This window comes from Cibotium barometz, chromosome 31 (genome assembly GCF_041138505.1).
Source record: "Cibotium barometz isolate CiBa-2024 chromosome 31, ASM4113850v1, whole genome shotgun sequence".
NCBI lineage: Eukaryota > Viridiplantae > Streptophyta > Polypodiopsida > Cyatheales > Cibotiaceae > Cibotium > Cibotium barometz.
Genome location: NC_141076.1, coordinates 7,281,156 through 7,353,244, shown reverse-complemented (window position 1 = coordinate 7,353,244; position 72,089 = coordinate 7,281,156). Strand labels below are relative to the sequence as shown.

Sequence of the window (72,089 nt, the reverse complement as noted above, 5' to 3'; positions counted from 1 at the left end):
CTTGGTCCATGGAATCACCGCTTTTTTCCTCATTTACGAGGCACAGCCAATGATCCCCTCCCATAGAACAAGGTCTTCTCAGGATTTAAAACTAAATAACATAACTAATCATATCTAGTTGTTTCTCAGGAATCCTTCGATCCAGCCTATGGGTTAGCCAACCACCCGACCACTGATGAATTGGTGGGATTCCTTTATAAAGCTTTTGTTGGGTTTTTGCCCAGGTACCAAGGAAAAGAGTTCCCAGGCCCCCTAGCCGTCGGTAATTCATGTAAAAATCAAGGTAGGCATACCATGTACACACCCAATATGAAATTGCCATTTATAACAAATTCGACTGGCTTTAAAAACAATCCTTCAATAGAAATCATAATATTTCTATTATAAATTGCCATTTATAACAGATTCGACTGGCTTTAAAAACAATCCTTCAATAGAAATCATAATATTTATGATCATCATTTTTTCAAAATTCCGACTCCATTGTATTACAAAAATGTATCCTCTAAACTCTCCGTTGAAGACCAGCTGGCCAACCAACGAGATCCAGTATCAAAATTTGGTTCTCAAAAATCTTTCCTTTTTGTCCATCCAAAATCTTCCTCGTCGTACGCATGGGTGTCCTAGTAACCGCGAGCCCGTGCATCGCCTGGTCAGAACTCTCTAGGATCCTCCTCCTTAGGTGTCCTAGCACTTCACTCAGGGACCGCTTTGTCGGTCCTCGCCCATCATACCGGAAGCGCACCATTTTAACCGTACCGAGGCTGGTCAAGACCTCGGCAGGCTTTGTTGCGAGCAACGTCCCTTGACGACTCCCCGCCAGCTGTTCCAACGAACCTCCTCTTAGAAAAACATAAGCCAAATGCTTCCTCCAGGATTCTGGCATAAAACAATCCTTTGAATGAAAAAAACAGAGGTTCCAATGCAAGTAAAATTCTAGTTTGAGATCGGTTCCGAAAACCTTTTTTCCATAATTCCCAGTTTCATAACGAGGATCCTTGATCTCTCATGAGGGTAATCTACCCATCATTTTGTCCATTTGTCTAACTAAATTCTTGGTGAGTTTGGTCAAGGAAAAACTAGATTAGTTTCGATAGTCTATTCTTTGGATTTAGTAACTGGAATTGGTCACGAAGTTTTTGTCTGATTCAGATTGAGAGAAGGACAATTAGGTTTACTATCCATCCCTCACGTAGTCTAACCAAATTCATTTGGTTTAGTTCTACAAGGATTCCCTTCAACTAAACATCTAGATTTTTGCTAAATATCAATTTAGTGATTTTACCAATTAAAATATCCAAGATATTCTTTATGCCACATAATTTCTCAGCCTTAATTCATTAGGTAGAATTATGGTGGAAATTCATCTTTTGACACTAAAATTTAATTCAAATCCATCTTTTCTTAAATATCATAAAAATTCTTCTTTTAACTAAAATATCAATACCTATTTTTTTGAATAAACTAGAAATCCTTCTTTTTCTCATTTCAATGAGTGCAATCCAATTATCGTGGGAATTCCTCTTTTACCCCATAAATTAAATCTACTTAAAATTCTTCTTAAAAATTATATAAAAATATCCATTAATTCCATTAAGCTAAAAATTCCACTTTTCTCATTTAAAAATTTAAATTCCAATATGGTGGGAATTCCTCTTTCATCATTTAATCTTATCTATACAAAAAGATAAATTTAACTAAATTTTCTCTTAAAATTTAAATAAAAATCCTCATTAATTCCTTTACACTAAGAATTACACTTTCCTCATTTAAATATTTGGATTCCAATATAGTGGGAATTCCTCTTTCATCATTTAAAATTTATCTATGTAAAAAGATAAATTTAACTAAATTTTCTCTTAAAAATTAAAATAAAAATCTTCATTAATTCCTTTACACTAGGAATTACACTTTTCTCATTTAAATATTTGAATTCCAATATGGTGGGAATTTCTCTTTTATCATTTAAATTTATCTATACAAAAAGATAAATTTAACTAAAATCCTTCTTTAATTTTTAAATAAAATATACACTATTTTAGCATCACAATTTTTCTCTTACTTCATTTGAATACATGGATTTCCATTGTCATGGGAATCACTCTTTTAACATAAAAATGGATTATTAGAAATTCTTCTTTTTCCTAATTAACTATTTATGCATAAACATAAAAATCAATTTTCCATGATTATGATGAGAATCATTCAATTAATCTAGGATGATTAATCCTAGAATATGGTAGGAAGTCCTCTTTTCATAATATTTATAGGTGAGGGAGGCCACTAACTGAGTCCAACTGAGTTCTAGATTTTTTCAGCTTCAGTTTGGCTGAATTTGGACCAGTTTGGCTCCCTTTTTTATTTGGTTTGATTTAGAGATAAAAATATCCTATTATTTTCATATGAAATAGACGCCTCCTTGAAGGGCCCCCTTTTCCTTACCCATGTGTCAAAAATGAATGATTACTCCAAATTATCTCATCTTTTTATTAATACTTCATAATTTTTAACTAATAAACCTAGTACTTAGTCAACTCTTCATCTTATGTGGGCATTTACTCATTTTTGGGTATTTTCTTTTATTCTTTGGATTTATCTTGTCCCAACACTTGGATTAATCTTATTGGTCCCCATAGGAACCTTAATTGGACCATAATCCCAAAAAAATCGAAAATCTTGACCCTCAGGCTAAGGTCTTCTAAATCAATTTTTATTAATTCCAATTGCACCTTGGAAAATCTATTTTGATTTTCTCTTTCAGGGAAACATTTTTTTGATATTTGTAGAATTTATTTATCCAAAAAATCCCAATATTGATTTACCACTCTCTAGAATTTTTTATCTCACTAGGCAAAATAAGAAAAAATAATATTTTCTAGTATTCAAAAACATAGAATGATTACAAGGGATTGAAGTAGAGGCTTAATCAATATTCAGCCCGAGGAGGAATCTTACATCCTCTTCCACTTGAAAAACGCGAGATGTCCTCATCTGGCAAAGTGGGGGTAATCCTTCGCCAACTCTTCTTCTTTCTCCCAAGTGGCATCTTCTAGAGGAAAGAACTTCCACTTTACTAAGAATTCTTTGAGGACCCTGCTCCTGAGAATCTTCTCCTGAATGTCAAGGATTTCCTTAGGTTGGCTGGCCTTGAGTCGGAGAGATCAATTGTTCATCTCATCAATCATGTGACTCGGGCTAGGTACATACTTCTTAAGCAAACTAACATGGAATACATCATGTACCTTGAGATGGGGAGGCAGAAGAAGTTTGTAGGCTAGATCGCCCACTTTCTTTATGACAGCATACGGCCCACAGTATCTGGGAGAGAGCTTCTTGTACTTCCCTAAGGATAAGGAACTTCTTTTTGGTCGTACTCGAATGAAGATCTCTTTTTATCTGCATAATGCTTTTGTCTGTCTTGGGCTGCCTTTATATCTTTACGAATTGATTGCATCTGCTGGTCCATGTCGTCAAGCATTTGTCTGGACATTTCAACTCTAATCAATGGATCAGACCAAGTCAATGGTGTAAGGCAATCTTGTCCATGCAAAGCTTTGAAAGGACTCATCCCAATGCTCCGATGATAAGAAGCATTGTAAGCGAATTCGACCAAATGCAGATGACTTAACCACTTCTTGGGTTCCCTGCTGTAGCATGAGCAAAGGATATCTTCAATTACTTGATTTACCCTTTCCGTCTGGCCATCGGTTTCGAGGTGATAGGCTGTGCTGAGATCCAAGAAAGTTCCTACTGCTTCAAAGAACGCAATCCAAAATTTTGATGTGGATTTGGGATCTCGGTCACTTACTATCCTCCTGGGTAAACCATGCAATCTGAAGATCTCCTTAAGGAAAACTCTAGCAACATCCACTGCAGAGTATGTTTCTTTCACTGGAATCAGATGGGAAATTAGCCTGTAAACTACCACGAAAATGGAGTTGTAACCTAATTGCACTGAAGGTAATCCAGTGACAAAGTCCATACTGATGTATTCTCACTTCATCTGTGGAATGTCTAGAGGCTGCAGTTTCCCTGGCATCTTGACTCTCTCTGCCTTGACTCTTTGGCACATCAAGCATTTTCGCACATGATCAAGTACATCCTTTTTTAGTCCTGGCCAGAAGAAGCTTTTCTTCACCCACAGACATATAGGTTTTTATAAACCCTGGATGTTTAGCTATCAGGCTATCATGGGCTTCTCTCAGAATTCGTCCCTTTATTCCCTCATTATTGGGGATACATAGCTGATTATTATCATACAATTTGTACCCTTTATTCCCTCATTATTGGGGATACATAGCTGATTATCATACATGCATCCTTCATCCAATTTGTACCCTTTATTCCCTCATTATTGGGGATACATAGCTGATTATTATCATACATGCATCCTTCATCCAAGAACTCAACTCATTTCCTGAGGAGTCTTGCTTTCCTGCATCAAAAGGGTAGCAATAGGGGCAAAGAATTTGTCCTGCATGATTTTCTCCTTTGCTTCATTGATCAATGGATTTGACACCACTGTAATTTCAAGCAAGGAGGCTTTTCTGCTAAGCGCATCTACAACCACATTTTCTTTCCCCGACCGATACTTTATTTCAAAATCAAATTCCTGTAGGGTCTCCATGCATCTCTTTTGACGCATCTTGAGATCCCTTTAGGTGAAGATCCACTTCAAACTTTGATGATCTGTCACCATCAAGGTGACCTTTGTCCCAAAAGATAATGTCTCCACAACTTCAAAGCATACACTACTGAGAGTAACTCGACGGCATAATTTCTCTCATGTGTTCTGAGTTTTCTGGATTCACTGCATGACCTTCCTGCATTAGAGCACCACCTAAGGCAAATCCACTGGTAGCATCAGTAGCTACCTCAAAGGGTTTGGTAAAATCTTGCAATTTAAGAATAGGGTTGGTTATTAAGGCTGTCTTTAGCTTGTCAAAGGCACTCTGACACATTGCAGTCCACCAAAAAAGTGTACTTTTCTTGAGAAGGTTAGTCAAAGGGGACGCTATCTGAGCATACCTAGGTATAAAGATCTTGTACCATCCGGTTAACCCTAGGAATCCTCTGACTTCCTTTACTGACTTGGGTTCTGGCCATTCAACTACTGCTTGGATCTTTGCGGGGTCAAGAGAAATCCCATCCTTTGACACTATGAATCCCAAGTATCATAAAAATTCTTCTTTTAACTAAAATGTCAATACCTATTTTTTTGAATAAACTAGAAATCCTTCTTTTTCTCATTTCAATGAGTGCAATCCAATTATCGTGGGAATTCCTCTTTCACCATAAATTAAATCTACTTAAAATTCTTCTAAAAAATTACATAAAAAATATCCATTAATTCCATTTAACTAAAAATTCCACTTTTCTTATTGAAACATTTGAATTCCAATATCGTGGTGGGAACTCCTCTTTCATCATTTAATCTTATCTATATAAAAAGATAAATTTAACTAAATTTTCTTTTGAAATTTAAATAAAAATCTTCATTAATTCCTTTACACTAGGAATTACACTTTCCTCATTTAAATATTTGGATTCCAATATAGTGGGAATTCCTTTTTCATCGTTTAAAATTTATCTATGCAAAAAGAAAAATTTAACTAAATTTTCTCTTAAAAATTTAAATAAAAATCTTTATTAATTCCTTTACACTAAGAATTACACTTTCCTCATTTAAATATTTAAATTCCAATATGGTGGGAATTCCTCTTTCATCATTTAAATTTATCTATACAAAAAGATAAATTTAACTAAAATCCTTCTTTAATTTTTAAATAAAATATACATTATTTTAGCATCACAATTTTTCTCTTACTTCATTTGAATACATGGATTTTCATTGTCATGGGAATTACTCTTTTAACATAAAAATGAATTACTAGAAATTCCTCTTTTATTAACTATTTATGCATAAACATAAAAATTAATTTTTCATGATTATGATGAGAATCATTCAATTAATCTAGGATGATTAATCCTAGAATATGGTAAGAAGTCCTCTTTTCATAATATAAATGAAAATGATTTATGTGTTTATTTTTCAAAAATTTTGCCATAGCTCCACTGCTATTACTGATAAATCTCAATAAATTTGAAAGAATAAAGTTTAGTATTATTCATGTGATTAGAATAACCACTAATTGGATCATTATCCAATTATGGATTGATTCTTAATTTTACCATAAGTTAAAAAGCTATTATTTTGGCCTCCAATTAGACAAGCATAGAAATTACTTTTAGATTAGAGAAATGCTTCATGAGAAGCTTCATTTGAATTGAGAATAGGTCATAGGAATGACCATTCTTTGGGGGAGAGAGAGAAATGCTTAAAAACCATTAAAAATTAAGCATAAATGGAAATTTATGTTGTTCTTCATTACAATACATTAAAGAACTTGAATAGTATTCAAAAGCCATTCAAATTAATGCTTCTCAAGCTTGAGAGGGGTTGAGAAGAGAAACATTTGGAGATTTAAGAAAAAGAAGACAATAATCCACACTTTACCTCCTAAATTACTTGATTCTTTGATCACAGTAGAGGCTCCCAACCAATCAATTGGTTTGGTATGTTGTTGGAGTCTCCAAGGAAGATTGAAGAGAGAGAGAAACTCCAATCTCTTCAATTTTGTAGAGGGTTTTTAGAGGATAATAGAAAATAAGCTTAACTTAGAGTAATACCGGCATAGTTTAGCTCACATATGAGAATACAAAGGAATGAGGGTCTATTTATAGGTGAGGGAGACCACTAACTGAGTCCAACTGAATTCTAGATTTTTCCAGCTTCAGTTTGGCTGAATTTGGACCAATTTGGCTCCCTTTTTTATTTGGTTTGATTTAGGAGACAGGAGAGATAAAAATATCTTATTATTTTTTAGTTTAAAACTCATCCACACATGTGAAATAGATGCCTCCTTGAAGGGCCCCCTTTTCCTTACCCATGTGTCAAAAATGAATGATTACTCTAACATATCTCATTTTTTTATTAATACTTCATAATTTTTAACTAATAAACCTAGTACTTAGTCAACTCTTCATCTTATGTGGGCATTTACTCATTTTTGGGTATTTTCTTTTATTCTTTGGATTTATCTTGTCTCAACACTTGGATTAATCTTATTGGTCCATAGGAACCTTAATTGGACCATAATAAAAAAAAATCAAAAATCTTGACCCTCAGGCTAAGGTCTTCTAAAACAATTTTTATTAATTCCAATTGCACCTTGGAAAATCTATTTTGATTTTCTCTTTCAGGGAAACATTTTTTTGATATTTGTAGAAGTTATTTATCAAAAAATATCCCAATATTGATTTACCACTCTCTAGAATTTTTTATCTCACTAGGCAAAACAAGGAAAAATAATATTTTCTAGTATTCAGAAACATATAATGATTACAATGGATTGAAGTAGAGGCTTAATCAATATTCAGCCCGAGGAGGAATCTTACATCCTCTCCCACTTGAAAAACGCAAGATGTCTTCATCTGGCAAAGTGGGGGTAATCCTTCGCCAACTCTTCTTCTTTCTCTCCCAAGTGGCATCTTCTAGAGGGAAGAACTTCCACTTTACTAAGAATTCTCTGAGGACTCTGCTCCTGAGAATCTTCTCCCGAATGTCAAGGATTTCCTCAAGTTGGAGTACCATCTGTGGCCTTGAGTCGGAGAGATCAATTGTTCATCATCAAGCATGTGACTCGGGCTAGGTACATACTTCTTAAGCAAACTAACATGGAATACATCATGTACCTTGAGATGGGGAGGCAGAAGAAGTTTGTAGGCTAGATCGCCCACTTTCTTTATGACAGCATATGGCCCACAGTATCTGGGAGAGAGCTTCTTGTACTTCCCTAAGGATAAGAAACTTCTTTTTGGTTGTACTCGAATGAAGATCTCTTTTTATCTGCATAATGCTTTTGTCTGTCTTGGACTGCCTTTATATCTTTACAGATTGATTACATCTGCTGGTCCATGTCGTCAAGCATTTGTATGGACATTTCAACTCTAATCAATGGATCAGACCAAGTCAATGGTGTAAGGCAATCTTGTCCATGCAAAGCTTTGAAATGACTCATCCCAATGCTCCGATGATAAGAAGCATTGTAAGTGAATTTGACCAAATGCAGATGACTTAACCACTTCTTGGGTTCCCTGCTACTGCTGCAGCATGACCGAAGGATATCTTCAATTACTTGATTTACCCTTTCCGTCTGGCCATCGGTTTCGGGGTGATAGGATGTGCTGAGATCCAAGAAAGTTCCTACTGCTTCAAAGAATTTCGATGTGAATTTGGGATCTTGGTCACTTACTATCCTCCTGGGTAAACCATGCAATCTGAAGATCTCCTTAAGGAAAACTCTGGCAACATCCACCACTGCAGAGTATGTTTCTTTCACTGGAAGCAGATGGGCAACTTTGGTTAGCCTGAAGATCTCCTTAAGAAAAACTCTGTCAACATCCACTACAGAGTATGTTTCTTTCACTGGAATCAAATGGGCAACTTTGGTTAGCTTGTCAACTACCACAAAAATGGAGTTGTAACCTAATTGCACTGAAGGTAATCCAGTGACAAAGTCCATACTGATGCATTCCCACTTCATCTGTGGAATGTCTAAAGGCTGCAGTTTTCCTGGCATCTTGACTCTCTCTGCCTTGACTCTTTGGCACATCAAGCATTTTTGCACATGATTAAGTACATCCTTTTTTATTCCTGGCCAGAAGAAGCTTTTCTTCACAGACATATAGATTTTTATAAACCCTGGATGTTTAGCTATCATGCTATCATGGGCTTCTCTCAGAATTCTTCCCTTTATTCCCTCATTATTGGGGATACATAGCTGATTATTATAATACATGCATCCTTCATCCAATTTGTACCCAAGAACTCGACTCATTTCCTGAGGAGTCTTGCTTTCCTGCATTAGAAGGGTAGCAATAGGGGCAAAGAATTTGTCCTGCATGATTTTCTCCTTTGCTTCATTGATCAATGGATTTGACACCACTGTAATTGCAAGCAAGGAGGCTTTTCTGCTGAGCGCATCTACAACCACATTTTCTTTCCCCGACCGATACTTTATTTCAAAATCAAATTCTTGCAGGGTCTGCATCTCTTTTGATGCATGTTGAGATCCCTTTGGGTGAAGATCCACTTCAAACTTTGATGATCTGTCATCAAGGTGAACCTTTGTCCTAAAAGATAATGTCTCTACAACTTCAGAGCATACACTACTGAGAGTAACCCCAAGTCATGGATGACATAATTTCTCTCATGTGTTTTGAGTTTTCTAAATTCGTAGGCCACTACATGACCTTCCTGCATTAGAGCACCACCTAAGGTAAATCCACTGGCATCAGTAACTACCTCAAAGGGTTTGGTAAAATCTGGCATTTTAAGAACAGGGTTGGTTACTAAGGCTGTCTTTAGCTTGTCAAAGGCACTCTAACACATTGCAGTCCACTGAAAAAGTGTACTTTTCTTCAGAAGGTTAGTCAAAGGGGACGCTATCTGAGCATACCTAGGTATAAAGATCCTATACCATCCGGTAAACCCTAGGAATCCTCTAACTTCCTTTACTGACTTGGGTTCTGGCCATTCAACTACTACTTGGATCTTTGCGGGGTCAGGAGAAATCCCATCCTTTGACACTATGAATCCCAAGTATTCAACCTGGTCAACAGAGAAGGAACACTTGCTCTTCTTTGCAAAGAGTTAGTGTTTCCTTAGGATTTATAGGACTTTACGCACATGATCTTCATGGTCTACAACATTCTTTGAGTATACTAAGATATCGTCAAAGAAGACAAGAACAAAATCATCCAAGTATTCTCTGAGAATATCCTGCATAAGACAATTGAATATCACCAAGGCATTAGTAAATCCAAACGGCATGACTGTGAACTCATAATGCCCATAGTGAGTATTGAATGCTGTCTTTGGGATGTCTTGCTCCTTGATTCTGATCTGGTAGTAACCGGATTTAAGATCTATCTTTGTGAACATTTGGGTCCCACTTAACCGATCCAGAAGTTCATCAATCCTAGGAATATAATACTTATTCTTAATTGTTAATTGATTCAATCCTCTATAGTCAATATATAGAGTCTTAACAATCCATCTTTCTTCTTTTGAAAGAGAACGGGCACACCCCAAGGTGCAACACTGGGTCTGACGAATCCCTACTCTAATAGTTGTCTTAACTGTTCCTTAAGTTCTATGGCTTCAAGGACTGGCATTTTGTATGCGCGCTGGGCTACTGGCTGAGCTCCGGTAATCAATTCAATCTCATGATCTACTTCACGAGACGGAGGCATCTCAATCAGCTCTTCAGGAAATACATCTGCATACTCACTTAACCACTGGTTCTTTAGCCTTGCATTTTATGTCTATCGGATTCATTTTAACGACATACACAGCTTACCTCTTTCTGAGCCCTTTTAATAATTTGGAAGTCTTATTGTAGCACTGGGGATCCGAAAATTCCAATTCCTTGAACTTTACTCCTGTGAAGGTCAAGGAAAGAGATGGTTCCTTTTGTGACAATGAACGTCAGCCTGATCTTTTGGAGCCAATCCATTCCAAGGATTCCATCATATATTCCCATGGGAAGGACTCTGAACTGGCACTCTGTTACGTTCCCATCTAGGCTAAACTGAATAAGGTAGGTCTCAAGGTGAGTGAAAAGAATCTTCCCAATAGCTAATTCCACTTGCATAGGTTTCCCTGATTTATTGTTTAGGACTAATTTACACAGACATCCTGGGGAAATAAAATAATGAGTACTACCTGAATCAATCAAAAGCTTGAATTTCTTACCCTGGTACTCTGCTAGAGTCTGGAGGACTGAGAATTGACGGTTATTCCCCTGATGCTCAATTGCTGCATAGATCTGTCCTTTCTCTTCCTCCACTTCCTCAGCTATGGTGACTGCTCTGGCTGCTGCAGTTTGAGGTGGAACTCTCTCTCTTTGGTTATTCCAATTCTGGGAGGGAGTTCGGAAACTGCTTTGCATGGAGGCTGCAGGCTGAGCTGGCACTCTTCTTGGGTTACCCTGATTTTGGTGCGGGGGTTGGACTGATATGAAGGAGTCTGTCTCGAAAATCTGGGACCCTGATTGGAGTGATATGAAGGAGTCTGTCTCGGAAATCTGGGACCCTGGCTTCCTTGGCCCACAGAAGGAGATGGGCAATCCTTGAGCTGGTGCCAAGTCCCTAACATCCGAAGCATCTGTTCTCTCTTCGAAGCTCTTCCCTTTGCATTCTAGAGAGAGCCGGAGTTCCTGAGAATGTACTTCGAGGGAAAGGTCTTCCTTCATTTCTGAAGCTTCCCGTCTCCACATTCTGGTTAGGACCTTGGTGTCTCTTTGGAGGAGGAAAGTTGGAAGAACTTCCCGGTGTCTGAAATCTTTTAAAGGATGAGGGAGCTGGCTTTGGCGGGACTTTTACGATGAAGGCTTTGGCAAAGTCCTTCGTCATTCTAACAGCTTCAGCCATGGACACTGGCTTGGCATTTTTGACCACTGTGTCCAAGGGTTCGTTCATTCCTCCCTGAATGAATCTGGACATGAGTTGCTCTTCATCTAGAGGTGGTGAATATTTGAGTAGAAGAGCGAACGCCTGATGATATTCCTCTATGGTTTTGCTCCCCTGCTTCAGTTCCTAAGAATTCGTTCATTTTGGTTTCCAAAAATCCAGGGGGACAAAATCTCTTCCTTAAATAGGTTTTAAGGTCGTTCCAGGATTGAGTATTTTTGTCCAGAACGGTTGGTGTCACAATGGTTCCTCCATGCCACCCTGTTGTTTCCACTATCTTCAACCTGGCGAGAGCCATTTTGCTTCGCTCATTGTAGCCGGTTGTAGCCGGTGACGTCAAAATATTCTTCCCCATGGCTTCACCGATTTCTCCACAGCCTCGCCCAGGTTCTCCCCTTCTCCTTTGAAGGGTCCTGGCTGAGTTCTATGAAGAGCCTTGCGAACGTCAGGGTCAAGCTCATCATCTTCAAAGAGGGGGTCTGGCTGATGGCCACAGTTTCCTCGTCTCATGATTCTGCCAAAAATGATATATTATTAATTTTTTATTTTTGATATCGTCCACGAGCTCCTAAGACTTAAGAGGCTCGGAAAACAATTTCTTAAACAAGACAAATGATCTAATTGGAGATCTATGACATATGTCCAACAGATTTTACAATCATAGTAGGGAATTTTTTTCTCCAGAAAACATTTCTTTATTTATATAAAAGTTTCAATATGTACATAGAGCAGCTCGACTCCAGAAATCAAAATCTTCTCGGGAGACGCATGATACAAATGTTCACTTACTGCCAAGGGAGCTATTATCTTCTCCTTTAGGAATAAAGCGACTAAGGAGTCTATAGATTTGGCATGAGAGTCTGAAATTCCGAGGCGTTGAATGATATAGAATGACACCATGTACCACTTTCAACTTTATCAGAATCATGGCCAATGAGAGGTTTTGCCTCAGCGTTGGACATACTGCCCTGCAAACCACTTATGCTGTCGTCTCTCCGCCGGGTCAGGAAAATATAAATCCTCAAAATGGCGTGCGAGTCTGACTCGGCTTGTTCGAGTTGCAGTGGAAGAGATGAGATGCTCAAAGGAGAACACAGTCATGTCTTGCGAGACTGGGTGAGGTCGGGAATACTAGATAAGTACTAAACTTCCATCTATAAAAACAATTTCTTTGATTAAAAATTCTTCATTAAAGAAGCTTACGGAATGAAAATACATTATGAAAATACTTTTTTGTGAGTTTTTATTATCAATTTCTGATAAGAATTTGTTTATCCTTATTAGTTTTCACAACAACGCTCTGATACTAGCTGTGAGGTCCCCCGCCCACTCCGGGGCTCCCGCCGACGAGACGGAAGCGACGTTGACCTCTCGCGCGGGTGGGGTCCACACACACAAGGCCTCACCCGTGGATTTCTGGGACAAGAGGCTAGCCCAGGCGGCCCCTACGAGACCGGGCCCGGAAGACTCCCCTTGCCCCTAGAAGGCACGGGCGATTCCGCCAATTGGGAAAATCTTCTAACGGGGAAATTACTCTCACGAGTCAAGTCTTAACTAGATAAACTGATCTGACCAAACCTGAAGTCACATGGTCAGATCAAGAAGAGACTTGGACTTGGTCCATGGAATCACCGCTTTTTTCCTCATTAATGAGGCACAATCGATAATCCCCTCCCACAGAACAAGGTCTTCTCAGGATTTAAAACTAAATAACGGAACTAATCGTATCTAGTTGTTTCTTAGGAATCCTCCAATCCAGCCTATCCGGCCCATGGGTTAACCAACCACCCGTAGCCAACCACCCGACCACTGAATTGGTGGGATTCCTTTATAAAGATTTGGTTGGGTTTTTGCCCAGGTACCGAGGAGGAAAAGAGTTCCCAGGCCCCCTAGCCGGCAATTCATGCAAAAATCAAGGTAGACATACCACGTACACACCCAATATGAAATTGCCATTTATAACAGATTCGACTGGCTTTAAAACAATCCTTCAATAGAAATCATAATATTTGGTTTTTTCTCCTTGGCTAGCTTCTTATCATGTGTGACCCGCAAGGCTTCCTTGGTTTGAGGACCATAATACCTTTTGAAGACCAACAATTTTAACTCCATCAAGAGTCTCAACTCGTATAGTACCTTGTAGAGTAACTTTACAAACCTAAATGGTCCCTTCCTTGTATATTTGAGCTTTTTCTTTTCACTATGGACCCCATAGAGGAGTATAAGATCTCCTACCTCAATCTCCTTGTCCTTAAGATTTTGGTCAAACCACTTCTTTCTTGAGTCCTTTTCTATCAGCATGTTTTGTATTGTAATTCATCTTTCCTCTAAAGTGATTCTAAAACATACAACCAATTAGCCAATTCATTACCATCAAACTTTTCACTTGCAGCTACCCTTAAGCTAGGGATCATAAACTCCTTAGGCATTACTGCCTCATCCATACACCATCTTAAATGGCGTGCAACCAATTGTAACTTTGTATGATGTGCGATAGGCCCATAAAGCTGCTGTGAGCTTAGACTTCCAGTAAGTGCATCAAGCCTTAACAGTCTGTCAATATCAAATAAGAACCTTATTGGTGCTCTCTGCTTGGCCATTTACATGTGGCTAATATGGTGTTGACTTACGGTGTGCGATCATGAAGGTGTTAGTGAGATTTTTGATAACATCATTGATGAAATGCTTACCTTGATCACTCACTAGATCAAATGGACATCCAAAGCAGGTAATGATGTTCTCATAGAGAAACTTAGCAATCGCCATGGCAACCGCTTTTCGTGAAGTTATGGCAAAAATGATGAAGCGTGCTTGTGTGCCACGTGGAGTAGGACTAATAGAGCCAACCTAAGCCCCATTTTCAAAAGGCTCGTTGACTCTCACGGGATGCAATGGGCATCATGTCCTTCTTCTATGGCTTAGCACAATGTTGGCACTCATCACAACCTTTTACAAATAGTGCACATTCCTTAAAAAAGTCTTGGCCACTAGTACCCCGAGTAGAGTATTTTCCTAGCTATGATTTCTATCACAAAACGTTCCCTGTTACCCCTTGGTGTGCTTGTTCCCCATGATTATGAGATATTTGTCTTTTCGTGGGCAGCGTCTAAGAATATCATCCTTACCTCTTCTACTATAAAGAGTTTTGGCAATAAGTTGGTAAGGCACACTCTCTTTTAGTAACTTTCTTGCTAAATCTTTCCTCAGTTCCTTTCCTTCAAGAAAACCATTAGCTAAAAAGTTAACGATTTTCTCACTCCATTTTGGAATATTCTCAACCTTGAATAGTGTAGCGTCAGGCCTCACAACAATTGTAGCATCAAGCCTCACAACAATTGTAAAATAAAACTTAAAAAAATCAACAAAATCACCGTGTGATTCTTCCTGTGGAGCATGGTTTGTTTACCAAATACAACAAGGCTTGATGTGATCAACATAGAAAACAAATTTGTTAGCAAGAAGGTAATGCCGAAATTTCTTTACAGAATAAACCATTGCTAACCCTTCAAGATCAGTGGTGGTGTAATTGATTTTAGCCTCATTTAGTTGCCAACTTGCAAAACTTATAGCATAGTCCAATTTGTGTTCCCCTGGTTGTGCCAGGACACATCCAATTGCAAAATTAAAGGCATCAATGTGTACATGAAAGATGAAATCCCAGTTAGGTGTTCGCAAGACTGGAGCACTCGCTAAGGCTTGCTTCAATATGTCATAAGCTTGTTTGACACTCCTCGGTCCATATTATTTGCTTCAATATGTCATAAGCTTGTTTGACACTCCTCGGTCCATATAAATATAATCAATAGCTTGTACAAAAGCTTGTACAAAGGACGAGCTATTTCTTCATAGAAAAGAATAAACCGATGGTAGTAGCCGACATAGCCCATGAATCTCTTCACTCCCTTGTAGTTTGTTGATGGGGTTAATTCCAAGATGACCTTGATTTTTCTCTCATAAGGGGAAATCCCATTTTTGAACACTACTACATGCCCAAGAGTAACTTCATGTTTTACCCAAAATTGGCATTTGTAAGGGTTTAAGGATATGTGATAAAATCGACACCTTTTAAACAACCTTTTTAGGCACGCTAGGTGCTCTTTCCAAGACGAATGAATGCACAAATCATCCAAGAAAGCTTTACGATACTTTCTTAAAAAGTCCTTAAAAGTAGCATTCATAAGTCTTTGGAATGTGGCTGGTGCGTTGGTTAGACCAAATGGCATAACTCTATAAGCATACACACCATACTCAGTGCGCCAAAAGCTGTTTTCGCTTGGTCCTCAGGTGCAATTGAAATGTGATTATAGCCTGAATATCCATCCAAAAAGCTATAAGCCTCCTTGCTCCGCAACTTGTTTGAGCACATGTTCTGAATATGGCAAGGGGTAGTGATCCCTATGCGTGGCGGCATTCACTTTCTTGAGATCAACACACACTCTAAGTTTTCCATTCTTCTTGGGCACAACCACCAATGGGTGAGACCCATTCTGAGTGTTCAATATCATAGATGAATCCACACTCAATGAGTTTATCGATCTCTTTCTTAACAATTCTTGCATATTTGGGATTCATTGGATAGGGTTGCTATTGGACTGGTTTAGCACGTGTACCATGGGGATGGTGTGTTGTACTACCTCTGCAGGAACTCCCTTTGTATCATGGTATGTCCATGCAAAGAAATCCCTATACTCCTTGAGGAGAGCCACAAGTTCAGCCTCCTCAACCTTATTTAAGTCCTTGGCTATGTAGATAGGCTTAGGATATTCTCTTGGTTCAGCCAAATCTACTTTCTTGACCTCTACAAACCCGTCATAGACTCCTCCACTCTCACTTGTGGGGTTACATCTGGCATTATCAAACACTAACTTACTTTTCCTATGGTGTATGAATTGTAATGTTTAGGTTCTAGTGGGCACAAATTAGACTCATTTTGCTTTCCTTCATCAGCTGCAGCCTTAGCCTCTTGTTCCTTTTCTGCGAGTTCGTGATTTTGTTTCCTTCTAGTTGAGCGACTCGATTTTAGTTCTCAAGAGACTTCCACCTCAACTATATCGATTGGGGGTGGCCTACAATACTTGACCTTATATGATGATTCGCTGCATATCATTTTCACCATCTTCGGAGATGCTCCTTGGTGCTTTAAAGCATTTCATCCCTTTCTTCAGATTGGGAATCCGAATCAGATTTGAAGCTACTCCGACGGCTCAGTTTTTCTTGTGGTGAATGTTGGTGTCGCTTTCAGTCTTTGTTTCAGACTCCTCATCACCACTAATGGTGCTTAAGCTTGAGTCTTCCCATGTGGACTCAAGTTCACTATCTGAGCTTGAGTCTTCCCATGTGGACTCAGAAGGTAGAGCATGAATCATTCAATCATAGGGACACAACCTTAGGGAGCTCCTCACCCCATCAAGTGTAACCCATGTAGATCCTCTAGCTCCCGAGCTATCGATTGTGGCCATTATATGTATCCAGTTTAGATCATCTCTTTAGGGGCAATTTCTTATTTTTTAGCATCTCTATAGGGTGGGTGCTTTCGAGGTCCTTCCCTATATCGATCTCTTCTCTACAAGTATATAAATATTGCAAAGGGGTAGTAGTAGATCTTTGGTCGAATAGTCCACCACCCATTAGGTGTACGTGACCAGTCACTCACGAGGTCTAATCTAAGGATTGAGTCATCAAATTGTAGGCAGACATGGTTTTTGGACCAATCATGGACCATTTTAGCTTCATGCACAAATGGTCTTCCTAAGATCATTTCATAAGAATTAGGTTGCTTGGGAAAGTCCATCACAATGAACGTATGCCTCACCCGACGTTTCAACACCTTGATCTTACGGTTGGGTAACATTCCCATTAGTTTGGTAGGATTACCATCAGCCATTTTAACCTCTTGACGTTTCAACACCTTGATCTTACGATTGGGTAACATTCCCATTAGTTTGGTAGCATTACCATCAGCCATTTTAACCACAATGTCTGAGACTTTAAGGCTGGGTTTGGCCATTTTTCCCATCATTTTTTGGTGATTATACTAACTCTTGCACCATCATCAAGGACTCCCATTACTGTGATGCCCTTGGTAATGTGTTGGATTCATCACCTTCAAAGTATTGATCCAATTTATTCAATGGAATTTTGACCATTGATTTGGGGTACTCATACTCTACTTGGGTTCTTTGATCTTCTATGAGTTAAGTTAGTGAAATTCCATAGTAGGGTTGAGTCTTGTGGGTTTCTTTAAATGGTGGTAGTCCTACGTTGACTTCTCCGGTATATCCAAGGGTTTGTGGGTTATGATTAGCTTTAGGTTATTTGGTTGAGCTCGAGGGGGAGTGCTATGGTGGACATTGACGACCCACCTAGGTGACAGCTTTCGCACACTTATGCCACTGGCATGGTTGTTGAGATTATGGTTGATATGCCGTGAGTGGATGACAGGCTGTGTGTGATAGCCACTTTGGAGTGTTAGAGTTATGGCATAGTTATAGCACCAGCTCATATAGTCGGGTTACCACTTGTATGTTGCTGTAGGAGAGTACTTTCCCTTTATGCATGTACTCTTATCTTTTAGATATATGGTTGTAGAGAAAAGAACATTAGGAAAAGTGTGAACTCATTTTGGGACCCTCTAAGGAGTTTCATACTCTTTCTCTCTCTAAAAAATGGGGCCACGGTGAGATTTAAGCACATCATTCCAAATTTTTCAGAGTTGGAAAATTTAGAATGTACGCTTCAAGATCTTTCTAATGGTATCTAATATGATGGGGTTCTAACATAGGATAGTGAAGCTCCCCAAAAAGTGGTTTCAAAAGTGATGATGTGGCATGTAACATTACATTTTGGCATCTTAAATCTTGTTTGTGGTGTATCTTGAGCATTACTACTTGAAAGTTGTCAGAGATTGTATATTTGAAATCTACTCATCATAAGCTTCTCAATGATATGTCACATGGAGGTGTTCTAGCATAAGATTGATAGGGCCCACCATGGCCCCATTTTTTAGAGAGAGAAAGAGCATGAAACTCCTTAGAGGGTCCCAAATTTCCCTAATGCAAGATAGGCATAGTGTCAAAGATGTTTACTTGTTTTGGTCTTGGTTCTAACTCCTCCTGAGTATGTGTGACCATATCCCTGAGCTCATGAAGTTGTTTCAATTCTTTTATAGAGTTAGGGTATGCACTAAATTTCTCTTTGTTTGGTTTCTTAAGGGCATGCAACCCTTCCTTTTCGGTCTCCTTAAAATTTTTTTAGTGTATCTAGTTTGCTTAGAACCAGCGTGTGTGTCCACTAAATTGGAATCCTCATCAATATCATTCATGTAGAGTGGTTCATCAGGTATCCCCAAGTTCACTCGTTCCATTCTCTTTATTTTGCCCCCTTTTCTGGATTTATTTCTTCTATGGTCCCTCTTCTTTTTAGATCCTGCTACTAAAGTAGCCTGGTTTTCTACTTTCTTTTCCACAATAGGTGTGTTTTGAGCCACGAGTCTTATTATTGCATTCACAGATAGGTTAGGATTTCTCAAAATTGATCTCTAAGTTTGACCACCCACTCCAATCATGTTGAGAGGTGTGATGGTAGGGCCATTTTGCTGATTTATAACCACCACTTTCATTGGGCAATCTTTGATCCAATGATCTATGCCACAACGATTATTACAGGTTGTTGGCAGGTGGCATGTTGGAAGATGCAACTTGGGTGATTGGTTGGTTTCTAATAGGACACTCATAGACTCAAGGCCATTAGGCCTATAAAGCATTGTATTTGGCATAAATCTGATATAGGTTGAAATTTGTGGATAAGCTTGTCTCGTCCATGCCACTACCTTCTCTCACTCTAGCTCAATACAATGAACCACCATGATTGTCTCTCTCTCTCTCTCTCTCTCTCCCTACCATGGCTTCTAACATGCCACTACTTTCTCTCATTTTCTACCTTCTCTTTTTTTAAAAAATGGGACAAAGATCTTAGTTACCAAGAAAACAACCAAAGTACAAATCTGTCCCCAAATGGGAAACGAGAGTCAAGATGAACAAAAGGGGAGGATGCACTTCTCCTCTGGCTTGCTTCTCTAGGAGAAGAAGCCTATCTCATACAATGGGGGGAGGGGGAAATCTATAATGCCAGGTGGGCTCGCCACCACTATCTATAAGAAAGAGTCCTTGCCCCGCTAAATCCTAAGGAAGGCCTCTCGATGATTCCTCACATGGTTTGACCTTGAAGGGTATGAATGATATTGCGCCAAATGCTCTGGATAGACTGCACTAGCAGGGCAAGGGTGCCTTTGATGGCTTCACTGCATTGAGCTCTCCATATATGCCATGCAACTGTACTACTACAAATTTTCGCTTTGCTTTAGAAGTCGATCGGTGGTTCCACCACATGCTGGTGGTCTGCCACTCTCCTACGTTGGTCTCAACTAAGGACATGTCCTAGTGGTGCTCTAGTACCTCGGGGCTTATGTCCTGCCCACCTCCTTGGGCAGTCTGAGTTAGGGCCCGAGGGGGACAACTAGAGGTGACCGCTTGGACTGCCAAAACGAGGATAAACTCTACTAAGGTGTCCCATCTGTATGGAGATAAAACATTGCCTTGGGAGGCTAGAGTACTCAACTCTTTGCAAAATAGGTTTTCTCTACCGACTAGGAAGAAGAATGGAGTGAGGCACTGACTCTCGGGAGGAAATGCAAATACAAAGGGATGGAATCCTTACCGTCCGTGAAAGAATCGAAGCGGCGGTGGGGAGGATTCCATCACTCTTTCGATAGCACCACCTATCACTGGGAGGAGAGGAAGGTATTCCTTCCTGAGACCTAGAAAGTAGATTGCCACAGGAAAGCCTGAGGCGCTAGCCAAAGGATCGGACGCCAAATTGAAGCCATGCTACCACCTCACAAAGAAGTCTTAGGCTCTACACAGTGCGACGGCGGGGCTCAGCTGCATGACTCTATCTAAAGTTGCAGGCAAATTGAACTCAACTTGATAGTAAATGGATGAATGTCGGTGATCTTTCCAGGTATGTTGAGAAGGCTTGCCTGTTAATAGATCCCTGAACTATCCACGCACTGGGGGGCTATGCACAATCTTGCATACTAGGGTGGAGGCCTCCAAAGAAGCAACTATCGTAGAAAGGAGCTCGAGATCTTCTTCTAAAAAGGATAAGCAAGGGACGGTGGCCTCAGTTAGGGATGACGGAGCGGCTGCCATCTTGGGGGTTTGAACAGAAGATGCCGAAACTTGCCACGGATAAAAAAACCCTGAGAGCGATAAACACCTGAATGGGAAGACAAGAGAGAGGATAAGGAGGGGCGGGTAGAAGCACAAAGGGGAGACGTGCAATAGGGAAGAGGAAGGTGGGTAGCACAAGGGGAGGAGGTAGGTGCAAACAACGAAGAAGAGGAAAGTGGAGGGGGGCTAGGGAGAGGAGGAGGGTGAAGAGGCGCAAAGGATGGGGGCGGTGCATAGAATGGCAGAGGGGGATGGAGGATGGCGGAGGGGGATGGAGGTGCTGGAGGGGGATGGATGCGGCAAAGAGGAAGGCGGAGGGGATGGGGGCAGCACACAAGATGGTGGGTGGTGCATGGGTGAAGAAGGGCTAGCAGCACAAGCAAGGGGACGCAGAGACGGAACAAGGGCGGGGGAGGTTGAGGTGAAGAAGGGAGGGTGTGGAAGGAAGGGTGAGGCATGGACAGACACATCGACGAGCTCTTCAGTTCCTAATGAATTTCATTATTTTTCTACCATAGCTTTCATTCTATGCCACTACCTTCTTTCTCTAGCTCAATATAGTGAATCTATTTCAATCACCATGATTCTGTCTCTCTTTCTCTCTATCATTGTTTCTAACACAATATCTAGAGCTATCCCCTCAATGCAATATCTCATTCCTCAAGCCCGTTCCTCTTTTTGATAAACACTCAGTCGCTTTCTTCTATCTTAGTAACTTATAAGAAAAAACCTACAACCTTGCACATAAGCAACTGTTTGAGTAGCTCTCAAGCGCAAGAGAATAAGAGAGCTCTAAATATCTCTCGGCAATCATCAAGGAAGCAGAGGTGCACACTATGCACTCTCCACAATAGGCGACATTATCATGTTGTGAGCACAGGTGCACTCTACATAATAGGCGACATCAACACATTATCAGCAGTCTCTATAGTAGGCAAAGTAGTAGCACCAAGGCAACCTGACCACATGATGCTCATTGACATCACTGTCGCGTGTTTAAGGTAATATAAATGCGATATGAGCTCACAGGATTACACGTGCAAGTGCCATGTTAGCTTGATGTGAATTAAGGTAAGCCTAATCTCTATTTAGTTGGGTGTAAAGTCCCATGTGTTAGGATAAGGAGCATTACTTGATCTCAGTTCCCACGTAATAAGAAAAACTATAGCTTATGTGCATTGAAAATTTTAATGGAGAAGGTAGCTTCCACGTTTGACTAGAATTGAGCTTCCTTGGATAGCCAACTTTACAATAGTACATGGTATGAAAGGGTGCCTTACTCATAACAAGCGGCCATCGAAGTAGCTCATGTGAGCATGCAAGAATTGATTTGTGACACCCTGCCTAGACGATTGTAAACCAATTAACATGATTACTAGACGCCATTGAAAAGTTCCCAGCTATACTCCGCCTCACAGTTGGAATCAATAAAGTTTGGTGCGATTACTCTAGCACTCCCTCGTTTTGCAGAGCTTTCCTATCAAATAAATTATGAGAAAATATATCAGCTATGTAAGCCTAGCTCATTTGTGGGTGTGGAGATAAAGAGTCCACCTATATAGGTACTCACTTGCACTACCACTATAGCCTCCTAGTTGTGAAGTTTACACACCAACCATGTGCATACACATGGTGTTTGACGCCACCCTTATCATTCATCCTTGCAAACTGCTTAGGTACTCTCCTACGAATTTGCGAAATTTGATCCTTGGTATTACAACGAGTTTTCTTTTTTAAAATCCCACACCTTATGGTGTTGGGTACCAGAGAGGCTATCCCCCTATAAATTGTATCTTATAAGACATGCATAATCTGAGCCTCTTTGGAAGCGGATCCCTAATTTGATATTTGGGAGGAAGGTTTGTGGCTATAAAATGTGTCATAAGATATGCCCTAGCTAGCATTTAAAAATAAGTAAATAAAGAAATATATATCGCCATATTTTATTTTTGCTTATTTAAACAATTATTATTATTTCCATCTCTGCAAGAGCTTCATACCTGCCGTTCTCTTTTGCTTTTTTAGCCAATTCTGCAACTGGTTCTGTCACGGTTCGCTCACTTGGATCTCCTGCAAGTTATCTTCTACTGACTCTGAGCTGCTTTGTTTAGGGTTTCTCAGATCCCTTTGGCGTCGCCCTACAGGCTTCAACAACACAAAGATCCAGACGATGAGGGCAATCTCAAACCAAGAGGACATTAAGAAACTCGCCGAAAACACTTAACTAAACATTATGCAAACCAGCAGCAGATATGCCCTTGTTTGCCCCCCCCACTCATCCTTTTGCAGCTCTGCTCTTGGATCCATGTGATGTTTGAACCCCTTCTTAAGGACCCAAAACCTTATCATTTGCTTAAAGGGGTTCTGAAGGAAGAAATCAATGCGTCTCGCTCTAATGCTACTGTAGTTCGGCCAAAAAGAACAATATTAATCATCATAAACCGGAGCTTCTCGCGCTTGGTCAAGTCAGAAGTGAGGGTTTTGTCAACCCGATTGCTGTTGAGCTTGGACATGGCAGTAGAGGGTTTTCCATGGACTTGGACATGACAGTAAGGGTAACTCTGACATGGCAGTAAGGTGTTTTACATGAGTTTGGACCCTTCGGACATACCCTTGGGATATAACAGTCGAGGTCTTTTTCATGAGCAGTGAAGAGTTTTTCTTCAACTTGGACATGTCAGTGAGGGTTTGGATATGGCAGTGATGTTGTTCCATGGACTTGGACATGTCAGTAAGGGTGTTTTCATGAACTTGGACATGGTATCCAGTTTGGGCACGACTGTAAGGATTTGTCCGCCAAACCTTTGATTCAAAAAGAATACTCAGACCATAACTTCTGTAACCTCTTCACATGTTAAGCTTCATGGTTTGTGAAAGGCAAGGACTTGATGGTGTAATAGTCGATGGGTTAGGGCCACATGAACAAAAGTGCTCAAATGAACTATGACATACATGGACATATAGTAAGGCTAAGGTACAAACGAGGATCCATTTGGGGCCACTGTAGAGCATGACCCATGTTTTAAGATGTTCAGATTTTCCCTCCTTGTGAACTGCAAAAGGAGGTTGCATGGATGCTTTGGATGACCTGGCTCAAAACACTTTCTTTCTTAGGTCCTTAATGACTTGGTAGACCTCTGACGAGGGTTTATAATGACCATGGGAGAGAATGGCATGTTTATAACCCGCTTGCACCATGGTGACAATTTTATGGGCAATGTGACCATTGCTCCTCAAAGCAATCGTCTACCTTTTAAGCCCGGGGAAGAGCTCAAAATTTCATCCTTCTCAGTGGTGAGTGATCGGTGCTTCCCCTTGGTAGTCCTCCACACCATTGCAAATGAAGGGGTGCTGTTTAAGCTGGAACCTGTTGAATTTTCCAACCCATCCACTGAGTCAAGGGAATTGGAGATGGTGCATTCTGCGTGTCTAAAGGAATTCAAGGTAAGGTTATAATCAGCCTTTGTGCATGGGTATGTGTGCTTGTTTTTCAGCAATATTTTAAATTTCTATGGACAAAAAGCACGCATGCTCACTAGCCTTCTTGGCATTGGTCTCAATATTTCATCAATGCAGTGAGCATTGAGCAATATTTTAAATTTCTATGGACAAAAAGCACGCATGCTCACTAGCCTTCTTGGCATTGGTCTCAATATTTCATCAATGCAGTGAGCATTTTGTGGCATGCATGGAGTCATGAACTCACACCTTATTTTTATGGTTTCTCAACTTGCTACTTAGTTATGAATGATTTTGTAAGTATACCATGCATAGTGTTTTTGGGACTTGGAGAGGTTTGTAAGGGCAAGACTCATTTTGGGTTAAGGTATCTGAGTAGAGAGCTGATAGCACACATGTCTTTATGGTGCGCAACGTACTTGCAGGATGATGATCTAAGGTCTAGCAGGAAACCTCTTGAATAACGTGTAGGATGATGATCTAAGGTCTAGTAGGAAACCTCTTGAATAACGTGTAAGGTATCTGAGTAGAGAGCTTAAAGCAAGCAGATGCCATGTCTTCATGGTGCGTAAAACATCAATGGTAGAGAGCTTATAGCAAACGGATGCCACATCTTTATATTGGACATATTCAAGGTGGAGATCTTACAGCAAACAAATGTCACATCTTTATGTTGTCTTTTTCAGACTTTGAGAGGTTTGTAAGGGCGAGACTCATTTGAGGTTAAGCTATCTGAGTAGAGAGCTTATAGCAAACAAATGCCATGTCTTCATGGTGGGTAACATATCCATGGGATGATTATCTAATGCCTACCCAAAAATCCCCTGGAGAACATTAGATTATGATATCTAGGGCAAGCCTTTACATGCTTCTCTATAGGGCCTTTACATGCCTGTGCGTGCCCTTACTTATGAAAGAGTAACTTGTCTTTTATAGTTGATTAATAGTTTGTTTTTAGGGTCTCTTTTGTGCCAACTCTTTCTTGCACCATGATATTGCAAACTCATTGCTTGCCTCTTTTTTTCCCCAGACAGCTGTAATTTACCTTGCAGGAGGGATGGAGCTTCATTTAGCTGCCATGAATGCCAGCAAAAAGCAGCGGCCATGCTTCTGGGGTTTCCTTATGACTTCGAGATTGTACAGCTCTTGTCTGACCATGCTCAACTTGAGATGCCTAGCTCTTGTTTTTGATCTAGATGAGACTCTGATTGTTGCAAATACAATGCGCTCCTTTGAAGACCGCATAGATGCTCTTGGCTCCAAACTCAAAGGCGAATCAGATGCACAAAAGTTTTCAGGGATGTCTGCTGAACTAAAGCGATATATACAAGACAGGGCGCTGCTCAGGCAATATATAGATGATGATCGTGTGTGGGACAATACTGTAGAAAAATTTGTGAATGCCCAAGTAGAAGTGGTGCCTTCAGCCATTGAAGGAGGTCTTCCCCTCATGCGCCCGGTGGTTAGACTGCAAGACCGCAACATGATCTTCACACGCATAAACCCAAATGTGAGTTAACTGCAAAGTACCTATGGGCACTCCTCATTGCCCCCTTTAAATATTCTTGTGAAAGTTCAAAGGACTAAGCTGTTTTCTACTTATTGGCCTCTTAAGGCATTGAAGCATAAGCATGTTTTTGGGTAAAGCATCTATTGTAAATCATTCTGCAGATCCGGGATACTAGTGTATTGGTAAGATTGCGGCCAGCTTGGGAAGAGCTTCGAAGCTACTTGACTGCCAAAGGGCGTAAGCGTTTTGAGGTCTTTGTGTGTACAATGTCCGAGAAAGAATACGCATTAGAAATGTGGAGATTACTTGATCCGGAAGCCCAGCTAATAAGTGCGAAAGAGATGATAGACCGAGTTGTCTGTGTCAAGTCAGGTAGTATGCCATGATGAAAGGATAATTTGAATTTGCTATCTTTGTGTTAGCTAACGTGCTTATTCAGGTTAAGTGGGTGCTTTTTCCTAGTGGTACTGCTACCTTTTGTTTTCCTTGGAGTTGTAACTTCTTCTATCATTGTCTGGGTCAAGCAGGCTCAAAGAAATCGTTAACAAACGTGTTCTCCAGTGGTAACTGCCATCCAAAGATGGCCATGGTGATTGATGACCGCCTTAAAGTTTGGGAGGATCAGGACCAGCCCCAAGTCCACGTTGTTCCAGCATTTGCACCTTATTATGCACCACAGGCTGAGGTATGTTTTGATGGTTTCTGAAGCCTTACATCTGATCTTGCATAGTGGCATACTGTGGATCTAAGTATGATTGGCGGCTTTCTTGGCAGACAAACAGCGTAGTGCCGATCCTTTGTGTTGCCAGAAATGTAGCTTGCAATGTGCGTGCTGGCTTTTTCAGGTGAGAGCAGAAGCTGATCTTTTCACTTTCCAGAGGAGAAGTTTTTAAACCTTGTATGGATTTATAAAAGTGTGTCTTTTCTTGCTGTCCGCGCTCTTACCCGAGTGGTTTGTTGGAACTTATGTTCAAGCTGATGGCATGGGTGAAGCCTTTTCGCTGAAGAGGATATCAGCACAAGAGCACCTGCATAGAGCAAATTAGCAACTAGATCTTGTTCCAAAAGAGCTTTACTTGACCACCCAAAAATAGTTGGAGATAATGGACATCCCTGCTTGACTCCAATGGTGCTTTTGGTCTTCGTGACAGTCTTTACCTTGTTCCATCGATCGTATTCCATGTGTTGTCTTTGCTCTTCTTGTTTTGCAGCCAACCATCGGGCTTCTGCATTGCGGGTTGCTGCTGCACAGTCTACTTGCATCTGAAAATCAAGCTCTCGCATCTTCAACTCATGTTGATAGTGGAGCGCTTGTTGCTTTAACACCACGTCGGTGTTTGAAGTGGTAGAAAAAAAAGTAGGGAGAGGATGAGAACTGGAGCGGAAGGGTGGAGGAAGAGGGTTGGGAGAAGAAGGTGGAAGAGGTAATTGATTCTTTAGGGCAAGCATCTTGTCCTGCTGCTGCCATTCTGCAATTATCATTGTGTTGCTTCATGGCCTGCATGAGGCCCTCGAACATAGGTTCCATACTGTGAGTGGTGCTCTTGGGATGCCCGTATCTTCTCTCATCCTCCGATGTCGCCATAGTGGGAGTGGTCAAGGCTCTTCCTGACCGCAACAAAACCATCCACTATGTGTGTGGGAGATTGTCCCAGAGGCTAAAACCAATTGCCCTTTGAGGGACGAGAAGACCGGAAAAGGGGAGTGCTTCTGGCATCTTGTAAACCTACCACACAAGCGGAAAAAACAACTTAACCCACCCCATTTCTTGGTCAAGACACTGACGAGGGTTTCATCCCTGCGCAATAAAGTAAGGGTGGTGGGATATAGGAAGCAACAAGTTTCTGGGTGAGTTGGTCAAGACACTGGCAAGGGTTTTATCCCTACGTGATGAAGTAAGGGCGGGTGGGATATAGGAAGCGACAATGATGGGTGGGATATGGGAATCAATAAGGGTGGGTGGGATATAGGAAGCCACAAGTTTTTGGGTGAATTTCTTCTCCAACCAAAAGGCAAAGCTCTTATACCATCGTAACATGCGGAAGCTTGTAGACGAGGATTATACGTTGATTAATGGAATTCAACACCTTCATTCTTGATGATGAATATCACAATATGAAGAGGATAGAGTGCAGACACAGAGAGGAAGAGAATACACAAGATTGGGATATAGGAAGCGACAAGTTTCTGTGTGAATTGGTCAAGACACTCGTGAGGGTTTCATCCCAGTGCGTTGAAGTAAGGGTGGGTGGTGTTGGGAATTTCAGAGTCTTATGTGTTAACAGCCTCTTAGAAGGCGAAGTGTGCTAGTAGTGTGTGAACCCACTCTTATGGTGGTTCAATAAATATCTAGATATGTATACCTACCTAACATCATTGCTTACATCATGCAGAAGGACCTTCACAAGTTGTAAAAGGCATTGTACTTGGTGTATCAAACATATCAATCAATCTCACATTGAGTCCTGCAGTATATTCTCTCTCTCTACACTTTCCTCTTTTGTCACATGCACCCTGCATTGGAGTGCTATGTGATCATAGTTGTCACAGTACGAAAATATGATACCGTATGATACGATACTGTACAGGAATTTTTGGTACGATTTGAAATTTTGGGGTACCGTACGATAAAATACGTTTTTTTAAAAAACACTTACAAACTATGGAGATTCAAGCTTGAATGTGAGGGAAGGTTGGGGGGGGGAGGAGTCTATAGTGTTTGAGGAACCAGAACATGGAGATGTGTCTCTCCCAGTTGGATCTCCCAATTGTCTCCAAAAAAGAGCCTGCATGGGGAATGCGATACCAAAGGTCTCCTAGTGTAGCGTTTACGACTAAGGGACCGTCCTTGCACAAATATGGGCAGTGCATCTAGGGTGATAGGTTTAGGGACTCCTCTGTAGATCAAAATAGCCCTGTCCAAATCTTCTCCCTCGTACATAACTTGAGGATCTGACTGTCTAGCCTACCTATACCAGGGATCTCCAAGTGATGTAGCAAGATTCTCTCATCCTACCAATCAAGTGTACACTAGCAGTCTACCTTGTCATATTTTTTAGGTCTCTTAGCAACCCCATATGGAATACTGAGTGGACACGAAAGTTGCGAAGTATTGCGGGCATTTGGGATCTTCGTTGAGCAGGATTTCTAATTTTTTGAGCATTTGGAATTTCAAGGTGGGGGGGATCGTACCGTATGAAAACGTATGGTACCGTACTGTACGAACCGTATGGTTTGAATAGGTTTGTACCAGTACAAGAAACAACCCTGTATGTGACACTGGCTCTACATCAGTGTATCATTCATTAATACGGTTTTACCTTTTTAGGAATATTTGTTGGTCAAAAACTCTAGTTTCACGGCTTTGGACCCTTTCCTATCATTAAGAAGATGAATGATGTCTCTATGAAGCTTAAGCTTCTAGATAGTTGGATTATGCGTAACGTTTTCTAGTGTGTGTGTGGAGTGCGTGTGTGAGAGCATATCTTGATATAGAGTTCTACACCCACTATTGGGCACTGAGGACGTTAGTGGGGATGTCGTAGTATCTAGTCCATACTATGCATAATGGAGTTGATAGTTATAGTCTTGTGGGTTGACTATCATGAGTATATAACATGCACGTTCCTAAAAGGTGAATTTGGGCATGATCCTAGATTCATCTAGGTATATAATGATTTCTATGTTTCTTGGTTGAAGCCCTATATTGGTCAAGCTTTGTAGGATATTGCAGATGAGCAACAACCGGATGTGGTAGACGAAGCCAAAGTTATTTAGCATGAACATATTCTCCTCTAGAGGTGGAAGCATGGATCCGGTCGAAGACAAAGACAATTCTACACGAAGTTTCAAGACCGAGGTACCCATGAAGGAGTATGGCTCGACCAAAAGTTCTTCCCCGAGTATCCCTAGCTCATGGTGGACTACGTGGAAGTGATGAACCTATTGCCAAGCTAAGTAGGAGGGAATGTCACATGCACCCTGCATTGGAGTACTATGTGACACACTAGCTCTACATCGGTGCATCATTCATCACTAGGATTTTACCTTTTTAGGAATATTTGTCGTATGCCGTGGCCCCATTGTGAACCCCAGTCCGGGACATGTCAGGCATGAGCTACGTAGGTTAGTCTCCACAGCCACAGAGAGTCTGCATGTGTCAGTCTTCTTACCCAGTTGGATAATTCATCATTTAGGGCATGAAGAATGTCAGATCCCTAGCATAGGTCTTTCAGTAGTTGCATTTAAGTGCATTGATAGGTCTATGGCCATAGAGGGCATAGGCAGCCAGTCGGCAGCCTACAAGTGCCCCCTATCACAGTCGGCCAGCACTCGAGGCCCACAAGCAGCAGTCAGCCATCATCTAGCACAAGTCGGCCAGCATTTAAGCATGGACGGCAGCAGTCGGTGGATCCCCCTACAGTCGGCCAAACCTGTAGGACTAACATGTGATAAAGCGCAGCATTTAATGTTGCAGAACTCAGCAGCAGCATGGCATCATAGCATAAATCATCCATTTCACAAATCAGTTCTGAGCAGTTTCCAGCAGGTCAAGTGTGCCTACAGCCACCGGCTCCCTGGTGCATACTTTCAGCAACATTCCCAAGTCCTCCACGAAGAGCATCTTCAGCATTCAGCCAGCATATGTGCATCCCTCAATTTTGGGATCGCATAGTGGTCATTGAAGAGCAATTCAATGGATCTTGGACAGCATCTGGATCAGCTTGCGTTTGATCTACATCGTCCTTGCGTTTGGCAGTCCTCAGTCATCATTCATATTCATTGTAAAAAGTTCTCCAAAGAAATACAAGCAAATACTTTTGCTTGCAGGGGGGGCCCTTCAGTGGGTAAATTGGGACCCAATACTGTATCAACTACTATCTGCTCTCTCTCTCTCTTCTCTTCTCTCTCAAATTGGAATTGCATAGACTCACGGGTATAAAGAAGGCTTTGTCGCACGTTACGACGATCAACCCATTGCATGCTACTCTCTCACTCTCTCTCTATGAGTACCGATAGAGATGCTTTGGGGGAGTGGTCTGCACAACAGTTTGCACATAGTGGGGAGCTAATGGAGCATGTGACCTCTAATGTATACCTTGAGATCACTTTTACCGGACCATGTTTCTGGCAGCCAAAACCAGATTGATGTGCGGCTATGCAGCCTTGGGCTCACTTGAGAGGCAGTGCTCACATATACAGTTTCAGGAGTCGAGGACAAAGCTTTGGCTATTTGACACACTAGTCACACCCGCACTATGATATGGAGCTCCCATTTGGTGTCCTAGTTTATACCACAGGAGAAGACGGAGGGAGGAGCCAGCTGAGACAGACACGGAGGATGTATATGATGGCTGGAAGCTGATGGAAAGGCCGCTAGTGATGATGATCTCACGCATGATTAGAAGTAAGCCATTAGTGCCACATGAGATTGTGCAGGTGGATATGTGTAATATGCGGAAGCTTTGGAGAAGGATCGGTACTTCAAAACTCAGAAATCAGCACTCTTTTCGCGACGGAATTAACGCACAAACTGAAAGGAGATGTGCAGAAAATAGAGAGAGAAGGGGGAGATGGAGAGGACACAGTATTGGGTCCCAATTACCCTCTGTAGGTCTGGTCCCATGGTTCTGGTTTTCTCTCGTCGCCAAAGCTCGCCATAGCGGGAAAATGCAATTCCTTTCCGGAACGCAATCTGACCATCCACTATCTGTGTGGGAGACTTCCGGAGGCTTCCGGAGGCTAAAAACCAACCGTCCTTCGAGGGACAGGAGTCATTCCGAAAGGGGTAGTCCACCGGCGTCTAAAAACCAACCACACGAGCGAAAAAATTTTCTGGTTTTCTTTGCTGAATCTTTGTCCTTGAAGTAGGCTCTGATACCACTGTAATATGCGGAAGCTTCGGAGAAGGATCGGTACTTCAAAACTCAGAAATCAGCACTCTTTTCGCGATGGAATTAACGCACAAACTGAAAGGAGATGTGCAGAAAATAGAGAGAGAAGGGGGAGATGGAGAGGACACAGTATTGGGTCCCAATTACCCTCTGTAGGGCCCCCACCACGGATGGTGTATTTGCTTTATTAGAATGATGTAAATCTGAAAACAAATACAGAAAACTTGACCTTTTCTTGGCTGGAAAATCCTGCCCTTGACCTTCAGAAGTCCACCCCTTTGCTTGGCAATCTCCTTGGCTTGACTGGCCCTTGATTGGCTTGAGCACTTGGTGAAAACTGAGATGAATGATGGGATTATGGCCTCCACTATTTATACTCCTCCTGAGGAGCAGTCGGCCAGCTGAAAAACAAGCTATGTCCCACAACTGGTGAAATTCAGCAATAAATGCTGAATTAAATCCCAAAAAAATACTACCTTTTTTTCCTAACAGGCTGAAAGTGACGTGCCTGCTTCTGATTGGCTGGACACCACTTTTGTCCACAATCCCAAGGCTGGGCAGCCTGTATGGGCTGCCCCATACATGCCCTACAGCCATATAAAGGCTGTAATCTCCTGGAGATTGCCTTATCTGTGCCCTAGGGCTGTCCTACAGCCCCTCCATGGCTGGTGGGTTCAGCCTGGGCCTTCCTGGCCCTCATGGGGGTGGTTCTACACCATTCCCATGCCCACACTCAGATCCGGGGTAGCCCTATGGGCTGGCCCCTTGTCCTAAACATAATCTACTCAGTGATCTGGCATCCGGTACCATACCAGATACACAGAACCACTGACATCATTCTAGAGGGAGACTCACAGCACGGACTGGAACTGTTTCATGTGCAGGATGCACACCTGACCTTGGACTCATGTGCAGGACAATGCACACCTGACCTCGGACGACTGAGATGGATCCCTGGCTGACTCGTCCCGGACTGGGCTCACATGGGACCAGTTCACCATCCCAGGTCCTGCACCTTCTGTACAGAAATGTCTACGTGGCATCCAAGTGCGGGATGCACGTGACAATATGGGGACTGCACCGATTGTGATAGTGGCTATTTTCCATACAGTGACATACTGGGTTTATATAACCTTCCCTAAAAGCAACTTGAGCTTTTGCTTTTGTGTTTTTTTTCTTATATATATATATATATATATATATATATATATATATATATATATAGTGTTTTCTTAAAAAAAAACACTTTTAAACCTTAGGGGGCCTTTAAACTTTTAAAAAAAAAGTAAAAAAAAAAACAAAAAACAAAAGCAAACTGAAGTTGGCGTGAATGCTCTTACTGTTTTTTTTCCCCCTTCTGGATTCAGCCCTGCCGGTGCGTGCGTTGTTGCCGTCGTCCACATGGCTGCCTTCGCAAGCTTTCCTGCCCGCGCCACCTTCGCTCAGGCGTCCAGGGCAGTCCCAAGCAAGAGACACAGATAGTCTCATAAGTGAGGGAGCAAAATATGTACAAGACTGAATAAGAAAAGAGAGGCCAGCACCCACTATTTATAGTAAGGGAATGGCCGATTGGAGCTAATGGACATGGCCGACTGGTAAATGCCAGAAAGGCGGGGAAAAATCCCAGAAAAATAGTAAAAAAGGGGTGGCCAGCCCACAAGCAAGGGCCATGCAAAAGGGACCAAATGGGCACCATAAAAGAGCAGAATATGGGGATGAATATGCTAACACACAAGGGCTTTCTTCTGCCGGCCCAGCTTTACTACATTGGGTGCCATGTTGCAGCGTCCTATGCGGGATATTTTAGGGTGATGTGAGAGCTGGACACTTTTGGTTTTAGGATCAAATATATGAGATTTCAGCTCTTAATACTTGATGATGTATTTCATGGACATGATGTAACCTTTTGGTCTCATAGGTCATTTTGCCCTTTGGTTGACGTTATTACAACTTTCTTTCTTTCTTTCTCTCTTTGTAGAATCTCAATGATGGACTGTCACCCGCCATAGCCTAGCCTTGGCTCTCAATTGGTATCAGAGCTACAATGAGCTCTGTGCCATACACTTTCTCTTACTCTCTCACTCTCTCTCTTTGTAGAATCTCAATGATGGACTATCGCCCGCCATAGCCTAGCCGTGTCTCTCAATTAGTATCAAATCGACTTTGAGCTCCGTGCCCGCTCTCAAAGGTGCTGTCACCTGCTGCCCATTCACATCTCGTGCCTTTTGCCATTTTGGCCTCTCAGATGCCTCAGCCCATTTTCGCTGCCCAGACTGGCGGACCCCATGATAGGGTGCTGGCAGGGCTGAGCTGAGCCGCCACCTCAGTTGGCTGGGTGGACAGGACTTGCCAGGCTAGGCCTCATTTTTGCCCCCCCAGCAGCATATTTTTTCACGGCCGTCGTCCTGCATCTTCTTTTCCCGCAGTGTGCGCTCGGCTTCCTTGCCCTGCCTCCCGCCTGCGCTTGCCATTCCATATCCCGTCTGTGTTTGCTAATGCGTTTCCTCCCATCACTTCCTTTCTGCATCACACCTATACTTCTCCCTGTCAGTTTGTGGGCTCCACTGATGACTGTGGTTCGTTAAGGGGGGGATTGTAGCAAATATGCCTAATCATGATTGAATGAGAGAGTAATTAACACTTAATCAAAAGGATTAGTAAGACAATATGCTCAAAATGCCGTCAGTTTATCCATATGATTTCTCAGACATAATGCGAGCCCAAATACATCAATATATACAGCTCATTGAGGAGTTGCATGCAAAATCACAAAGTAAGTGACAATGTACTTATCCACTTCTTCTAGACCCTTTTACAATCACCATACAAATCAACCTTTGAACAACACACCATACAAGTATGGAGGTCACGTGCCTCCTTAGGAGAGCCACATGCCTGCTCTTAAATTCTAGTACAGGTTGTTTAGTAAAACCGGGGGCTTTCTTGCTGCTTGGCTGTGAACTGAAACCCAATAAGCATATGGGGTCTTTGTGAGAGTCTGTGCGTTGTAAGTATTAATGTAAAGTGGCAAACAACTTTTTTTTATCAGGAGCGAGAGTTACCTTAAGGGGTTTGGGGACTGACCCTATTTTGGTCCTTTGTGTGGTGTACCTTCCCACTCTTCTTTCTACTGGAGCAAGGATAGATCATGTATTTTTGATGACTATCACCGGATGTCCCTTGCCCAAAAACGAGGCATCCACCTACCTTAAAGCAGAGAATGCGGCTGCGGACATGCTATTGTACCATGGTGTGAGGAACTCATTCCTGAGGCTTATAAGGACAGAGGCGGGATCTAGGAGGTACCCTCACTCATGCACACTCTAGATCTCCAGTGGCGTGTTATGCGCATTTGTAGCCATGTTTTCACTCCCTATCCCGAACACACATGATGCACATAGTTTTCCTTCCATTTTTTTCTGGCTACTTTAGCTGTCAGTTTTTGGTTTTTTGAATTACTTGGCACTGTTCATTCTGAATGGATATGGATGGACCACCGCTGTTTCATAGACCCGTGTAAATTCTGTTACATGTAGCAAACCAGGAACCACCCCCCCCCCCCCCCCCCCCCCCCCCCCCCCCCCCCCGGGCACCGTGAGCAGCCCCTGGCCCTTTTCTCTCACTTCCTCTTTTTTTGGAGCATGTTTTCTTTCTGACTTGCTAAGTTGCATGGCAATTTGCAGGGATTTTGACGAAGGCCTGTCAAAGAAGATGGCTGAGGTGGATTTTGATGCAGATGTTTCCACTTTGCCACAGCCGCCAGTTGTCAGTAACTACATGATAGTAGAGGTGCAAACACAACATAAAACTCTTATCTTGCTCTTCTTAGATGCCTTTGTAGTTTTATGCCTCATTCTGGTTAAGTTGATGCTTTTGATACTTCATGGGTTTGGGAGCTTTGCAATATTGTCACCAATTTTTTGATGCTTTTTCTCAAGCTGCTTATTTGCACCATACTTCTTCTCTGTCTGCAGGAAGAAACTGGGCTGGCAGTTGAGGCTCCTAATGACAACAAAGACTTTCCAGACGGCATGGCAGATGCGGAAACTGACAAAAGACTAGTAGAGGTATTACCTTATGATCCATTGTGAGCTGTATAAATATCTTTTTCACACATCATTGCTCAAAAAAAGGGGTTTTGTTGACAAGAGTTGGTTTTAGAGTACCTTTCTACCTGAGATGGTAGGAAAATACTCCAACTGGGCTCCATTGGTGGGGGGCAATGTCATGGGTGGCTTGGCAAAGAGGAGCTTCACATGCCAAATAGTGTTCTAAGCAAACAAGAGCATGAAGAAACTTCCTTCCTCCCCAAGCAATAAGTCATTCACACTGGTGCCTTCCATATTGAAGGGTGATCAATTTCTGGAATGCAAGTAAGCTTAATTGAATGAATCAAGTACTAAAATCAACAATTGGATCAATCACAAACACAATTTGAACAATTGGCTAAGTATTGGACAAAATTGAGGAAAACTCAAAAGTTCTTGTGTTACCGTGAAAAGATGATTGCAATACGATTGTTGAACTATGCTCACACCTGGGAGACTTGACTTGGTCCCAACGTAATAAAAAGTCATGATTCCATTCCCGTAATTGTTCTAATTGCCCCTATAACTCTCTGAACTACATAGGAGTTTTATAATTCTCCATATTACTAATTGTAGCCAATTTTGCCTAAATTTACTGCATGACAGGGGCTGATTGCAGAGTCAATATCTCATTGACCATGTTGTTAGTGTTGATGAGACTCTGTAGACTAAGAGTCCTCATTATCCTCTACAACTTTCTAGTTTTGCTCAAGCCAAATTCACCTCCGATTTTGACCTAGTAGCTTGTCTTTAGGCTCATGGTATGCATTTTGACACAAGTTGGAAAATAGGAGTTGCTTTCCTTGGATTGAGGTTGACGTGGAATTTTCCTATGAAAATAGGTGTGAGTGACCCTTGTTGGAACATGCAGGCTAGGGTTAGCAACAAGACACTCACAATAGAGCTCAAATAGAGTGAGAGAGTGAGGCACACAACTCAATGATGATTACCAAGTAGAACGAGTGGTACAAGGTACAAAGGATAAGTACACCCCAAATGATAAGTGTTAGAGGGTGTTCACATGCATGGGAAAAAACCTCCTAAAGAGGGAAAAAGTGCCCCGGCTAGTCCTAGAGTGTTCACACACCGCTGCCCATGCCATAGATGTCTACAAACCCCCTTGGAGTGATGCTGTGAACATGTACATGGATTTGGAAGATCAATCCACAGAAGGCAATAAGCTTAGAGCTTTGCGAAAAGCTTCAAGCTTGTCATGAGAAAGAGCCTTCATGAATAGATCTGTAATGTGTAGAGACATAAACCAAGCTGACCTCTCCTATGTGGAGCCTCTCCCTGACGATATGATAATGCACCTTAGTGTGCTTCGTGCGAGCATTAAACACTTGGGTCCTCGCAACTCCCAATGCGCTTTGAGAGTCAGTGGAGATACTACTGTTCAACACTAAGATCTGCTAAAAGGTGTCTGAGCCATACACACTCAATGGTAACTGTAAATGCTGCCGTGTACTTAGTCTCACATCTAGATGTGGTCGTTGTCGACTTTTTCTTGCTGACCCATGATATGCATGAACCACCAAGAAAGAAAAAAAATCCGCCAATGGACACTGGTGTGTCGTAACATCCTACCTAGTCTGAATCATTGAAGACATGTAGCTATGACTCACTCAATATTTGCAAGCATCCTTCTTAACCATACAATTCAGAAGTTATATTTGTTCCTCTTGTGTATTCACCTTAGTAGATGATTACAAATGTGGGTTGCTTCTTGCTTGACCAATTGATCATGCTGCCTAAGTGAACAACAATAGCCTGCAATAGATATCCTATTTTCAATATTACATGTCCAATCTGCATCTTTGTATGCAAACAGCTTCATAGGAGAATAAGATGCATAAACCAATCCATAATTAAGTGTCTGTTTGAGATGCTTGAGAATTCTCTTGGCTGCCAACCAATGGGATGCATGCATAATTTGCCTCATAACACTCACAAAGAATGATAAATTTAGTCTTGTGATTGTGAGGTCGATCAAACAACCAACCAATTGTTTGTATAAGTTGGCATCAAAATTGTCACAAATAGAGGGACTCCCGGAACAACTATAATAGACCAGACCAACACTTCAAATACCAGAGAGACAGAGCATGATAACACAGTGGAAGAACCATAAATAATACAATAAGACTGCACTGAGCCGGAACGGCCGGCTCCCCGTAGGAACTTCTTTATTCACAGAGAAGCTTTTACAAGATACCAAGGTGCGGGTGCATACAGCACCGGATTTTCCACAAAGCATCAACAAAAATCTCTTGCCCAGATCTCAATCTAGAGCCAAGATACAAACATAGCACTCAAAAAGCCATTTGAAGATTGTCTCAAAACAGTCCCATAACCAGCTCATAATCAGCCCATACACTGTCCATAAAACAGCTTGATACGGTGCCCAAAACAGCCCCGAGTTCCGTGCCAAATCAGCCCCAAAGCAGAGCCATAAATCAGCCCCAAAAGAGCTCTCAAATCAGCCCCAAAATCTGCTTCATAAATAGGCTCAAATTTGCCCATGACAAGGCCAGAAGAGAGAGAGAACTGCCTGCTGTATGGCCAGTGCAAGAAATCATGACCAAGAGTTGCTGTACGGCCAACGCAAGAGAGGAGAGAGAAAATCTACAGTCGGCCGATGAGAAACTCCAAGAGGGATGCGCATGGCAAAAAGAGAAGCCCCCCTAGCTCCTTTTAATGAAGTCGACTAGCTATATTTGAAGTAAGCAGAATACATAGCCACAAAATATCTTGCCATGCCATTGGATTGCATAAGGGCACCACCCCTATGATTCATACGCATGCCCAAGCCATATGGTTCACCAGGGCAACAACCCTTCCATGAAACCATACATGCTCGCCAGGGTTTCTCCTTCCACGAGGCTCGCCAAGGTTTCCCCTTCCACAAGGCTTCACTCACGAGGGCAACTGCTCTTCCATGAGTTCATGCGACACTCACCAGGGTTACCACCCTTCCATGAGGTTACCACCCTTCCATGAGTTCACAGAATTCACTCACCAGGGTTACCAGCCTTCCATGAATAAATCCATCCACAGTTGGCTCAGACATAGTCCCCTGCCAACGAGATGTTAGATCACATGACCCTTGGGCGTAGACATAAGTCCCTTGCCAATAAGGCGTCATGTCCACTCTACCACATGCACTCCGTGTCTGTACTCAGAGCATACACTTTGAAGGAGAGGTGGGCTCAAGTTTACTCTACCACATGCGCTCCGTGTTGGTACTCCAACCACACCTTGGTGGAGAGGTGGGGTCAAGTTCACTCTACCATGTGCACTCCATGCGCCTACAGCAGTTATGGTGATTATCCCAAGTTTTTGGCATTTATTTGTCCACATGAACAGGCCGATTCAGGGGCGGCTGGCCAACTGGGCTTCCAACCACATATATAAGCATGTAGACATTTTCAGCATAAAATCAAGTCATTAGTTCATTCATAAAGTCACATTCAGTCATAGAACCAGTAAGGTATCATGTAGAAAGGGGCAGGTCGCCCCTATGGGGCTGACCATAGCCTTGCGTCATGTACAAGTAGTAAGCAACCTTTTTGTACCATAGTAATACAAGAAAAGCTGAACACTAATCTCTCTCTTCTTCTCTCTCCTCTTTGTCTTATCTCATGTTAAGTAGCATCAATGTTCTTAAGTATGCTTAGGGCTGTGGATCGGTATAGCAAGGCTTGCGCACATGCAACATTGGTATCAGAGTACTCAGGCTCAGCCCGCTAAGCTATGTCCCAAGGAAGGTGCATAGTTCCAGCTGTAAGGATGCAGCAGGGTAGCAGATGGAGTGGTCGGCAAGAGGTGAAGCTAGAGGATGCAGTCCCTGAGAGTAGGTACACAGACCCGTACCTCAGTGGTAGGTACACAGACCCTGTACCTCAGTCAACTCTCAGATCAGTTACAAAGGCCTAGCAATAGGCATGATCAATTCTGACAGAAGACCCACCGCTGTGTCAAGACTGAAGGTTAGGGGAAAGTAGGCATGGGGACAACAGTGAACAGATGCTCAGTTCTTCATCAAAAACTTGGAAGTGGAGAGATCAGGAGTGAAGGTGTTCAGACAAAAATATTAGTAGAAGTCAAAGTCAGTAAGCAGTAGAAGTCAAAATTAGAAAGCAGTAGCAGTTTAAAGTTCAGTAGAAGTCCAGGAAGGACGGATGACAGGGTCTCCACCCCGTCATCAAGTTTAGCAGAAGGGAATGTCACGTGCACGCCCGTGCCATGACTAATCCCTAGCATGAACATCAATAATCTGTGACTAATCAGCAGTTCAGTCATCAGTCAGAAGCATCAGTAGTATCATCATCAGCATGGTCATCAACATGATCATCATCAGCATCATCATCTACATCAGCATCAGAACCATGCATCAGCAATAGTACATCATGAGCCTTATCGTGGGAGGTCACAAGGGGATGTTGGCCGGCAGCCAACAGCCTGTCGGCTGACAGCAGCCCTTGTGCAACAGTTGGGCAGGAGGCTTCTTACAGGGCAGCAGGGGATAGGCAGCGCCTACAGCAGTTAGGGCAATTATCCCAAGTTTTTGGCATTTATTTGTCCACATGAACAGGCCGACTCAGGGGCAGCTGGCCGACTAGGCTCCCAACCACATATATAAGCATGTAGACATTTTCAGCATAAAATCAAGTCATTAGTTCATTCATAAAGTCACATTCAGTCATAGAACTAGTAAGGTATCATGTAGAAAGGGGCAGGTCACCCCTATGGGGTTGACCATAGCCCTACATCATGTACAAGTAGTAAGCAACCTTTTTGTACCATAGTAATACAAGAAAAGCTGAACACTAATCTCTCTCTTCTTCTCTCTCCTCTCTGTCTTATCTCATGTTAAGTAGCATCAATGTTCTTAAGTATGCTTAGGGCTGTGGATCAGTACAGCAAGGCTTCCGCACATGCAACAAGATGAGAATGAATAAAAGGCATAAATATCCTGGTTCTCCATAAACATGTCTGTGATAGATAATTTTACAAGCATTTCGGCCGCCAATAGAAATCCATAGAAAAATCCTCGATCCATGAGATATCCATGAGTTATGTATCCCAAATAAAGGGAGTCAAAAACATACTCCATCCAAGCAAAAGGAGCCAAAAACTCAGTCCATAGTCCTTGGTCATGTCTGCATGAAAAACCATATAAACCAGGCTTTTCAACCTTAATGTTTAGTTGAAACAATTCAAGGCAAACAAACAACACACAATTCTCCTTGTACGGGCATACAAGGGTTAAGTGTCCAAAAACACTTGCAATAAATTGCAAAAAGCAGCAACTTTGCAAAACTCAAAGCTTACTTAGCTTTTCTTGCCAGGTTTGTCATGAAGCCAAAAGAAATATCCTCTTAGTATACTCATAAGATATCTTGAGAGATAGCTCCATATAGCTTGTTGTAAGCTTGATTCAAAATCCACAATAATCCATATGGGAAAAGTGCTAAACACGGGCACATAAAACCAACTCCATAGTCCCCACTTCTAATCTTCTCTTTCTCATTGTTGGAAGGAAGCCTCTGCTTCCGAGAAAGCCTATACTCTGATACCACCCTCACAAATAGAGGGACTCCCGGAACGACAATAATAGACCAGACCAACACTTCAAATACCAGAGACAGAGCATGATAACACAGTGGAAGAACCATAAATAATACAATAAGACCGCATTGAGCCGGAACGGCCGGTCCCCCGTAGGAACTTCTTTATTCAGAGATAAGCTTTTACAAGGTGCGAGTGCATACAACACCGGATTTTCCCCACAGCATCAGCACAAATCTCTTGCCCAGATCTCAATCTAGAGCCAAGATACAAACATAGCACTCAAAAAGCCATTTGAAGACTGTCTCAAAACAGTCCCATAACCAGCTCATAATTAGCCCATAAACTGTATATAAAACAGCCCTTAAACTGTCCATAAAACAGCCTGGTGCGGATCCCAAAGTAGCCTCGAGTTCTATGCCAAATCAGCCCTAAAACAAAGCTGTAAATCAGCCCCAAAATCTGATCCATGGACAGGCCCAAATCTGTCCATGACAAGGCTAGAAGAGAGAGAGAACTGCCTGCTGTATGGCTAGCACAAGAGATCATCACCAGGAGTTGCTGAACGGCGAGCGCAAGAGAGAAGAGAGAAAATCTGTAGTCGGCGAGTAGAGGGGAGAGAGAAACTCCAAGCGGGATGTGCATGGCAAAAAGAGAAGCCCCCCAGCTCCTTTTTAATGAAGTCGACTAGCTATATTTGAAGTGCTTTTGTCCTTTTTTTTTGCCAAAAATAACCGGGTTGGCCCAAAATAACTACTGTATGCTTTTCTTGGCTTGTACTCCAAGTTTTAGCCCAAAAATATCAACTTTTATGCTTTTCTTCAAGTTTTATTTAGGCGCCTCCTTTTGTCCACCTGTCCATGTCCAAAATAATAATATGTCCAGCCCATCTTTAATGATTTGGGAACACTTCGACTTATAAACATTATAAGTCACTTTATTGAATAAAATCCCATGTTGCTCATAGTGTATGGCCATCTTTGAGGCCAAACCATGCGAGTAAAATGCTCTAGTTTTCTTCTGTGGAAAATCCCCGTTCACACCTTGGTTCCACCCAGTGTGTGAAACACTGGTCAAGATTGCTGAAGGGACCAAATGGTAACAAAAATGAACCATGAACCATCATTTTTTAACACGATTTAAGTTAGCTTCCATGGGACTAGTAGGAGGTTTACATGACTGCATATCGAACCTCTTGAAGATATCATGAGCATACTTTAGTTGAAAGAGCAATATTATTTGCATCTCTAATCGTGAAAAATAATGGTGCTCTCAAGATCTTTTATCTCATATTCAATAAGTCATTGTCTTTGTAGTACGAGAAAATGTTTTATCATAGTCTTCACCATATGTTTGAGCAAAACCTTTGTTTCGTAACGTAGCTTTGTATCTATCAATTGAACCACTTGCATTGAGCTTCACTTCATTAACCTACATATATCCAATAGTTGAGGCAAATCTGCAAGTTCCCAAGTATCGTTACTTTGAGAACTCTATGCTCTTCTTCCATTGCTGAAATCCATTATTATTGTGTACATGCTTCTTCATATGTTTGGGGCTTCATAATAGGCTTCACATTTGCCATGAAAACTATATGTGAGGTTGCAAAATTTGCTACATAACTCAACCTATGAGATTTATCCTTGTGGACCACCTTAGTGTTAGTGCAGCTGAATTCGCTTCATCTTCAAAAGTAAAACTTGTACGTTTCATGTCTTCACTTTGGGATGAAGAAGCATGGCTTTGAAAGGTGATTGTAGACTTGGTTTGTGACACTTCTTGAGTGCAATTTATTGAACCATTATTGTGGCTTGTATTTATACCTCCATGGTATGACATTGGGGCTGACGTGTCATGCTCATCAAATACAACATTTTTAGAAATACAAAGCTATTTTGATTTTGGAACATGGCACGTGAGTCATAACCAATGACGCAGTGCCAACTGCTAAGCTCCTATGTGCGAGCCACCACATGAAAAGAGTTATCTTCTGCGACCGAAAACTATCCCACAATTGCTTCCAGAAATCTAAGAGAAAGTGCGACAGGGAGGCCCTAGGATTGCCAATGTGTTGCTGCCGCCGGAGTGCCCTCCACCTCTGACATCTGAATCCTGTGGCCCAACTATGCAGTGTAAGCAAAGAAGGGGGTGCCAGGCATCTTCTCACTATCCTTTGGATCCAATGACCAAGTGCCAACTGTGAAGCTCCTATGTGCAAGCCGCCACATGAAAAGAGTTATCTTCCGCGATCGAAAACTATCCCACAACTGCTTCCAAAAATCTGAGAGAGTGCGACAGGGAGGCCTTGGGATTGCCAGTGTGCTGCAGCCGGAGTGCCCTCCACCTCTGACATTTGAATCCTGTGGCCCAACTGTGCAGTGTAAGCAAAGAAGGGCTTTGGATCCTGCCATGTCCACTCACCTTGGGTCCATTGGAGACTCGTGAGAGGTTGGTCTCCCAAATCCAAAAGTGCCAGAGTCTCTCTGGCCACCTTGGTCGGTTTAGGGTTTAGGTTTATTGTCTTGTGGATGACTACCAGGAGGTTACTAATTGCACTAGGAGGTTACTAATTGCACTTTCTTATAAGGTGAGTTTGGGCATGTTCTTGGATTCATCTAGGTATATCTTTATGTTGTATAGCGGACATGCAAATTTCACATTGTGAAGTTTTCGTCCAAGTTGCGGCCAGTTGATATTGTGTTAATTCTTTCTATCTTTAGTGGTGCATATGTCCTATCAACTACCTTTTTGTTGTAATAATTCTTTCTATTTGTTATGATCCTTAGTGCTATGCATGATGGAGTTGATGGTTTATTGTCTTGTGGATGACTACCATGAGGTTAGAAATTGCACTTTCTTATAAAGTGAATTTGGACATGTTTCTGGATTCATCTGGGTATATATATACCTTGGCTGGTGGAGGGTTGATGTGCCACTCGTGCATGAAAACTGATCACCCTCACCCTTTGCAAGGTGCATTCCCAGAAGTCCTCCAAGAGTGTCTCTGCTCTCTCTAGTTTGCCATGAAGCCCAATAGAGAAGGTGAGTAAGGCAGAGCTCTCGTCCACGCCATGAATTGCCAGGGGAATATCATGTCTAGTGAACACTCCCAGCGGCCAGCCACTACGGGGGAGAAGGGTCCGGTATCGAGGCCAGCCACTCCGGAGGGATGGAGGAGTTGATGTCGAGGCTAAGTTTGTCTTTGCCCTGGATCCCAATAAGGCCTCTCTCCTGAGCCTCTTCGGGCAGCTGTTTGAATGTAAGCCAATCTCCAAGTGACCTGGCAAGGCCCGTGCTCAAAGCATCCCATGGTACGAGCCCCGAGCACGTGACCACTAGGTAGGCGTGTCACAATACAGAAGCGTGTACGCAAAAAATCTTATCCCATACATCACATCATGGCTTAATACATAATCATGCTTTGAAACCACTGAAACAACGATATGAAAACCTGCACAAGACACAACACTAGGGGATGAAGTTGGCCCCCCCCCAGGTATCTTTATTACCAATAGAGTGTTCTAGTACAAGAGAACGAGTGCCATAGAGTAAACAATCTACAGGTTGGCACCAGATACATCCAAATTTGCCTTGAGCCGAGAGCCTTTGGAGCATCAAAACTCAGCCCTGAATTCTGCTGTACAGCAGTTGACCAGCCCTGTAGAGGAGCCAGAAGTAGTCGCCTGCTGAGAGAGAGAGAGAGAGAGAGAGAGAGAGAGAGAGAGAGTTATATTAACGTCCACGGGAGGCCGAATCCGACCTATGGGACAGATCAGGTACATCCATTTACATTCCACTCTGGGTATCGATGCCAAAGAGGCATAAAACTGAAAAAAAATAACTCAAAATGAACTCTTAAGACTCTTAAGAGTTTAAATTACAATGGGTTCTATTGCATCTAGTTCGAAATTGAGGTTCAAAATAAAAATAGCTATATTTCATCCACGGATGGATTTACTCTTGAGGGGGGTGGGGTACAAAATTCTTTAATGATTGCTTGTCCTCCTTTGTATATTGCCCATTTACCATTCTTTCTTGCTTCTTTAACTTTATTCAGCTCTGCCGATCTGTTCTTGAGTTGTAGCGGGGTGAGTTCATCAGCTATCCATACCTTTGTCCCTTGGAGAGACCTTGTTTGCTTCATCACTGCTATTTTCTCATTGTTGTCCATATAGGAGACTTTTGCCTGTGTACCCTTTACTATAATAGAGATAGGGTCTCCTAAGTCCACGAAGGGGACTACTTTGCTCAGTTGTGCTGTAAGTACATCTGTATCTAATATGTAGTCTTCTCGAAGCTCTGGAGCTATGTCTGCCCTATCCCAGCCTTGAGGAAGACCACCGACTCTGATTACCTTTTTGTTACTTTCCATTCGTTCCTTTTCTTTGACCGCTGATGTGACTTCTTTAACAAAATGTTGTGAGTTAACTGAATTTACCTTTGAAACATGGTTTGTCGTTTCTATTTGCAGTGTTGTAGGTATGGGTCCTTTTCGTGCTTCCTCTTGCTTCGTCTTCATGGCTTGCACTTGCACTTTCAGTTCGTTGATTTGTTCATCTTTCTTGATAGTATCGTGTTTCAGTGCTGCTAATTCTCCGTGGAGTTTCTTCAGTTCTTGCATGAGGTAGGCTTCCCATGGTGTCGGCTTGCTCACGGGTGGAGGAATGGGCGGTAATCGTGAAGCGGTGCTTGAGGCAAAAGACTTCTTACTTTCCATGTGTTGCTGCTGATAAAGGAGAGGGCTGTTGGTGGAACGAGTCTCCCCTCAAGGGTACCCTCTCCCCTTTGGGGGAGACTCAGAAAATGGGACCTACAAGATGCTCAGCTACTACAGGTGCAGGGGGGGCGCGCAAGGTATGGGCTGAGTGGGGCGCGACTAGCAAGCGACGCGCTGGAGAGAGAGAAGGCAGGGTGCGCGCAGGCAACGCGCTGGAGAGAGAGTTGCGCTGGAGAGAGCTGCGCGCTGGAGAGAGAGCTGCGCGCTGAGCGCGCTAGAGACCTGCGTGTGCTAGAGAGAGAGAGCTGCGCGCAGGCGCGCGCTGGGGGGGAGAGAGAGAGAGAGAGAGAGAGAGAGAGAGAGAGAGAGAGAGAGAGAGAGAGAGAGAGAGAGAGAGAGAGAGAGAGAGAGAGAGAGAGAGAAGAATCGCTTCTGTCTGTAGCAGCTATGGAAGCAAGCAATCAGCTGTACAACAGCCCTGGAAGGAGTCGACCAGTCCTGGAGAAACTGTCCAGCATGCCAAACTGACACCTGTCAAGAACCCTAGAGTGTTCTCCTCCCAAAACCAGTTGGAAGTAGGCACCTAGCTGCTTTTTGGCTTCTCCCCCTCCTAGATTAGCAACTCGTGGAGTTATTTTTGCATGAAGAGCTGCCCACCTTGAGTAATGGCCAAGTTTCATTAAAAACTGGTCCAACTGATGTGAACACTCCATAAACTGTCCATCCGAACTGAAGTGTATGTGAACACTCTATAATTTGTCTGCCCAAATTTAAGTGTATGTGAACACTTGCACTCATAATCCTTAGTATAAGAAAATATAAGTTTGGGGTCACTTACCACCTGCAAAACAGATAAGACCACTGCCTCAATCCCAAACAGGTGTGCACACATGCGTCCATAGGGTTTCCAGGCGTCCCCGGAGCTCATGGACAATCACAAGCAAAAATACTAGGCATTGTCCAGGCAGCTAAGACAAGGCATTCATGCATGTTAGAACACACACAAATGCTTTATGCACAATATTCTGGATTCCATCTCCCAACTTATTTATCTTGCACGGAACCTATCTCGGGCATTGCCCATACAGGTATAAAGAATGCTCACCAAGGTGTCCACCCTTCCATGAGACTTCATCAGCATGCCAGGAACTCTCACCAGGGTATCTACCCTTCCATGAAGCCCTTCCACATGTACTGAGCCATGCGAGGAACTCACACCAGGATATCAATCCTTCCATGGAGCCCTTCCACATGTAACAAACCATGCCAGGAGCTCACACCAGGATCTCAATACTTCCATGGAGTCCTTCCACATGTACTAAACCATGTCTGGAACACACACCAGGGTCTATACCTACCCTTCCATGGTGTTCATCCTGTCATGTGCACAGTGGGTATCTACCGTGTGCTATACGCATGCAAGACTAGTTTCGAGGCTTGGGGAAGCTTGGAACTAGGCAGGCTGATTGACGAGCTGAGTTAGGGATATACTAACGGGCGGGCACCCAAGTATGGACGGGCGGGCGGCCAAGTGTGGACGCCCGATGACCGGCCAAGAGCCTATAAAAGGGTGGCCAAGGTTAGTTATTGGATATAGAGAGTCTCGCGAGTTTGTGAGAGCTCTATGGTCTTGGAGCGTGGATCTAGTGCAGACGTGCACCTGCTTTATGCAGCCGGGGCCGGCAGCAATCTCGAGGCCCGCGAGGGCAGCTTCGTGCGTCGCGAGGAGGAGATTGGTCGGTACGTCATCCTAGTTAGCTCAGCTCGTGGCTCGGTGGGGACAGCCAAGACTCTGGGCTTCCCACGGCTGTCATGGTTGGGAGGTGAGTCAGGCCTGCACCCCCTTGTTTGTTTGTTTGTTCGTTTGTTTGCAGGATTCGAGTTCGAACCAAGATCGATCACGAGGGGATCCGTGGGGATTTGACAGTGGTATCAGAGCATACCTCGTGAACGAACAAGTCGGTAGGTAGAGAAGAAGAGGTCGAAGAACGGTATGTGTTAAAAAGCTTGCTGTTTTTTCTGTGCATACTGCAGTTTTCAGATTTTGTATGTGTTTTTTTCTTCATCAAAGAACCCCATGTTGATGGGAGATGGTAGGTTGAATAGGGTTGATTGCTTTTGCACAGAAGAGGCATGTTTGTTGTGCAGCCGTTTAACCTGCATGGAGAGAAACAGAAAAACGAAAAAGCAAGTTTGCTTTTCGTTGTTGGACGAGAGAGAGAGAGCAAGAGATGTGCTGTTCGTTTGTTTGGCTGGATCGCTTACAGACGGCCAGGTTTGTGCGCTGGCGGGGGCGTTGGTATGCTATCGACGGCTGGCAGGCAGGCGCACGTGCTTGTGTAGCCAGGCGGCCAGGCCTGCCAAGCCAGGCGGCCAGGCAGCCAGGCCCATGTAGGCACCTAGGCCAGGCACGTTGGGCTGGTGCTCAGGCTAGGCCGGCGCACAGGCCAGGCAGGCAGCACCCAGGCCTACGCAGGCGCCCAGCCATGCCTTGTAGGCGACCAGCGCAGGCTTCCAGCAGCCGCCGGCGGGTTCCAGCAGTCGACGGGCAGGCGTGCAGGTGCCGGTTTTCAGCAGCCGACGGGCAAGCGTGCAGCGACGGCCAGAAAGCAGCATGGCGACGTCAGCTCACTGGCCGGCAGATTTGTCCTTGGAGAAAAAAAAAAACATAAGGAAAGCACTTTTTTTTTTTCCTTGGCTTTCGTTTTTTCTTTTAGAATTTAAAACTTTCAAAGTTTTAAAAGACACCTCCAAGGTTCAAAAGGTTTCCAAGGTTTTATTTTTTTAGACAAGAGAATATATATATCCATATATATATATATATATATATATATATATATATATATATATATATATATATATATATATATATTTATTCAAGAAAAAAAAACACAAAAGCTAAAGCAAAAGCTAAGTCTAGCTTTTCGAGTTTTTTTTTGGCTTTTGGGAAACCTTTATAAACCCCCTCACATGGGCTTCTTGCCACACATCTCTCGAGTTTTCTCGAGTTTTCGAGCTCTCAAGCTCTCGAGTTCGCTCGCACTTTTGTTGTGCAAAGACCAAATTTTCTCTCCACGTACCCTCTTCACGATGTCGACCCAAGAATCAAAGTTGGAGCCCCTCGTGGAACGCGAAGGCTACAAGATGGACCATGGGATTCCATATCAGAGGCTGTTGGAGCCGCTCTTTGGAGGCTACTGGAGCTGATTGCTGAAGGGCCGGTTTGAGGTGATCCCAAGCACGCAAGAGATTGGCTGCAAATTGTCCTCAAATTCTGGGCTAAAGCCTTGTGCCTGTATCTCTGTAGAAATCCATCTCGTGCTGTGAGGCCAAGGTCCTCCTAGGATCGGGATGTAGGCAGAGATCCTAGCTAGGATGAAGTCCTTCCAAGGCTCACCACCCGGACGAAGACCTTAAACAATCAACTTGCCCAACAGGACATGGCTTGGAATGGAGGGGTCGATGATGCCTAAGCCCCCTCGGTGTCGCGGCTGAATGATCACTCTTCAGGCCACCTTGTCCTAGGCAAGTCTCGTGTCACTGCCACTAGCAAAGCATATGAAAGCACCATAAACATAGTTTTTGACTAGCTTACCATGTCTTTGTTCGGAGTTTCTTCAAGCCTGAGGCTTGACCAACACCAACCTCACTCTCTGACTGTCTGCTAGAACCTGGTCTATGTCACCAATTTGGTCCCCTCACCAGTCTTGAACAGTGTTTCACACACCAATTTGGGGGTTTTCCACATAAGAAAGCTGAAGCATTTGCTGGCAAAGTTTGGCCTGAAAGATGGCTATAGAACTTGAGCAATACGGGACTTTTACCATATAAAGTGACTTATAAGGTTTATGAGTCAACAGGTTCACACACCATTTAAGTGTGGCCAGGCTTATTATTAATTTGGGCATGTATATGTGGACAGAAGGAGGCGCCTATAGCAAACTTGGTCAACAAGTTAGGGAAAAAGCATAAAACTAGTATTTTTGGGCACATCCACTATTTTTGGGCAGAGGAAGGAAAAAGCACCCCACAAATAGCTGGCCGATTTAATTAAATAAGGATGGGGGCTTCTCTTTTGAGCATGCGCATCCCTCCTCAGCAGATTTGGAGCTTTCGCTCTCTACAGGTCGATGTGTTCTAGTTTGCTCTCTTGCTATCTGTTTGTTGGCTGTACAACAGGAAGTAGTCGTGGTAGTTTCCCCCCTCTCTCTTGGTGCAGCCGTACAACAGGTGGTAGGTGGCAGCTTTTCCACTCTCTCTTCAGTTCACTGGCCGTACAGAAGGGCAGCAGGCTGATATCTTTTGCTGGCCGTACAGCAGGAACAGCTGGCTCTATAGTGGTACAGAAGGCCGGGTAGCTCTTCTCCTCTCCCTTGCGCTAGTTGTACAGTGGACAGCAGCCGGTTCTCTCTTCAGCATGCTGTACAGTGGTACAGCAGCCAGGCAGATTCTTTTCTCTTCACCACTCCCTTCTGACCATCGATTCAGGGATTGTGTTTGAGGGTATCAGGGACTGTTTTGAGAGCTTTTTCTGGGGCTTTTTGTATTGTTTTTGAGTCTTTTCGGGGCTGTTTTGGCACAGAGTTCGGCATTGGATTTGACACCGGACCAGGCTGTTGTTTTGGAGACTTGTTTGCATAGGTTTATGGTGTCCAATTTCTTTGAACAAGTGTTTGCTGAGCTTTGTGGAAAATCGAGTGCTATATGCACCCACACCTTGGTTTGTCTGTATCAGTTTATTCATTGGAATAAAATAGCACCTATGGGGGGCCGGCCGTTCCGCCGGCTCAGTATGGTGTTCTTTTCAGTGTTGTTTATGCTTATTCCGTTCCGTCCTAAAGATTGTGTCAGTACTGTGTTGTCTGTCGGTGTTATAGTGTTCCGGGGGTGGTTATCATAGGTCTGGATTGGTTTAATTGGTATCAGATCCCAGTTTCTTGCCTATTCGATCTAGGCAGACGATCCTCTGGCTATGGACATGACCCAGAGTTGTGAGGAACACGAGGAGAGTATTAGAACTCTCGAGCACATGGTGGAACAATACATCAGGATGAGCGATGCACAACTTGACCATCATAACTCTTTGATGAGGTAGCTTCGTCAAGAGCTTCAGGAAAAGGATGCAAATTTGAAGATGTATTGGGAAGATCCTCATGTGAGGACAATTATGGAAAGCAGAAAAGGGTTATGGAGATCAGTGCTACATATGTTTTCCTAGACCTGGCATCAATGTTGGAAATGAATCCTAGGAAGTTGGCTTTTCACTATCTTCTTCAGGAAGGGGATATTGTCCTTGATGCATGGGGCAAGTATCAGGTCAAGCCGGATCTGAGGTTGGTTGAACCTCATCAGTCATTGATTGCAGAGGAAGCTTCTAGATATTTTTTCCAAAAGAGAAAGATGGCTCTTGTTCCGGAACTACCTATCGTTCGAGGTGGAGACATGCATTCTTTTAGGGAGGTGATGGCTCGGAAGATGTCTTGGAAGGAGCACAACGAACAAAAGACGCAAGCTTCTCTGGTAGAAGATGGACCAACGGGATGTTCCAAACCCGATTGTTTTGGGAGCAGCGATTCTACCACAAAAGGAACAAAGTTTCAAAGGAAACTTAGACATGATTTTTGGGAGTTGAAAATGTTGGTTTTCTTCTCGATATTTATTGGATGGTACATAAATATATTTGGCGATAGCTTGTTCATCGAGATAAGTATTTATGATTAACGCTTTTCTTTTTGCCAATATTTGGAATTTTGTACATGTTGAACTCCCTTGCTGATGCAAGTGCTCATGTCTATCTTGAGATGTGTTTTAGGAAAGTTCTTTTCTGAAGGCATTTTGTTGGAAAACATTCTGATTCTAGAAAAGGCTTCTCTATGGTTTTGATGAATAGTTTATGGTTTTCGTCTTGTGTATTGGAGGCTCCTGGGATGCTAGAATTGTCGCCTACACAAGGATCTCATATGGGGAGTATTCTAGTGGTATGGGACGTTAGAATATGTCGCATATGCGGTTACAAAACTGAGTATCATGGATTGGCGGATTCTAGTCTATGAGTTGTTTCGAAGCCAACATGGTAGGCATACTACGCTTATATGGTTGGTCAAAGATATGCAGGGTTGTCCTGGACAATAGTGTGCCAATTGAGCTTTCTTGGCTTGTGTGAACATGTGCTTGTTTTCGCGGTTTTGCAGAGAAGGATTTCTCACATCGAGCATGCCTTGGGACATTCCTTTTGCATGTATGTGGATGGATCCTTCCCCGGAAGGACTCCGGTGTGAGCCCACTGACATGTCAACAGGAGTTTGTCTTTTGTATGTATGTGGATGGATCCCCAGGAAGGACTCGGTGTGAGCCCACAGGCATGGCAAGAGAACATGTGTGGCTTATGAAGCTTGACATGACACGGCATGTGTGGCTTATGACGCTTGACATGACAGGACATCTATGGCTTATGAGGCTTGACATGACAGGACGTGTGGCTTATGAGGCTTGACATGACGGGACATGTGTAGGTTCTGAGGCGTGACATGATAGAACATGTGTGGCTTGTACAGCCTGACATGGTGTATTTTTCTTATAGTACATGTATGGTAGATGTAGCTAGACATGGTGTGATTTTTCTCAAAATTATTGACTCAGGATATGCATACGGCTGGCTCTTGTGCCCATATTTGACTTCGGATCGTGGATCTGGAATTATGGCTTTAATGCTGGAGTTATGTAATACTACTGATGGGTAGTGGATCTGCCATATTCGAAGGATATTTCAGTGGTATCATGCTTATACAGTTGCAGATAACTGTCTTATAAGACGGAGGGGATGTCACCAATTTGGTTCCCTCACCAGTCTTGAACGGTGTTTCACACACTGTCTGAAATCAAGGTATGAACGGGGTTTTCCATAGAAGAAAGCTGAAGCATTTGCTGGCAAAGTTTGGCTTGAAAGATGGCTACAGAACTTGAGCAATACATGATTCTTACCATATAAAGTGACTTATAAGGTTTATGAGTCAATAGGTTAACACACCATTTAAGTGTGGCCGGGCTTATTATTAATTTGGGCATGTATATGTGGACAGAAGGAGGCGCCTATAGCAAACTTGGCCAACAAGTTAGGGAAAAAGCATAAAACTAGTATTTTTGGCATAGTCACAAGGGACGGGGGACGATAATGGGGGACGGGGACGGGAACGGGATGGGGGACGGCCGTATGTAGGGAACGGGGACGGGGGTAGGAACGGCACTTAAAATTCACTTTGTCGGCGCCACCCACTCGCCTACACGGGCAAAGCTTGCATGCCCATGGCCGTGCACCGCCTCCATGAAAGTTGAGGGAGAACTTGAGTGTGAGGGTGGGTGGGGGTGTGTGTGCACTGTGTGTGTGTGTGTGTGAGGGAGAGAGTGTGTGAGTCTTGAGAGGCTAGAGGTTGCTTGTGCGAGAGCTTGGAACTTGAGACCTTGGCCCTTGAGGCTTGCTGCTTGAGGGAGAGAGAGAGAGTGTGTGTGTGTGTGTGTGAAGCTTAAGCTTGAAGTGTGAGAGGGAGTGTGTGTGTGTGTCTTTTTATAGGGAGGGAGGCAAGAGAAAGAAAGAAAGAAAGAAAGATTTTATTAACGTCTTCCAAAAGACCGAACTTGGCCTATGAGACAAATCGGAGTACCTGTATGGGGTATCCTCTGTCATCCCAACAAAATGAAAAAGTACTGAACTAAAAAACTGAATCTGGGTGTGCAATAAGTACAATGAGTGGTGAAGGGGATGGAGCTCTACTACTAGGAGAATGCAAAGCTATATGCATGGAGTATACAATCATGATATGCAACCTAGCTAGCTCCATCCTGTACCATACTGGGGGTATAAAATGGTATACATCAGTGAAGGGGGTGTCCACAGCTCCCTGAAGAACATGCCTGGGTGTGCTCTAAAGCGAGCCAGTCGCTCCGCACCCTCTTTGTGAAACTGAGCTCTGATATCTGTCATCTCTCTCTGGTATAGGCGTGGTGTCCGAAAGCCAGGTGTCCTCTGTCTCCTGCGGGCTCTAAGTGTCTCTGCTCTCTGGAGAGTAATTCCCTGCCGTGTAGGGGCTGGGAGGGGGATGGATCTCTAAAAAAATGTAGTAATCTGTGTCTGTCGCCCCCCCTCTGGAGCTGTCTGAGCCTGTAATAATGTCTCTCTGTGGCGCTGTATGTCTAGAATGAATCTCCCCAGTATGCGCTGATCTGCTGCCTCAAAGATCTGGCGTAGGGAATGTGGCTCTCTGAATAAAATGGGATATCTCTCTCTGATGGCTGTATATGCTCTGCATCTGCATACATAATGCTCCTCACTCTCCACCTCCTCTCTGCACAATCTGCATACCCTCTCCTCTCGGGGGATCCGTGCTGCTCTGCCAGTCTCAATCTCCAATCGGTGTGATGAAACTCTAAGCCGACCAATAGCCACTCAGGAGCCGTGTGGTAAAAAGCCCTCCATGTATCTAGGCCTCTCTATAAATCCATCATCAGTGATACTCATGAAGTGATCTCTGTAGTATAGCATCTTCGGTGGAAGAGGCTGTGTAGGCGATATCCATGTCTCTCGTGTATAGAGCTGCCATAGATCCTGTCTCAATAGTGTGTTCCTCTCACTATGAGAGAGACGGATATGTGGTGCATCCCTGTCATACTGGAATGGTGGTAGATGATCCATGTCTAGGCCATGCTATGAGAACCAATGTGTGACCTGTGCATACCATGATCGTCTGTCTCTTGCCTCAGCCAGTTGTCTAGATGCCTCAAAAGCTCTGTATGACAATCTGTCCTGTGGCATCTCTCTGAATCTGTCTAGCAGGCATATAGTCTGAAATATGGCCTCTACCATCATAGGAGGCGCAGCAAACTCTGCTCGGATAATGTCATGATGTACTGACGGTTTGCTGCGTATCATGCGTGCCATCATGAGGGCCTGTAGTCTCTCTATCTGTGTCCACCAATGGGTAGCAAGGCCTGGCGCCCATACCGCTGCTCCATACATCAATGCCACTAATGTTTCAAATAGCCACCCCTTCGTCCGGGGCTCGTGAAAATGGGCCTGGTGGCACTGTCTCTCTAGCATAGCCAATTCTACATATCCCCGTGTCAATCTAGGTCTGGCTACTGAACCCATGGTGAAGCGTGTGGCTGCTGCAGAGAAGGTAACCCCTAGGTACACGTATGATGTCACCACCTCCACCTGGCGTCCTGCGAGAGTGAATGTCAGCTGACTCCTGCCCTGTCTCGATGTATGAAAGACCATAACCTTGGTTTTCCCAAGGTTCACAGTAAGACCCCTCTGTGTGCAGAAATCATCGAGTACATGTACATGCTGCTGTAGACCACCTGGAGAATCAGACACTAATACAATATCATCAGCATAGAGCATAATATGTACTGAGGTACCTGCTAAATCAACTCCATCTCCGCCTCCCCGTGTAATGAAGTCAGCCACCTCATCAATGTATAACCCAAATAGCGTGGGGGAAAGTGGGCATCCTTGCTTCACACCAATGGTGCTAGCAATAGTCTCGGACATACCTCTTGGACATCTGACTCGCCCAAAAACCTGCTCATATAATGCATAGATGCCCCATGTCATATCTGCTGGTATGCCAAGAGATTGCAGGCGCTGAAAGAGCCTCTCTCGTGGTACTCTGTCAAATGCCTTGCGGAAACCCACAAAGCAGCAATAGAGCTTTCTCTTCCTCACTCTGGCCTGATCAATCGTACATCTCAAAGTGAATACATGGTCAGTGGTAGAGAAAGCTCTCCTGAAGCCTGCCTGCCCTGATGAGCGTAAACCTGCTCGCTCAGCATATAAGCTAAGCTCTTGCTCCAGCACTGCACCATAGAGTTTGGCCAGCACGTGGCCAACCATAACCGTCCTGTAGTTGCTCGGATCGAGCATATCCCCTGTTTTGTGTATCGGCACAATGGTGTGCATCATCCACTCCGCAGGCAAACCCTCTGCTAGTGCCCTGTTAAACAGGTGTGCAAGAAAAGGAGCTAAAGAATCTACTGCATATATGAGATGCTCACCCTGCAGGCCCATATGGTCGGCGGCCCGTCCATGCTGTAGGCGGCGGATAGCTTCCTGTACCATCAAGTGGGTAAAGAAGCTAGCTGTGGTAGGTCGAGGCTCTTGTGGCTGAGGTATAGGTGGCTGCTGTGGGGCGTGGTATAGGCCCTCTGCATATGTGTGCCATGTCTGTGGGTCTGCAAAGGTGTCGGTGTCCGGGGCTCTCTGAAGTGCCGCCATGAGACAGGGCTATCTCTACTCATGAAGAAATGAAAGATCTCTAGCTCCTGTATCTCTGCGAAGGCCCGCCTTTTGCGGCGAGTAAGTCTCCTCATCTCCCTCCTCGACTCCTGCTCTGTGATGGCTCCCAAGGCTCTCTGTATGCGGAGCCGTGAGTATAGGGCTCTGCACTCGTCATCATACCATCTGTTCTGGGGCATAGTCCCAGGTCTCGCAGGCTCTCCTGAGTGTACACGGTGTGGGAAGCTTTGTAATGCAGCCGTGTGTAGGAGTGATGCCAGCTGGGCTGTAATGGTATCCATAGGTGCCAGGGGATCCATGAGTAGGAGCCCATCCTCTACTCTGCCAGTGTATATGTCTGCCATGTCATGTGTGAAGTAGATGGTAGTGTGTGGCGTCGGTATGTGGGGGGCTGGTGATACTGGTGATCCGGCTAGTGAAAATGCCAAGTATGTATGATCTTCCCCAATAGGACGAGGTGGAATGGAGAATGAGGTGACAAGCTGTGATGCCTCCAAAGACCCCATAATGTAGTCTACCACCGTGTCTCTGGTCCGTGTATGACCCCCATGTGGGGCCCTCCTGATCTCGGCCACTGTAGCATCCCGTTATAAATAACGAGACGATGCCTGGCTCCCAACTCTAGTAAGTGGTCCCCATAATGTCCTCTGTCTGGTCCAGTGTCCTCTGATGCCCGACTAGCCCCTATCTCCTCTGGATCCACAAGGTGGAGGATCTCCATGTCATCATAGTCATACACCTCACACTGTCTGCTCTGTGTGTGGGCATTGAAGTCGCCTGTAAGAAATACTTCCCCTAGTGTAGAATAATGCATAATCTCCTCTGACAGACAAGTGTATGGCAAGGCTCCTGTCTCCTCCTCCTGTGGCATGTCCTCTGTAATGACATAGGAGGATCCTGATGGAGAAAAGTAACATAGAGCTATGTATATAACCCTGTCCTGTGAGAGCTGTAAGCTGATCCACATGTATCTGGCCTCTGGATCCTGTGCTACCACTCTCAGTCTCCCCTGTAGCTCCCGTCTGAATAGAACTGCTACTTCCCCCGACCCTCTCGAGGTACCCTGGCGTGTGGTCCTCCTGTATGCTGACTCCCACTGGAATCCCTCTACTCGAGGTAGCCCTCTCTCTGGGCTCTGATGTGTCTCTGTCAGAAGTATGATGTCTCTCCCCACCATAACATGCTCCAGTCGTCCAGGCTGCACCCATAGTGAACCATTACAGTTCCATACTGCCATGTGTATCTCTGTCAGTGGCCTGGTCTGTGTCCCGTAGGCCCCAAACCGCTAATCCATGGGCCAGCCATCAATGATGACCCGACCATCTCGATAGAAGGCCTTCTTGCCTTCTCTCCTCGCGTGTAAGACTTGTGGCATGCAAGTTCTCCTATGCTCAAGCTGCATCCTCGTGAGATCATCATCCAAGAAAATAGGAGCTCCCTCTAAACCCCGTAGTATGACCCTCTTCCTCATGAAGGTGACCCTCTCCGTCTCTCTTGCAAACTGTAGGATGAGGGCTCGCTTGCGTGTTGAGTCTTTCCCGGCTCTCCATGCTTTGGTGAAGAGGAGAGGGTGCTCTTCCTTGTAGCCGAGCTTCATGCATAGAAGCTGTCCATCTTTCTTGGGAGTGGAGTCGGGTGTCTCGGCTATACCTGTGACTCGAATGTTGAGGCGGCGGGCATGCCTCATCTTCTCCTCCTCAATGGTGGTGTGAATGATTTGGTGTTCTTCCCTTTGAGTCTCCTCCCTCACTTCTTTACGGATGTTCTTCTTCACCACCTCAACCCATCCTGACTGCTTGGCTTCGAGCTTTCCCTCCATGTCCTTTGTGATCTCCTTGGAGATCTCTTCTTTGATGGCCGTGAGAGTGTTGTCATTGATCTCCCCTTCTTCCTTCTCAGTATTCTTGATGGCTACCATTTCCACTTTCAATGCACTCACCTCCTCCTTGAGTGCCGTGTTCTCTTGTTCGAGGTTCGTGACCCGTGCTTCGAGAGCCATGATGTGCCGGTGTAGTTTGTTCTCCACCTCATTGAGGTTGGAATCGGATGTCTTCTTGTTCTCCTTGATTAGTGCCTTCATTGCCATCTCGAGGGCCTCGAGTTTCTCTTGGAGACTCGGGGCCATTTCTCCAGATCACTCTGCAGTCCTTCCCACGGGCAGGGAGGAGAGAGAGAGAGAGAGAGAGAGAGAGAGAGAGAGAGAGAGAGAGAGAGAGTTATGTTGCTGCCTTGGGAGCCGGAGCAAGGGTGCGTGGGGAAAGGGGTGCGAACAGTGCTGAAGCGAAATGGCGAAATGGGCAGGAGGCGGGAAAGGGGGCCGAACAGTGGGAGAGGATGCGGAGACTGAAGCGACGGGTGGGAGAGGCGAAATGGCGAAATGGGCAGGAGGCGGGAAAGGGGGCCGAACAGTGGGAGAGGATGCGGAGACTGAAGCGACGGGTGGGAGAGGCCAAGGCCCAAAGCCTCAAAGGCTCAAGGCCTATGGGCCAAGGCTAAAGCCCATGAAAAGCCCTCCCCAAACAGCCAAAAAAAATGTGATCGTTGCCCAAACATCAACCTAGGGTGTTCCCATGCAGCCGTCCCGGCCGTATAGTGGTACAGAAGTCTGGGTAGCTCTTCTCCTCTCCCTTGCGCTGGTTGAACAGTGCACAGTAGCCGGTTTTAGCTTTCTCTCTCTTCAGCAGGCAGCATAGTGGTACAGCAGCCAGACAGATTCTTTTCTCTCTTGACCACTCTCTTTTGACCATTGATTCAGGGACCGTGTTTGAGGATATCAGGGGCTGTTTTGAGAGCTTTTTCGGGGGCTGTTTTGGAGAAATTTGGTACTGTTTTTGAGTGTCTTTTCGGGGCTGTTTTGGCAGAGAGTTCGGGATACCGGACCGATCTGTTGTTTTCGAGACTAATTTGCATAGGTTCATGGTGCTGATTGGTGTCTAGTTTCTTTGAACAAGCGTTTGTTGAGCTTTGTGGAAAATCCGGTGCTATATTGTAACATGTAGCGGAAGTATTCATAATTAAGGATCCTGTCACAAAGGGCTCACACCGCCTTCTATATCCTAAGTTTCGCGAGTTGAGCAATCCACTTTTATGACTTCAAACTTTAAGAGATTTAGAGAGAGAGAGAGAGATAAACTGTACACCGTATGGGGTCCCGAATTACCTACCAAAGGGCCCCCTATCTTGTTACCGGAATAGTATTTACTTTATTACTTTGAAGAGAATGACTGTGGATTGATGATAAGCCAAACGCAAGATCTCTAAGGATCAAGAGTCGAGCTGAACTGTACACGGTTGTAGAAGCACCAATGATGACCGATCTCGAGCCTATGCACTCTTCCCAATGAAATGAGGGAAGGCTGCAAATCTGAGGCTGAGGTATGGACTGTTTGGGACTGTTTCTAGGCTGTGAATGAATGCTGAGTTTTACCTTCACCGAAGTGGCTGAAGCAAAATGACGAGTTGTATGCGGGCTGAATGCTGCTAGATGCTGAAAACGCAAGGAACGTGAAGCATATATGCTGGCCGGCTGCTGTGTATGCTGAAAAACGCAAGACTGATGGAGCTCTGAGGCTGGCCGGCTGCAAGGGATGCTGCGTTTTGCTGATGTGTGGCTGAGACTGTTAAGCGATGATGCTCCAGGGCTGAGGACTGCAATGCTTGAGGATTTGATTGCTGAATTATGTGATGGAATGAGTGATGCAAAGCAAGCCTATTTATATGCTCATGAGTGGCTGGTCGGTTGGCTGAAGGGCTGGTCGACTGTAGCCTAATTGCTACACGACTTGCATATGATGGATAATGGTCATTAAATGTTGAAATAATGCTGGAAAATATGGGAAAAATGCCATATAAATGCTAATAAATATCCTAAGGATACCGGATGCTATTTCAAGGCTTCTGCAATGATCTATGTGGAATGGATGAATGATATGCAATATGCAGAGTGCTTTCTAATGCAAACCCTAAGGTTTCTACTGACTCTACATGCATGAATGATTCTCTCTAAGTGGGTTAAGGAACTTGACTGATGGACTGACTTACTATGGCTGAGGAATGACCTACGTAGCTCGTGCCTGACATATCTTGGACTGAGGATTACAAGGGGTCACGGGGTACGACAAATATCATCCTAAAGGGTACTAATACTGAACAATGTTGCACTGATGATGATGAGCCATCTTGTCACCATGCACTACAATGCAGAGTGCATGTGACATATATGCACCCACACCTTGGTTTGTCTGTATCAGTTTATTCATTTGGAATAAAACAGTACCTATGGGGGGCCGGCCGTTCCGGCTTAGTGTGGTGTTCTTTTCAGTGTTGTTTATGGTTATTCTGCTGTGTCCTATAGTCTGTGTCAGTATTGTGCTATCTGTCGGTGTCTTGAGTGTTCCAGGGTTTGTTATCATAGGTTTGGATTGGTTTTAGTCTAAGTGTAATATACTCAATCGGTCTCATCTTCGGCTCTCTCCTTTTTCATATACATAATTGAATTTGTTTGCACGTGTAGTGGGGATGTCGTAGTATCTAGTCCATACTATGCATAATGGAGTTGATAGTTATATAGTCTTGTGGATTGACTACCATGAGTATATAACATGTACGTTCCTAAAAGGTGAATTTGGGCATGTTCTTGGATTCATCTAGGTATATATATATATATATATATATAATATGGGTGTGGGTATTTTTTAGATTCAGACTCATGTCATGCGTTTAAATGTAAAACATATAAATATAATTTTCTTCATGTATGTTATCTCATGTCAATCATATATAAGGTATACATCTCCATATGTAATTTGGATTAAAGATGCTTAAGGCTGAACTTTGATAATATATGTTTCCTCCCAGCGCTGAGCTGACAGCAATGTATTTATGTATGCTGCGTTAATACTCTCTAAGACCTTCCGTCATGCTTTACCAGATAGATATGCATGCTTGATCCATGTGCATGTTGGAAAAGGTTTCTTGTGTCCACGCTTGTGTCATTTCATAGCACCACTCTTAACAGGTGTCATGGCTGCAACAGGTTCTATTAGTCTGGCCTGACGTCCATTTCTTGTTTATTTGATGGTGCTTTGAAAGGAGCATAAAATTGAAACAAGTTAGGCAGCTCGATAGGCCAATGCAGCTTAGACGTGTTCCAGTGTTGTCGATTTTTTCAACTTAGACCTCTCATTTTTTATGCTGTTTACAGGGCATGGGAAGTAGTTCAGCCCTCTTGCCAAGCGTTCCTGTAGAAAGTGACGCATGGAAGCCCATGCTGCATCCACCAATGCAGCTGGTCCCACCAGTCATACTCCCACCTGCAGTTTTGAGGCAGCAGTCATCTTTCATTGAAGCTCAAATCAATGAGAAACAAGAATCTTCACGCTTTCCAAACGAGCTGCTGACAATGAGGCCCCACACACCCCCGGCATCACACTTGTTTGAGCCTTCACTACAAAGCTCACCTGTAAGAGAAGAAGGGGAAGTTCCAGAGTCTGAGCTGGATCCCGACACTCGTAGACGGCTGCTGATCTTGCAACATGGACAAGACACACAACATACGCGAAACTCTCAAGAGAAACCAGTGGAATCATCTTTCCCTTTGAAGGCACTCTTGCGTGTGACAATCCCATCACCTGCACCTGCGGGTGGTTGGCTAGGAGCAGAGGAAGAGATGAGCCCAAGACAACTGTCAAGAACTTCATCGGGAATGATCTTGGAGCCCGAGTCACCCTCTTTTGGCAAGCAACGATCTCATAGTCCATCTTTCTATGGTGGCTCAGAGCTTACGAATGCTGATGGGACTTCACAGGTAATTATGTGCATCAAGTCTCCTGACATCCCAACCTCAACCCCCCTCCCCATCCCAGCCCACATGAAAACCCTTCCCCTCCCCCTTGTTTCAAGTGAAGAATTTTTATGGCTATAGAATCATTTATATTGGTTGTTGCTACTCTTGGCCACATGACCAGGCCTATCCCCGGGACGAGAAACAAAGACCTGATACCATCTTTACAGGCCAGGCATTTCCAGGTTACCCTTTTCGATCACATAATGATGATTATAGCACATTGCACAGTGTCCTTTCTGTTTGGGTAGGTAATAGCAGTGATTTAATGTTTGCAGAAACTGATGGTTCTACACTTTTGAACACCTTGAACACACGGGACCTGCAAATGAGGTCGAATCCCGGAACAAACACATCAAATCCTGTTAGTGTTTTACAGGAGATTGCTCAAAAGTGCAATACGAAGGTATAACTTTGGACCCAAATCTCTCTCTCTTATTGTTCTCTCTTACTTGACCTTCTCGGTGCTGATTATATTTTTAACTCTGAAAGTGGGGTTAGCCTTTAGTCAAGGTCTTGAGGCATGCACAACTCTAGAATCAGGTAGTCTCAAGAGCTTTCCATCTGTTCCTGTGAAGCTGAGGATGACAACCTTTTCTGCTACTGTTTTCCAGTTGGAGTTTAAATCATTACTGAATACAACAAAGGAGTTGCAGTTTTCTGTTGAGGTATTCTTTGCATGCCTTGTACTTTAGCATACAGTGTTGTGTAAGAGACGGCATGTCATGTTAGCATTGCGGTGTGCCACATCTCCCTTCAGAAAAATCCTCACCGGAGAGTGCAATTCTGCAGGTGCTTTTTGGTGGGGATAAGGTAGGAGAAGGCATTGGAAGAACAAAGAAGGAGGCCCAACATAAGGCAGCTGATAACTCTTTAAGGTTTATGGCAAGTAAGTGCAAACAATATTTTGTTCTCTTGTGCTCCCCCCCTTCCCACCCGCAACGTGCCCACTGCCCACCATGCACACTGGGATACACACGTCAAGAGTTTGAAAATGCTCATGTGTTTTACTTGCATTTTTGCAGGCCAGTTCATATCCCATCCCACTCAAGCTATCAATGCACTTGGGCATGGAAGGCTTATGAGTTCCTATTCAAACGACGAACCTGCACCAAGATGGAACACCAGAGATCCTCGCTTTTTTGCAGGTCTCGGGCCTTCAGCAGTTGATGAAGACACACCTGTTGCTAGCATCTCAGGCCAGTCCAGATTTTTGGATTCTCGGCATCTCCAGGAGCCAAACAGAGCGCATAACCCTGTTGTGGCTTTAAAAGACTATGTAAGAATATTCTTGCTTGCTTTTTAGGAACATTGGTTGCTTACAAAAGCATTTGTTGTTTATGCTGTAATGCTCGGGGTTGAAATTTCAGTGTACAGTGGAGGGCATCAATGTTGTCTTCAAAGATCCATCTTCAGCATTGTCTACTTCAGAAGCTCAATCTCAGGGATCTGTTTGCCAGGTAGCTTCAGGCATTTCATTGATGGGTTTCTTCCACACAAGCATAGGCTGGTCAGCAACTGTCTGATTTCGGTGGGGTTTATAAATGGGGTGTTCTTGATCAATGATGACAGGTTGAAGTTGCAGGTCGTGTCATGGGGAAGGGCAGTGGACGGTGTTGGGAAGAAGCCAAACAACAGGTACTGTTTTCTTCAAAGAAATTATATTGCTGATTATGACCCCTTAACTGAGGCAACAGAACTCCCTCCGTGGCTGGCCTGTTCATGAGGGAGATTACATGTCAAATGGTGCTGGTGTTTGGGGGGCGGGGGGGGGGGGGGGGGGGGGGGGGGGGGGGGGGGGGGGCGCACTATCTGTTCTTTCATAGCATGGGAGATGCCCTGACTCTGCTGCCAATGGCCAAGGAGTGTGTTAATAAGGTGTGTCCACATGGTGCTTACAATCTCATCTCTGGGGAGTGGCGGTGGTTGTCCCTGCCCAAATTGTTCTGGCCATAAGTTATTGTTCGTTTCCCACATGGAATCCCTTTGTGTAGCAGTCCCAGGGTGTGGAGGTTACTCGTTGACTGTGGTATTCTGATGTAGCCTATTTCCAGCGCCATCCTCCCCATAGCAGAAAGTGGCTCCAACTGCATGGCCTAGGCTATTGCTCTTTATGCAATTTTCAGCCATTCTGGGACAGTCCTGTTCGAACATGCACATTACGCTCTGCCATGCCTGCTGTGCTGCATGACAGTCCCAAAGGGAGTGTGGCTGAGACTCCTCTCAATGTGTGGTATCTTAAAAAAGGGAGTGCCTCCAAGGCTTTTCCTGTGGTTGAAGACGGCTGGTAATAAGCTTACTACACAGCAGGCCCTGGGAACTTTGGATCTACTCTGTCAGCTCCCCCTTGATGGTGAGGAAGTAGCTGTATTCCAGGAGACTTTGTTTTGCTTGTTGCTGTTGCCATCTTCACCAGACCAGAGATGATTCTGGATCAGGCACTGAATCTGTACAATGCAAGAGCCAGAGGATCAGCACGAGGTGGTGTACCATATTGTGGCAAGTAGTACAAGATTAACCACCACCACTCAGGCTGGCCAAAAAAAGACAGGCTGTATTCCCATACATTAGTTCCCTGTGGAAGGGGGCCACTTGGTATGTTCTGCGACTAGGGACATTGGATTATGTAGAAGAATACGATTACACATCATATGTCCTATGTGGCTTGAAATAGAGCACCCCCGTGTGTGCATGTGCATGTGCATGTGGGTGCTGATTAGTGATGTGGCATGAATTTATCAAGGCTGCAGGTTGCTTACAATTTGAATTCTTTACAGGCAGCAGAAGAGGCATTAAGGTGCCTCAAGTTGACACCTCAACCGCCACGTGGACCTCCAAAGCGGATGAATTCTCCGAGGTGTGTTTCTAACCTTGCCACGATTTTACGCACCTGCTGACTTAGTGAGATCAGAAATGAAGAGCTTGCTACGGACTTTTTCTGAATGTATGCCGGCTTTCGGGGATGAAAAGGGCATCTCTTTACCGTGTTTTTCACAGGTCTCCTTCTCTTCAATCCAACAAAAGATTAAGGTCAGGGGAGCTTTCTCGGGGTGGATTACAGCGGCTACCATCACCTCGCAAATTGTCTCCAAGACGCTTTTAGACTTCTTGGCTCCCTGGGCGCCCTTTAAAAGTGTGCTCGGAGATGCCCAGGCAGAAGCCTTGCTTCACGAGCAGGCTTCTTAATGTCGTGTACGATAGAGTCTGATTTGGGATGATTGTCTTTATCCCTGAGTGAGCTGTGCAACAGCTTAGGAGTGATGGTAGATCAGAGTTTATGGTCATGAAGCCGTGTTGTGGCAGCGGTGGCGGCCGATATGCCATTACTTGTGTCCCACTCATTGGGTGCTCTCCAGCGGGCACATGGGCTGACAGTGCCAGGTGACTTGTGCCTGAGTGAAAAGCTTAGTTTCTGGGCTTGCAACTAGTTGGTAGCTTGCCAAGAGGAGTGTCAAAGGTGAGTTTTGTGTAATGAATGATGGCAGCTATTTGTGGTCTTTGCAAACAACATTTTTGCGGTTGCATATCAAACTAATCATTCTGCACATGCTTTTGAGGTCCCAGTGCTGGAAGGCATGCAAAGTGGGGGGGAGAGGCATTTTTGTGTGAATTGCCAAGTCAAGGTTCCATGCGATGGATCTCAAGTTTACAATCATGCCACAGGCTTTGTTTGCTTGCATAGTATGTCTATTTAATGTTTTCAAAGTAATGATAGCTGCCATGATTTAGATGTAGGTAATGCATTTGCCAAAAAAAAGCCTTGATGCTATATGGAGGCTATATTAAAAGGGTTTAATGTTCATTGTGGTGCCAAGGAGAGGAGGTTGGTGCCTCGGAGAGGAGGCTGTGCAGAGTCGTTGGGTGCCCATGTGAAGCCACTCCACCCGTGGACTATCCTCTGGTCAATGGTCCTCCCATGCACCTTTCCATTCTCTCCTCGAGCTTCCCGTCATGCATCTCTTCTTTTACGTTCATTTAGCTCACTAGAGCTGTTGCACTCGTCTTGTGATGTTACTCCTCTTGCTACAGAGAAGACTTCAGTATTTTGCGTCATGGAACAGGCTGGAAGCCTTGAAAAAAGGCATTTGTTGTGTACAAATTACTTGAATGATTAGGAAGTCTATTTCACCCTGCCGCCAAACCCACTTTAAGAATGGTTTAGTTAAGAGAGGCCTCCATAGAAATTACTTGAAACGACCAGCAATGCGCTAGCGAATTGCTAATCAAGTACTAAGCATCTCTTGTGAGTGTATAGGCTTGCTTCCATAGCCTGCATTAAATTCTTGACAGCAACAACAGGAAGAAGCTATTGGAGTGAAATCTAAACCAATGAAGGAAAAGGTTTAAGAGATGATATGGAGAAATGGAAGGTGTGACTATGGCGGCACTTCATAGGAAAGAGGAGGAGAAACTCTCTTTCAGGAAGGCTGAAGGTGGAGGAAAACATAGAGATCTCTTTAAAGAATGGAAAACTCTGTATATATACTCATCTTCTCCACTGTAAGACAAAAAATGCAATTTATGAACAATTTGAAAGCTTTGCTTTTGAGAAAAGGGACATTTGTGGACTGAGTTTAAATTACTGGACATTTTTTTTTGGGAGAATATTAATAGAAGAACCATTATGATAGCATCACACTGTATTGGTAGGCATCCCATTTGGTGATGAACTCTGTTACCCCATTTGGTTTTGTTCTCAACGCCCCAGTTACGATGGCAACAAGATTCCCCCGCTAACTTGGCCGGTTGAAATTGAGAAGTGTGCTGAATTTGGACATAGTTTACAGTTTTCCTCTCAAAACCTGGCCATTCTGTGTTATCAATGCGTTAGCAATATATATGTGTGTGTGTGTGTGTGTGTGTGTCTATACATGTGCACACATATATATATTACACACACACACACACACATGTATATGTTATATATATATGTACTTGTACATGTATATGTATATGTATATAGATGAACACACACACACACACACACACACACGTGTGCGCGTGTGTATATTTACATACATACATATACACATACACATATATACTCGTGTATATATAAACACATACATGTGTGTGTACACACACACACACACACACACATACATATGTATGTGTGTATATATACATGCATGCATATATAGGTATGTATGTATACATACATGCATACATATGTGAACATAATTTTTATTAAACTTATACTCTTTAGGCCTTGGTTACTTGAGAAAACAACGTCTCGACTCTTAAAAAAAAGAGTAGAAACCATAAAAATTTAATCTATAAACACATATAAGATATTTTTGTAGTTAATGAGAGATTAGTGATGATAATCAAAATAAAAAATAAAAATGTTGATATCTGTAGTAGAGAGAGAATGTAGCTTATAGAGAGAGAAAATGTGTAAAAAACATAAATTTTGTACCCAAATTGATTTGTATTTGTTGACATATTACATCGATGATTACTGGGCTATTTTTCACTCAAAATCACTAATTCTTTGCTCTCTATAGCCTCCCACAAACTCCATGCATGCTTCATTATTTTCTCTTTTTTCTCATATTTTTTTAAAATGAATTATCACTCCTTTGTACATAAACACTTGGCTGGTCACCATGCATGTGTTTTGGTCCACTCAAATCACCTTATTTTACTCTTTACACTCACTGTAAGGTTTATCATATACACTTCTTCTTGCAAGTGTCCATTCAACCACACTACATATTGTAGCCATCTTGGTTACTGGAGCAAACGTCTCATCATAGTCTATGCCATATGTTTGTGCATAGTCCTTAGCAACCAATCTAGCTTTGAAACAACTTATGCTTCCATTTGCATTGTGCTTGACGTGATATATCCATTTGCATCCATGATTGGCTACTAGCAGGACAAACTCCCATGTTTGATTCTTGTACAATGCATCCATTTCTTCCTTCATAGTTAGTTGCCACTCCTTGCTCTTGTTTTCATCTTCAAAACACCTTGGTTCAATGCATTCATTCACCTTTGTCATATATATGTAATGATGATTGACATAATGTCGATTTATGTAAGCCGCTCTACTAGATACTTGATCCGTGTACTCCTCCACAAGTATGGTGAATCCCTTGGTGAACTCACCTTCTTAGGCATCTCTACACTTTTCACATCTTTTATATATTTTTTTATCCCATTCTTTGATAGAGAAGACTCCTTAAGTCTATGTACACATCACTATCTCTTGAGGGTGATAATGTCGGTAATCCTCTCATTCGTCCATAGGTCCCATTTGGTTGTGTGTAAATGGATCTCTTAGTCATGTTTTGAACTTCATTTGGATTCCTAAATATATCATCATCTTGATGTGCCCCAACAAGCGATGCATGCACATGTGAAGATATGGTCATGTTTTTTCCTAGCAACGGCTTTTGCTGATTTTGGATTGGTTGTTATGCAAAATCCAGGACTCCCCTCATGGGCTGAACCTTATGGGCTAGTAGAGCATATGAAGTTGTCCTTGATGGCTTTTGTTTGGCTTGATTGGGCCAATGGAGCATGTAGAAACCTCCCTCCAAAACTACCTTATAACTTGTCAAAATTGCCTTGTTTTGAGGCTTTTTTGAGGTTTGTCTTGTTTGTTTTTCTATGCCATCAAAACCATGAACTCACCCATGTTTGGCTGCATCAAGTAAATCATTTACATCATGTTTTACATCTTTGTATCACTTTGCCACATCATTCACATCCTCTTTAAGCATGCTTTCACCCCATAGCTTGACCTTGCAACTAGTTTGTCAACTAGTCTTGCATACCATGTTGATCCTTCATCAAACCTTACATCTCAACTTATATATAGCTTCTTTTGTATTGGATTATACACTTGGAAGGCTTTTCTTTCCTCACTTGCACCAATGAATATGCATTTCATAGCTTTGGCTTGTAGCTTCGACCTCACTTACATTACATATTATTTTTCAAGTTCAGACAGACCCAAATATGGAAAAAATTATTGTAAACTTGGGTATCTTCAATGAGTTTTATGGATTTCTAATATTTTCTTTACAACCATTTTTTCAAGTGCGGACTTTCAGACTTTTGATATTATTAATGGACTCAAAAGGCCTAAATATGGTAAAAACAACTGTAAACTTGGGTATCTTTTGATGAGTTTTATGAGTTTCAAATATTGAAAAAAAACTCTGGGAAGCCCTTAGAAGCCAGTGCCCTGGAGTCTTATGAATTTCAAATATTGAAAAATAAAGTTTGGGAAGCCCTTAGAAGCCATGTGTTGGCTTCTGAGGACTTCTCAAACTTTTTTTTCAATATTTAGAATTCATAAAACTCATTGAAAGGTACCCAAATTTATAGTCGTTTTTACCATATTTGGGCCTTTTGAGTCGGTTTACGATGTCAAAAGGTACCTAAAATTACATTCATTTTTTCCATATTTAGGTCTTATAAATCCATTTACGATGTCAAAAGTCTAAAATTGTGCACTTTAAAAAAAAGTTATTAATAAATGATGACTTATATGTGTATGTGTGTTGTATGAGTTTTTCTTTAAAAAAAAGGTCTAAGGGATTTTCAAGCCTTGTTTCTTTAATATTTGAGATCATGAAACTTATTGAAACATACTACTTATTTGTTATGTCAGAAGTTTGGAATTATACACTAGAAAAAATATACATATAATTATGCACTAGAAAAAATATACATATAATGGTGATGTGTGTGCATGTGTGTGTGTGTGTGTGTGTGTGGCTAAGGCTTTGTGTGGTGCGAGATTTGAATAATAAAAGACATGGAAGCAGCCACCATGTAAAACTTTATTGTAACTTATTGTAATCCAACATGCACTATGGAGTGTGATTTAGAGAGAGAGAGAGAGAGAGAGAGAGAGAGAGAGAGAGAGAGAGAGAGAATAATCGATTATAAACTCCACCATAACATAGTGACAATGTCTTTTAAAAAAAACTATAAATTTAAAAGTTCGTGAGATATTCTTGGAAGCTCGCAAAAAAAAACCCATGTTCAACTGTTGATACCAAGTTTTTTATAATACTTGGAACACATAATACATTATGCAAGTGTTTCTCCTCTTTGGTGTGTCTACAATCTATATTGGTATGTCACCCACATGAGTAGCGGGATAAGTTGTGTTATCCTTGGTAGTTACATATGAATGCACTTCCACTTCCCGCTTTGCTTCAACCATTCATCATGGTTGGTCATATGATTACTATAGCCCAAGTTAATGTATCATTTGTCTTCACATACATTCATACTCAAACTTTTATGCTCATGATTCATATAAAACAATTGGTGCTCGTCTTTCTCCTCTCTTCCTTCATCGATGTATAGTTGCCTTGATTGTACCTTCCTTCTCGCATATCCCTATCTTTATGAAAACATTCTTGAAGCATGTGTCATGTCTTCCCGTAATAATGGCATACAACTCGACTTCTATCTTGACTCACACCACGATCTCTTCCTTGATTTGCGTATCGACCTTGATATCCATTGTGATAGTAGCTGCTTTTATAGTTGCTTTGGTAGCCTCGTACTTAGCTTTCTTGAGATTCTCAAGCTCTTGTAGCCCCTCTTACATATCCTCGACCTCTAAAGTCACCGTGAGGCTCTCCCTAGTATCCTCTACCTTTGAAATCTGCTCTCCCTCTTGCTCTGCCTCCTTGAAACCCATAAGACTCCCGTTGGTTCTCTCCTTGATATCCTTGTCCTCTCTGACTTCCCATTGCTTCTCTCCTTGATATCCTCTACCTCACTGACTTCCTGTTCTACCTCTTTGACCTCTTTCTCTTTGTTGACTTCTCCCTCTACTTGTGTAATGGGACGATTCTTGGTATCCTCCTACATTTGATGAAGCTTTTCCCTGCAACAAGTGATTCTCTTCCTCTGTATCAACTTTGGCACCAACTCTTCAAATGATGGAAACTCATCTCTAGTCCATATACTGGTAGTAAACACTTTATAATCTCTGCCCAAACCTTACAAGCACGCATTCACTTTATCATCCTCTACAAGACTTTGGATCTTACCCACATAATCCATAATGCTCATATTATTTTGTTTCACATTGTTGAGCTCTGTTTTTCAACTAGTTTCTTGCTTGTGATACACTCATACAAATTTGCTAAACCATCCCATAGCTTCTTGGCTGTTGCATAATCCTCAATATATGTAATAATAATTGAAGAAGAAAGAGTCATAGTTATAAGATAAATTACCTTTTTATTCTTCAATTGCTATTTCTTAAGAGCCGCTTGATAAATAACCATCATAGTAGACACTTGCTTTTATGTCTGTGGGGGTTTGAAACTCTTGAGGGTCTTGGTTATATATCATCTCCATCGATGAGGTCCCATAAGTCCATTGACTCTAAATATAGCTTCATTTTGTACTGCCATGTGTGGCAATTCTCTTTGACCATTTTCTCCTTTACTGTAACATTTACATCTCCAAGTTGCAAACTCCTCATATTGCTTTGTGACTTCTGTCATATTTACACATATCGTCTCTCATCAACTCAAATAATCTCTCAACCTCTCAATTCACTCTTCTCACGCAAAACATAATATTCCTCAGAAGACAATATCTCAACCTCTTCTCATGCAAAATATAAATTTTCTCATAAAGACAATCTGTTACACAAAGAAGCAGTATGCTGTGCTCTGATATCATGAAAAAAATTTGTAGCAAATCCACACTCTCACAAGCCTTGATTCCTTGACAAAAATAATGACTATAGACTCTAAAAAAAGAGCAAACCCACACTCTTATAGTCTTTGATTCCTTGAGAAAAACTATGATTGTAGAATTTGTAGTAAACCCACACTCTCACACCTTGATTCCTTGAGAAAACAATGACTATAGACACTAAAAAAGGAGCAAAAATCACTCAAAAATTAATAGAGTTGTGAAGAATTAATCTCTAAACACACAGAATATTATCTGTAGTTGA

At 43.1% G+C, this 72,089-nt stretch overlaps 1 protein-coding gene across 2 annotated transcripts; it reads left to right on the top strand.

Moving 5' to 3' along the window:
* Positions 1 to 22,579: 22,579 nt before the first annotated feature.
* LOC147620457 (RNA polymerase II C-terminal domain phosphatase-like 1) lies at positions 22,580 to 65,869 on the top strand. 2 transcript variants are annotated; one of them, XM_086824681.1, is made up of 17 exons: positions 22,580 to 24,209; positions 25,255 to 25,734; positions 25,896 to 26,106; positions 26,262 to 26,419; positions 26,509 to 26,579; positions 35,312 to 35,417; positions 35,603 to 35,695; positions 61,499 to 62,101; positions 62,262 to 62,322; positions 62,416 to 62,543; positions 62,752 to 62,805; positions 62,930 to 63,026; positions 63,163 to 63,416; positions 63,508 to 63,597; positions 63,710 to 63,775; positions 64,915 to 64,994; positions 65,135 to 65,869. In XM_086824681.1, the coding sequence occupies exons 1-17, from the start codon at positions 23,919 to 23,921 to the stop codon at positions 65,238 to 65,240; spliced, it is 2,949 nt and encodes a 982-aa protein (XP_086680807.1). In that variant the 5' UTR covers positions 22,580 to 23,918; the 3' UTR covers positions 65,241 to 65,869. The 2 variants fall into 2 exon arrangements, with proteins under 2 accessions (XP_086680807.1, XP_086680806.1); XM_086824680.1 differs by having other exon boundaries at positions 65,108 to 65,869.
* The last annotated feature ends 6,220 nt before the right edge of the window (positions 65,870 to 72,089 follow it).

Bases quoted from the DNA above. Each gene is read 5' to 3' on its own strand.
- LOC147620457 (XM_086824680.1), top strand. From the start codon at position 23,919: ATGACCATGGGAGAGAATGGCATGTTTATAACCCGCTTGCACCATGGT. The intron at 26,107-26,261 runs GTAGTATGCCAT...TGGGTCAAGCAG, and splicing joins AGTTGTCTGTGTCAAGTCAG to GCTCAAAGAAATCGTTAACA. The intron at 63,598-63,709 runs GTAGCTTCAGGC...CAATGATGACAG, and splicing joins CTCAGGGATCTGTTTGCCAG to GTTGAAGTTGCAGGTCGTGT.